General features: G+C 41.3%; 2 protein-coding genes and 2 long non-coding RNA genes across 4 annotated transcripts; 1 reads left to right on the top strand and 3 right to left on the bottom strand.

Annotated features, from left to right (window-relative positions):
* Nucleotides 1–30,653: 30,653 nt before the first annotated feature.
* LOC133816549 (uncharacterized) lies at nt 30,654–32,792 on the bottom strand. The gene is made up of 3 exons (XR_009885324.1): nt 32,732–32,792; nt 32,019–32,166; nt 30,654–31,527 (listed from the first exon to the last, which is right to left on the bottom strand). It is a non-coding gene; the product is annotated as an uncharacterized LOC133816549 (long non-coding RNA).
* A 1,952-nt stretch (nt 32,793–34,744) lies between these two features.
* Nucleotides 34,745–36,106, bottom strand: LOC133816548 (uncharacterized). Its single transcript, XR_009885323.1, has 3 exons — nt 35,466–36,106; nt 34,906–35,044; nt 34,745–34,787 (listed from the first exon to the last, which is right to left on the bottom strand). It is a non-coding gene; the product is annotated as an uncharacterized LOC133816548 (long non-coding RNA).
* Nucleotides 36,107–37,335: 1,229 nt separating this feature from the next.
* Nucleotides 37,336–37,853, bottom strand: LOC133815212 (large ribosomal subunit protein eL21x/eL21w-like). The gene is made up of 2 exons (XM_062248070.1): nt 37,824–37,853; nt 37,336–37,701 (listed from the first exon to the last, which is right to left on the bottom strand). Exons 1-2 carry the CDS (start codon nt 37,851–37,853, stop codon nt 37,336–37,338), a joined length of 396 nt encoding a protein of 131 aa, XP_062104054.1.
* A 3,118-nt stretch (nt 37,854–40,971) lies between these two features.
* Nucleotides 40,972–42,768, top strand: LOC133815211 (uncharacterized). The gene is made up of 3 exons (XM_062248069.1): nt 40,972–41,655; nt 41,872–42,015; nt 42,088–42,768. Exons 1-3 carry the CDS (start codon nt 40,972–40,974, stop codon nt 42,766–42,768), a joined length of 1,509 nt encoding a protein of 502 aa, XP_062104053.1.
* Nucleotides 42,769–72,089: the final 29,321 nt, after the last annotated feature.

Here is a 72,089-nt window from a genome sequence, read left to right as displayed (position 1 = left end):
GATCGGATAACAGATTAAATGATATCCCTTAAACATTGGGATTCTACAACAATAAATATATTCACATGTAACTGATTAATTTGAATACAGGATTCATCAAATCTTCGAGACTAGCAGTTGACGTTGAGCTCGCCGAGACTCACGAACTCGTCGCCTAACTTTGCTTATGCCCAGAGCAAATAGACACTGACGTTGTTGCCATATGCGAGATCACACATTCTGAGCTCCTACCAGCCTGGAAGGCAAGAGATGGTTCAGGGGTATATACAAGTGTCACACCATGCAATTTATGAGATCGAAGCTTTCATGGTCGCTGTTTATAGAGATAGTTTAACTGAAAGGACCTACGATGACTATGCATATTTCGAGCTTACAATCTTATGCTCAAAATCTGGGTGTAAGATCTTGCCCCCTCAAAAGTATCAGTTTGAATCCTATGAGAAGGAAACTTTTGAACTGCCCTTCTTGGAAACTGTATCATTCATTACACTCGAGTGTGGAAACGCGTCAGCCAGGTATTGAATGATCAGAGTACTTGAATGTCTTTCGAACCATGCGCACGTCCGTCCATCTGCCAACTTTATGGCGCCATCCTTTCATTCGTTCATGACCGTTCAATCAGATACCGAATTCGGCCAACGATCTAGATCAACTCGACGTTTGACATCTTTTGGGGCCTATAAATATGCATGTGTCATCTTCTTCCCCTTCTTCACTTTTGTTTTCAAACTTTCAAAGAGGAAAAAGAGAAACCAGAACCTGAATATCGTGTTGCCCTTGCATGTTCTCCAAACTGAGAAAACAAAAATCTCTTGATGTCTACAACTCCGTGAAGGCTTTTCTGCAACCACTTCTTCGATCGTCAATCTCTCTGTATCCACCAGCTACATTGTGTAAGTTTTTTATCTTCATTTACCTGTTCTTCTTTTCTCATGTTTCTTTTGTAAAAATGGTATCTCTGGCTTCTACCAGATTTATAGGGCCTCATTCTTACATTAAGCAAGTTTTATGATTTGAGTAATTTTTGCATGTTTAGAATCAAGGTTCAAATTGGAAAATTTAGGGTAGAAATGTGTAAAAATGGTGTTTTTCTGGTAATGGGGTGTTTCGTGTAGCTTAAGAAATAGGGTTTTGGACTTGGGGATTTTAAACTACACATTTCCCAAAAATATCACCTTTTTGAGTAATCTCCATCTTTTTCCTTGAAAACCCTGGATTCTCAAAAATAAGTCCACCAAACTCAGTTCAAGGGTGAGTTTGGTGAGCTTATGTTTTGCGGATGATTTAGTGCTTTTTTGCAAGGGTAACAACACTTCAGTTCAGGTTATTCAAGCTTGTTTTAAGTCTTTTAGTGCAGTTTCTGGTTTAACAACAAATTTGGAGAAATCTAGAGTTTATTTTGGTGGTCTGTCTGAGAAAGAAACCAGAGATATATTGAAGGAGCTTCAGTATGCTGAAGGTGAATTCCCTCTCAAGTACCTTGGTGTTCCATTAAGACCTACAAAGTGGAAAGCAGGGGATTGTGATAACATAATAAAGAAGATAAAATTGAAGCTATATCACTGGTCTAACAGACACTTATCATTTGCTGGAAAAGCTCAACTGATACATTCTGTGCTATTGGGGATTAGAGCCTTTTGGATGAGTATCTTCCTTCTCCCTAAGAAAGTTATTGCTGAAATTGCCCATCTTTGCAGGAAGTTTCTATGGGGTACTAATAGTAGGAATGATAACAGGAGTAAGATGCATCTCACGGCTTGGGATCAAGTGTGTCTTCCTAAACAGTTGGGGGGTATTGGTTTTAAGGAAGGAGTCAAATGGAATTTGGTTTTACTTGCTAAATATTTATGGGATGTTTCTTCTAAACAGGATATTCTTTGGGTTAAGTGGATTGATGCCATTTATCTTAAAGGGCAGTCTATTTGGGATTATAAACTTCAATCGGATGTGAGCTGGTATTGGCGTAAACTCATTAAGCTAAAAACTGTCATCAATTCTGAGATATTGATCAAAGCAACAGTGAGGAACAAATTGAATACCAGCAAATTGTATGGTCAATTGGTGCACAAGGAAAGAGTTCTTTAAGCTCATGTTGTTTGGTGTAATTTGACCTTGGCCAAGCATCGTTTTATCCTTTGGCAAGCTACTTTGAGGCATTTGCTAACTAGAGACAACTTGCTAAAGTGTCACTTACAGCTGCCTTCTGACTTGTGCCCTACTTGTGAATTGAAGCAGGAATGCCATGAGCATCTTTTCTTTCAATGTCAGTTCTCCCAATTGGTGAGATATAGAGTTGCTGAATGGCTGAACTGTGATGTATGGCCTGTTCAGTTCCAAGGCTGGATTAAGTGGATGGAGGGGAAACCGATAGGGATTCAACAAAAGATTCTAGTTGCTGGTTTAGCAGCTTCGATTTATTTGATCTGGTGGAATAGGAATCATTGCTTGTATAATCTTTGTTCTTTATCTGTTAACTCAGTTGTGTCTTTGTTGCAAAAGTGCTTAAAAGCTAGAATTAAAAATCTGTCTAGATCTAAGCTGAAAAGTAAGGATGTAATTTTTCTTGAGAGAATTAATCTCTTGTAATCCTCGGCTGGAGGGGCTCTTTTGAGCTTGTTTGTGTATTTGGTTTGTGGTTCAATATATTTCTTTTTTCTTCAAAAAAAAAAAAAACATAAGTCCACCTTCCCCCCTTCGCGTTGAATACATGCTCGAGATCGACTTTTCCAATAACTCAAGTTTTCCTGAGCCTAATCTCATTCTTTTGATCGAACTTATTCCATGGTCTTGATTACTCGAGCTCGAACCGTCTCAATTTTTATCCTTGATTTCTTGTATGCCTAGCCCTCACCCTTTTTCTTTCTTGCTAGATGTCGAAGAATTTGGAAAAATGAGGGGGGTCATTACTCGCAATTCCTTATTCACCAAATACTCTGAGCCCAGGGTCGGCCTTTATTCGAAATAAGCAGCTTATTCATGAGAAAAAATTGAGGTGTGAGCATGAAGATACTCGAGCTCACTTTCAACACCAAATCAATGAGGTCGAAGAGAGAAAAAGGAAAAAACTCCGGGTCGCAATCTATCCAGACTCAGACCCTGAGCCCAGACCAATTCCTCTTGACCCCAAGCTTGAAGTAATGGTTGCTTACAAACCAGGCGAACTCAAATTCTCATTGATGGTAGAATCAACAAATCGTCCATCCACCTCGCAGCCAACCGTCATTCCTACCTCGAGGGGAGAGTTTTTTGAGGCCGAGCACGGCCTAGGATTGTCAGGCTCGCTGAGGTGTCGAGCTCTGACTTCCAATGAACGCAGCTGCAATGCCTCGGAAGATGGCAATCCCGACAAAAAGCTGAAGCTCGCGACTTGGAGCCATAATCATATGATGGCAGGAGCCTTATTGCCCTTGAATTCCTTTTTTAAGGACTTTCAGGATTTTTTTTGGGCTCGCGCCCTTCCAACTCTAGACCAACTCGTACAGGGTCTTGTCAGCCCTGAGGTTGCTTTACCACGAACTGAAGTGGGAAAGACCTTCGCCAAGGGAGATTTTATATCTCTTTTGTCTGAAAAGCAACCCCTCCCGAGCTCGGGGAGGAGATGGCTTCTACTACCTTTCGATCTACCTTAGGGAGAAGAAGATCTTTGAGGACATACCCAACCATCCCCCCAACTTCAAGTTGGCTTTCTTCTGGACAGATGGCCTGGCTCCCTCTAAATATTATTCGTTCAGACGAATTCGTAAGTCTACGATCCTTTTTTCTTTTCGTACTCAACTTTTGCTTAGGCTCGAATTACTCATAATGTATTTGATTCTTCAGCTAATTATCACTGTCCTACCCCCTTGGACGTGATGAAGGAGCACAAAGAAGCTTTGCTCCAGCTTCCTTATGACAGGCGCTCCATATCTTATCTTCTCCATGAAGATAAGCTTCGAGTCTGCAGTCACTTGGAGCGGGATCAATCAACAGATGATTCTGCCTACAAGAAGTATACCCAGTGGGAGCATGTGCCTCTCCCAACTGACAAGCTTCCTCCAAGGTGAAGCTCAAAGGTATGACCCCCAGCTCCCCGTCAGAGGAGTCGATGCTCGGGAAATGATGCCAAGGATGAGGCATCAAGCTCGAGTGACAGAGGTAAGTTCATTCTCAGATCAACCTTGTGGTCTCCTTCCCTCCTTAGGTATAAACCTGACACCCTAATCTTATGCCGAGATGATAGGGACAATTTTTATGTATGATCTTGCGTAGATGATAGGGTCCATAGGTTTGATAGCTGGCTGGGGAAATACGACACAATGTATAGTCTGAATGAGGTTTGGGATGGAATAGCCATCCAATATAGGAAAAATGACTATAGGGACCTTTCAAGGTTGACTTCCATGTATAGGGAAGGGACTCCCCCAGCCCCCTCCGAAGATAGGGGAATTGCGTGGTCGCCGAGCATAAGCTCGGGGGAGAGTTCCAGTTAGGTTCCTTGACACTTGTCTTTAATTCCTTTAACTGTCTGTTTTACACTAATTTCAGTGTTTTGAGATCGTTTTCTATTGCGATTTGATCATGGAGGTACAATGGATTCTGACCTCGAGAACATGCTCGCCAGTGGTGAAGGGGCCAAGCATAGAAAGCACCCGAGGGCCTCACAGAAAACTAGCTGGCCTGCTAAGATCCCTAAAAGGACCGAGAAAACTCTCCTCCCCCAGCTCCTACTGTTATGAGCCCGACTGTGGACCCCACTCCCTGGGTCGAGATTCCTGTGGGAGATGCTCCTCCGCCTCCTACCATCTAAATCTTTTCGACCCTTGGCCCACCTCCAAAGAAACCAACGATGACTAAGGGGCATTTGTTGTCAATTTCTACTCATTTTGATGAGTATGTCATTGACAATGCTGCCGGGACTCACGGAGCCACTCTTGGCTCAGACGTCCTGTCTCGAGTAGGCCAAATCATCAACAATTTCAGGGCTCCTCAATGGCAGTTCCTGGTCAATGCTCGGGACTGTAGTGTCCTTTATGACAAGAATACCGAACTCATATCCTCAATAATTTCTCTTACCTCGCTATTTATTGTGATTTTATTTGGGGCATGCTCTAACTTGATTTGTTTGTGTGTTAGGATCTTATTACAGTTGCTCAGCTAAATTATAAGCTGAACAATTAGGTTCATGCGAGCATGTCCTATGCTCAAAAGTTGAAGGAACTCCAGCTCAAGCTTGCCGACAAGTTTAAGGCCGCAAGGTCAAAGCTGGAGGCTGAGATCGAGAAGGTGAAGGATGAGCTTAAAGAGAAAAGCTCCAGGGTTGAGGAGCTTGAGAATATCAATGCCAAGCTTGAGGAGGAGAAAAAGGCCACCTTCGAGATAATAGAGGGCGAAAAGGCTCGTCTCCTCGAGGATTTCAAGCAAAGGATGGATCGGGCGGTTGACTTGGCCATGTACAGGATTTGGGCCAGCAACGCCGATCTTGACACGAGCTTCTTGGGCTCTTTTAAGGAAGAGCTTGTGGCCAAATGGCAAGCTCAGCTTTATGCGGAGGAAGCTGAGAAGGCTAAGGAGGGTGCTCCTGCCTCCTAAATCTCGATCCTGGGCTGCGTTTCTCTGGATCTTTTGTAATAGTTTATAGCCTTTGTTTGTCATGCCCTTGGGGCAAAAACAATTTATAGCTTTTGGTATTTTTAATACCATGCTCGTAAAAGAGCTTTTTGATGTTTTCACTTTAATATTTTTGCTTTACATCTCTCTGATCGAAATATTTTAAGCAATGTTTATATTAAGAGCCTACTTTTATGCTTGTTTATCCATACAAACACATGTTTGATTTAGGCTCGAGTTTCCATGCATTCTCGCATAGTTTTCTCAATATATCCGTATCCGATCTCGTTATTTGTCAAGGTCGGAACTTACTTTTACCATGCACTCGAAAGTACTTATATGGCGTGTAAGATAACTAGTTTAGTTGTATTATGTTTTTCTAGTTACTTTTCCTCATCCTCGAGTAGCTCCCCGAGGTTGTGAGGTTGAAACTTTTGTTGCAAAATACTCTAGCCTCGGTATCGACTTAGCTCGCAGTAGGTTAATTTTTTCCCACTTGTGTCGATCAATTTTAGCTGGTTTGTTCCAAACCTATTTAGGTCGTGTTTGGTTCGTAATCCATACACTTATATATTTTCGATCTAGTTATATCTAGATCGTACAGGTTCGCGTATCTAGTCATATCCAGACACTTTATTTTTAATAATTTGGTTATGTCCAAATTTTAGCTCGCGTATTTGGTTATATCAAAACACTTGGTTTTTAATAATTTGGTTATGTCCAAATTTTAGCTTGCATATTTGGTTATATCCAAACAATTTGTTTTTAATAATTTGGTTATGCCCGAATTTTAGCTCACGTATTTGGTTATATCCAAACACTTTGTTTTTAATAATTTGGTTATGTACAAATTTTACCTCGCGTATTTTGTTATATCCAAACACTTTACACATACACTTATGACTTCTATGTCGGGTTAATAGTCCAGACATTTTTTCTTTTACGTTATTTTTTTTTTCAAACTGATGGTATATATACCACTGATGCCCCCTTAATATCCTATGAGTGTGATCATAGGTTATTAAATTATGAGATTTTGCAAAAAATACAACATATTGAAACAAAATTGAACTTTATTTAAAATTGAACAATTTATCAACAGAAACCTTGTAAACAAGCATGGTTACAGGAGGCATCATTCCTACACTATTGATAGTAAGGTCATAGATGTTTGCCATTCCATGATCGTTGTACCAACTCTTTGTTTAATCTTGCCAATTTGTAGACCCCAGGTCGAATGATTGATTTGATCTGGTAAGGTCTTTCCCAATTAGGTCCAAGTACGCCAGCAGCTAGGTCTCTTGTAGCTAGAAACATGCACCTTAACACCAGGTCTCCGAACTCGAACTTTCTTTCCCGAACCTTTTTATTGAAATATCTTGTAGCTCGCTGTTTATATGCTGCATTTTTCAGTTGAGCTTCATCCCGTGTTTCTTCAATCAGGTCTAGACTTACTTCGAGCTGGGAATGGTTCGAGGCTTGATCATAAGCATGGCTACGAATAGTAAGTATTTCAACCTCGATTGGTAACATGGCCTCGCATCCATATGCCAGAGAAAAAGGAGTATGCCCTTTTGAAGTGCGAGCCCTATTTCGATATGCCCACAAAACTTGGGGCAACTCCTCGAGCCATTTTCCTTTAGCTTCTTCCAATTTCATTTTCATAGAACTCTTAAAAGTCTTATTCACAGCCTCGACTTGGCCATTTTCTTGAGGATGGGCAACAGACGAGAAGCTCTTTATTATCCCATTTCTCTCACAAAAATTGGTGAAAAATTCACTGTCGAATTGAGTACCGTTATCTGATACTATTTTCCTTGGCATTCCATATCGACAGATAATGTTCTTTACCACAAAGTCCAAGAATTTTTTCAAGGTAATCGTTGCCAGAGGTTCGGCCTCGGTCCACTTTGTAAAATAATCGAACGCGACTACTGCGTATTTAACTCCACCTTTGCTAGTTGGCAACGAGCCTACGAGATCAATTCCCCACACTGCAAATGGCCATGGGGAGATCATCATGGTTAGCTCAGATGGTGGAGCTCGCGGGATTGTAGCAAACAGCTGGCATTTATCGCATTTTTTGACATATTCAAATGCGTCTGCCTTGATAGTGGACCAGAAGTATCCTTGTATTATAATTTTCTTAGATAGGTTATGCCCCCCAGCGTGGTCCCAAAAAATTCCTTCATGAATTTGTTCTAGGATTTTCTTAGCCTCGGGTGTAGTCCCACATCGGAGTAATGGCATAGAGTATCATCTCTGGTATAAACTTCCTTCCACAATAGTGTATCTGGGTACCTGATACATCAACTTCCGAGCCTTGTTCCGTTCTGCTGAGAGAATGTCGGTTTAAAGGTAATCAACTATTGGGGTCATCTAGGTTGGTTCGGAGTTAATCATGTAGACACCTTCCTGTTCAGGCTCGCTAATACTGGGTACTGACAGGTGCTCAATTGGGACCACATTTAGTGCATCGAACTCGGTGGATGTGGCAAGCCTGGCTAGGGCGTCTGCATTTGAATTTTTCTCTCAGGGAACCTGCTCTATTGTATAGAACTCGAAATGTTCGAGTGCTGCTTTCACTTTTTCTAAATATGTGGCCATCTTTGTTCCGTGGGCCTAGTATTCCCCTATTTATTTTTTAAAAAATACGCACTCATGTTTTCAAAAATATGATTTTTAAAGTTTTATAATTACAAAAATACGGTTTTTAGGAAAAAAACTTGAAAACAACTTACTAGACCAACAAAAAAAAACTAAAAAATAACAAAAATAATATGTATATATATACAACTAAACATCAACAACAAAAAACCTGAAAATAACGTGAAAACAACACACACAAAAAAAAGACAAAAGACAAAACCGTAAAAATGTAAATTTTCCTTAAAAGTGTAAAATTGGAAAAAAAAACAATTGTTTAACCGTTAAAATGTAATTTTTTAGCGAAAATTAGTATTTTATGTAAAAATCTCTTTAAATAAAGAAATAAAAGGCTAAAAGATATCATAAATGAATAATAATAGTATTTTCAAATATATATATTATGGAAAAGAAAAATAATACAATGACCTTTTAGTGATTAATATATATATATATATTATTGTTATGCAAAATTTGACCTATCCTATGTAAACCATGTATTGGACCACACTTTTTGTTTAACATTTAATTGTCAGAGTTTTTTATTATTATTAATTTCAAAATTGGTGCTCTAATATTAGGGATTAGTCTATTTTCTGTTTTCTTTTTTTTTTTATGATAAAAAACACACATGCGCACACTCAATTTCCACTACAAGAAAGATGACTTTTTCCTGCGCGTTTTGGAAAAGCGCTGACAAAAGAGAATTTTCCTAGTGTTATTCATGATGCGCACTGAAAAAAGTCTTAATAATTACCGACGCTGTTTTATGCTGGCAAAAATCAACTTTTGTTGTCGATTTGGGGTAACTCGCCGGTAAAAGTCACTTTTGCTAGCGTTTTTCCGTAGTGTGCCGGCCAAAGATCTCTCCTTTTGGCAATCAGATATGTGTTTAGACCTTTAGCAATACATTTTGCGAAAAGCACCGGAAAAAGTGACTTTTAGTGGTGCCTTTCGCGAAATGCGCCAAGAAAATTACCTTTAGCGGCGCATTTCTTAAAAAAATTTAAACTCCAAGTCATTCATCACCGATCTTATCCCGAGGTAGTACTTTCTGAAATCCTTGGATAAATATGGGATATTTCAAATCTAATCAACAATTTGATTAAGTCCGGGATGGTCTAAGACACACAATTTTACTAATAAAGACTGTTCAAGTTGTCTGTTGATGTTGAAAGTTCTGTTATCGATGTGATTCATAGTCGATCTCACCCCCGGGCATTAGTTTCTTGAACCAAAGCAAAAATTATGGGGTATTTCAAACCTAATCAATAGTCTAGTTGCCGCAGGATGTTCCTAGATAAACACTTTCACTAACCAAGGTTGCTCTTGTTGAATGTTACTTGTCAAAGTTTTGCTATCAGTGTGAATCATAGTCTATCTCACCCCGGGGTAGTAGTTTCATACAACCTTGGCTAATTTTGTGGTATTTCAGGCCTAATCAGCAGCCTGATTGCCCGCGAGATGTTTCAAGATTAACAATTTCACTAACCAAGGCTGTTCTTGTTGATTGTTAGTGGTCAAAGTTCTGCTATCGGTGTGAATCATAGTTGATCTCACCTAGGGTAGTAGTTTCTTGTAACCTTGGCTAATTATGGAGTATTTCAGACCTAATTAATGGTTTGATTATGGATGATGTGACTTAAACCAGAAAATTAAGCTTTGAAACTCAAGAACTCTAATTAGATGTCAAAATTGAGCTTTGAAGCTCAAGAACTCTAACTAAAAACCAGAAAACTCAAGACAATGAAGGGTAAAAAATCATTACCTTAGAGAGGAATTCGACCCTAGGCTGCCTCCAATGCCACTCCAAGCTTCAACCCTCAATTCCCAAGCTAGTGTTCCTCAAACTTCATCCCAACAACCAAGTTTTCCAAAATTAAACTCAGAACTTACAAGAACAAGTGAAAACCTAAAATCAGAAAAATGAAATTCTTACCTTCTTCCCAAATTCAAAATTTCTAAGTATGGATGGATGCTAATCCCTTCTTCAAATTGATTTCACTCTTTAATTCCTTCAAAATCTAGCTCTCATGACTTGTGCTCTTGTACGGCCTGTTTTTCCCACGGGCTGATTAGCGAGCCGAGCTGCGGCCTAATCATGATTATCTCGTGGACATCCCACAGACCGGAGCTTCTGTCATTAGGTCGTACCTACTTAGCTCGAGGAGACTCAAGGGTTCGCCAAGATTGCACAAGACTTGACCCCGAATTCTGAAGGCCTATGGTCGAGTTAAGTATCCAGCTCGCGGTACGAACTGAGTATGAAGGCTATGACCCTTTGTAAAGTCAACACACGCAAGGTAAACGTGCATATATCAGACATCACGTGTCTGATATGCCCCTGACTTCTCGGACACACAGCAGGAACGTGCGTATTCAGACACCCACGACTGGGTTGGGCCGTGCGGCCCATTATCTCCTTACCTATCGATTTGACCATACTTATGTGTCAGGTTTAGGAATTAATCATGAATGTCACAGAGTTGATGCGATAGATAAGAGGGTCACGGGATGACCTTCTTACTAACTCCCAGGTGCCTTCTCCTATAAATATGGAGACCCTGGGACTTAATAAGGGTTGGATTCTCTATTGTAAAGAAGGCCCTATAATAAAATATCCAGTATAGAGCAATAATACTGACTAGTGGAGTAGAAGGATTTTAACCTTCGAACCACTCAAAAAACGTGTCTTGTGTCTCCTCTTTCCTTTTCTAAGATCTTGTATCTGTTTCGGTTCACATTTAGCACTAATCCCTTTCTCTTCATTCCTTAATTACCTGTTGGCGAAGAACCGCGTCAACAGTTTGGTGCTTTCATTGAGAGCAAGTCCGATTCAGTGCTGTCGCAAACATCCAACTATGGTGACAACTCGATCCAGGCACGGTAACGAGGTAGGGCAACATGATGGGCAGGAGGCTCATCATACTGCCACCCCTGGTGAACAAGTTCCTGAAGTCCAGCAGCGGCCAGAAACAGCCGATGGGCCAAGATGATAATGGAAGTTCGGCACCTCGGCCGCCTAACCCGAACCCATGTTATTACAATGCGGTGGAAATGGAGAATGCTCAGCTGAGGAGCCAGCTAGCAGTAACTAGTCAGCAGATCAAGGATGTGCTGGCCCGACTACCCCCTCTCACAACCGACGTTAATGTTGGAGAGAGGCAAGGTGAGGCTTCTAAGTCTCGCCGGGGTAACCGGTCCAGGCATAGCCGTTCGAACAGACTTCCAGCAGCAACCTCCACCCCTTCATCACACCATCGAGAGGCAGACTTCGGAGGAATGCCTAGAGCCGAACAACAACAATACAGTCGTTCGGTCAGGACGTCGACTCCTAGCTCCCAACCATCCTCGAGGAAGCCCAGAGGAGCTCAAGGAAATTCTCGAAGGAGATCCAGAGCGGGCTCACGACATCAGCCCGTTCCCAACAACCATCCTGCACCTCGTCCAGATCGCCAGGCGCGGGACCAGCTGGTTGGCAGGGCCGAAAGGCCCCCCACCAAACTTGATCCGTCCTGACGGAACTAGGATAGCCTCTCTGGTCAGGCATCCTCCTTCTCCAATCAGATATCCATCTCCTCCTCGGCCCATCCGAGACATCCCAGCCTATGGGAGTAGTAGGAGAAATCCGCCATCGGCAGGACCTTCCCAGCGTAGCAGGGCGCCGAGGGAAAGCCCAGATCCTCAGAATCAGAGGCGGACTACAAGCCTATCTAGCAGGAGCCATTGGACCAGCAGTCGCCGGAGTGATCTCTCTAGGGGAGACCTGCGCCAGCGTCTGAGTTCGGCGCAAAGTCATCAAACCACCCAGTGAGGCGACCTGCGAGATCGCCTCAACTCTAATAGAGGGGAACAAGCAGGAGGAGATGACCATGCTCGCTCAAGGGGGGCTCTGTCCGAAGTACGTAACGAAGGGAATGTCCCAAATAACCTATCTCAAGATAGGAGGGGCAATAACCCACCAACTATGTACAATGGATCCGGAGTTGTTGAACAGCCCCGGAATAACCAAGGACATCGGGACCAAACCCTCGAGCGCTTGACTCAGATGGAGGAGCTGATGAGGAAGCTCCTGTCAGAAAAAGAAAAAGACAAATATGATTCAGGGGACGAGATGGACTCTTCGCCCCCAGTATAGCAGCAACGGCGTACCTATCTAGTTTCCGTATGCCTCACTTGTCAAAGTTCAATGGGGACGGAGACCCATCAGACCATCTAGGGATGTTCAACACCCTGATGATGGCCCACAACATTGGCCCCGAGCTGAGATATTTAATCTTCCCTTCCACACTGACTGGACCTGCCAGGCAGTGGTTCAAGCAAAGAAAAAGACAGTCAATCAGTTCCTGGAAGACCTTCTCAGCTGACTTCAAAAGGGCATTCCGAGCCTCCTAGGCCGCCCGTGTTCAGGCCGACTCCCTGGCTAACGTGAGGCAGCAGCCCGGTGAGAGTTTGAAGGCCTACCTGAGCAGATTCGCGAACGTTGCTGCTCGAGCCAGAGACGCGGATGATAGCTCCAAGCTCATGGCCATGAGAACTGGAATCCTCGTTGGAGGAGACCTCTGGAAGGATATACAAAGGAAGAGAGTCGGCTCGGTTAACGAATTCCTTAACAGGGCCCAAGAATGGATAAACTTGGAGGAAGCCAAAGCTTCAGCTGCGGGAACCAGCCAGGTCCCCGAGCAGCCCGCTGGAGTGGGGACGGAGGTCGTGGCAGCGACCCCAAACATCACACAGAACAATCAGCCCGGTGGAGGCAAAAGAAAGGGAACTGGCGAAAACAGTCTGCATGGCCAAAAGAAGAACAAAGCCATAGACAAGTTTAAGCCCGTCTTCGCGACTTATACCGAGCTAACCTAGTCTAGGGAGAATATCTTCCTAGCCAACTCTACTCGAGTCCCTTGGAAGAGGCCGGAGCCATTAAAGCACCACAAAGGGAAGAGAGACATTTCTAAGTTTTGCCGTTTTCATAACGACGTCGGCCACAATACTGACAATATCAGACATCTAAAAGACAAGATCAAAAATCTCATCCGAGCCGGCCCCTTGGCTCAATATGCATGGAACAGGGTTCCAGCAAACCGACCTGCTCCGGAAGCCCCGGTCAGTCAGCCCGGGTCTCGGGTAGACTAGGATGTTCCTCCTCCTGTAGTAGGAGGAGAGATATCCACCATCTCTGGAGGTCCGCACACGGCCGGCACGAGCAGAGGTGCCCAGAAGAGATACGTGAACGAACTAAAGGCTCATAACGGAGTGGAGTTCGTTCCGGAACAGCGTCAGTCAAAGCAACAGAGATTGGAAAGGCAACCAATCATTTTTACGGAGGAAGACGCGGGCCATGTCCAGTTCCCTCACAATGATCCTCTGGTCGTAGTAGTCCAGCTCGCCAACCGGAGGGTGAGGAGGGTACTGATAGACAATGGGAGTTTGGTGAGCCTCCAATTCCAATCCACCCTAGAGAAGATGGGTTTGACTATCGCCGAGCTGAAGGCAACCTCCATGATGTTGTATGGTTTTTCGGGAGAAGGATCAGTAGTGATAGGGACGATCGAGTTAGTGATCACCCTAGGTGAAGGGTCTCGGACAGTCTCCAAACTCCTCGAGTTCGTGGTCATTGACTGCTCCGTTGCCTACAACGCTATTTTGGGCCGACCTACGCTCATAGCTTTCGAGGCCGTCACGTCCATTTGCCACCTCACGATGAAGTTCCCTACTTCAACGGGAATCTGCACTATCCTTGGCGATCAGCTCGCTGCCTGGGAATGCTACAGCATTTCCATGAAGGGAAAATCTAAACCCAGGCAGCTGGCGATGGCCGTTCAAGGTGAAGAGGAATCTCAGGAACCCTTAGCTGATCCTGAGATTGAAAAACCTCAAAGCGCCGAGGGGGAAACTGACGTCTTAAGTGAGGACATTGACCCCCGAATAGGCGAGGATAGATCCGAGCTCCAGGCTATTGAGGAGCTCGAGGAGGTGAGTATCGATCCGCAGAACCCTTGTCGGAAGGTCAAGCTCGGGAAAAACCTCTGTAGCAAGAGGAAGGCAGAGCTGACTATATTTCTGCAGGATAACTTGGACTTATTCGCATGGTTGCACGAGGACATGGTGGGAATTAGCTCGAGTGTCATCATGCACACACTTCATCTGGATAAAAGCGTTCCTGCCAAGTCCCAGAAGCAAAGGCGTTTAGGAACGACTCGAGCTGAAGCCCTAAAGGAAGAGGTAGACCGGCTCAAGAAATGCGGCTTTATCCGTGAAGCCAAGTTTCCAATATGGGTTGCCAACCCCGTGCTGGTCCCGAAGCCTAACAGGAAATGGCGGACCTGCATCGATTTCTCCGACCTGAATAAAGCTTGCCCCAAGGATTGCTTTTCGTTGCCCAGGATCGACCAGTTGGTGGATTCCACAGGGCATGAGCTCATGTCCTTTATGGACGCATACTCAGGCTACAATCAAATCGCGATGAATCCGGCGGACCAAGAACACACCAGCTTCATGACCCCGACGAACGTCTATTGTTACAAGGTCATGCCATTCGGTCTGAAGAACGCCGGAGCTACCTACCAAAGGATAGTAAATAGAATGTTCGCGGACCAGATCGGAAAAAACATGGAAGTGTACGTTGATGACATGCTAGTCAAGTCGAAGACTGCCGATAACCATGTCTCCGACCCTGAAGAATGTTTTAAGATACTACGAGAATATGGCATGAGGCTCAATTCACAGAAATGCACTTTTGGAGTCGCGTCAGGGAAATTCTTGGGGTTCATAGTCAATACCCGAGGGATCGAGGCGAACCCCGACAAGATCAGATCATTGCTCGAGCTTCCCTCACCCAGATCGCGAAAAGATGTCCAAGGCCTTACAGGAAGAGTGGCGACCCTCAACCGGTTTATCTCGAAGTCTAACGACAAATGCCTGCCATTCTACAACCTGCTCCGAGGGAACAAGAAGTTCGAATGGACAGTAGAATGCGAAAGCACATTCCTCGACCTGAACGCACATCTGGCTGAGCCGCCTGTGCTATCAAAACCCAAGGCAGGAAAGCCTCTTTTTCTCTTCCTGGCTGTCACTGAGGATGCAGCTAGTGCCGTTATGGTGCGAGAAGAGGGCCAAATTCAGAAGCCAGTCTACTACATCAGCAAGAGACTTCTCGGGGCTGAATCCCGATACCCGCTGATGGAGAAATTGGCGTTCTGCCTTGTCACGGCTTCGCGAAAGCTCAGGCCGTACTTCCAGTCCCACTCGATTCATGTCATGACCAATCAACCCTTAAGGCAGGTTTTGCAAAAGCCTGAAGCATCGGGATGTCTATTAAAATGGGCAATCGAACTCAGTCAGTTCGAAATTCTTTACACTCCGCGAACTGCTATAAAAAGTCAGGCCCTGGCCGATTTCGTAGCGGAGTGCGCGGGATTCCAGGAGGTTCCAGCAGAGGACTCAATCGTTGTGGAGGATCTTTGTGGATGGTTCATCCAACGAGGGCGGCTCCGGGGCTGGAATCATTTTGATATCCCCCAAGGGACATAGATTCCACTCGGCACTGAGATTTGGATTCAAAGCCTCCAACAACAAAGCCGAATACGAAGCTTTGCTGGCCGGGCTGAGGATAGCTCAGGAGTTGAAGGCGAGCTCCGTCTAGTGCTTCAGTGACTCCCAGCTCGTGGTAAACCAGGTTCTGGGCGAATATCAAGCACGGGGACCCAAGATGGCCGCCTATCTGGCAAAGTTGAAATATGAGCTGTCCACGTTTGAACGAGGCTCGATCGAGCAGATACCTCGGGAGCAGAACGCTAATGCAGACGCTCTTGCCAATGTCGCCACCTCTGGGGAAGCGGAGACATTGGGGCTAGTACCAGTCGAATTCTTGGAGAAACCAAGCGTGGAAGATGTCAGGATGGGGGTCGAGATGATTGATGCCAGGCTGACCTGGATGACCCCCATCATCGAATATCTCGTCGAAGGCAAGCTGCCTGAAGGACGTAACGATGCACGGCGAGTCCTGTATCAAGCTCCTCGGTATGCGATAGTCGATGGGGTGTTGTACCGACGTGGGCACTCCCTACCTCTCCTCCGGTGTGTTCTTCCAGGTGAAGCAAAGGCCATCCTGCAGGAAGTGCACGAAGGATTTTGCGGAGACCACACTGGGGGGCAGAGCTTGGCCTTAAAGGTCCTGAGACAGGGGTATTACTGGCCAACTCTATCCAAAGACTCGATCTCATACGTGAAGAAGTGCGACAAGTGCCAGTGATTCGCCGCAGTTGCCCGAGCTCCTCCAGTCGAGCTGAAGATGATCTCATCCCCATGGCCGTTTGCAATTTGGGGAATAGACTTGGTTGGCGCCCTCCCCACTGGAAAGGGCGGGGTCCGTTACGCCGTAGTAGCCATCGACTACTTCACTAAGTGGGCTGAGGCAGAACCTTTGGCAACGATAACGTCCAAAAAGGTGCTGGACTTCGTGGTTAAGAGCATCATCTGTCGGTTCGGCCTGCCTAGGAAGATCGTTTCTGACAATGGCACTCAGTTCGACAGCGACCTGTTCACCGAGTTTTGTGAAAGATACGGAATCGTAAAAAGCTTTTCCTCCGTGGCTTATCCTCAGGCTAATGGCCAGGTCGAAGCTGTCAACAAGACCCTGAAGACGAGCCTCAAGAAGAGATTGGATGAACCGAAGGGGGTCTGGCCAGAACAGCTCCCCTAGGTCCTATGGGCGTACCGGACCTCACATCGAACTCCTACGGGTCATACTCCCTTTTCCCTAACCTTTGGGAGTGAGGCGGTCCTCCCCGTGGAAATTAAGGTGCTTTCACATAGAGTCCAGTCTTACGACCAAAATCGAAACCACGAGCTCCTATGCAATTCCCTCGACCTAGTTGATGAAAGGCGAGAAGATTCGTAACTCCAGCTCGCCCACTATCAGCAAAAGATCACTCGCTATTTCAATTCCAAAGTCAAAAAACGCGCCTTTAGCGTTGGCGACCTGGTCCTAAGGAGAGTTTTTCTGGCCGGGAAAGATCCCAAAGATGGAGTTTTGGGACCAAACTTGGAAGGACCATACCAGGTCATCGAAATCATTAAGGAGGGAACTTATAAGTTAGCCCGGCTTAATGGAGGGGTAGTCCTGCAGACTTGGAACGCCATCCATTTAAAGAAGTGTTATCAATGATTCACTTGTAAGGCCTGGAAGGCCACTTTTTTTTTGTGTATGAAGCAATGAGAATCAGCTTTTTGTTTATATTTGTACGTGTTTTCAAGTGTAATCTAAAGTAACCACGAAAGACCCTTTCCCAGTTACTTGGGGGGCATATGGTACCTGGATATAACCAGGTCTCCTTAATGACTTAGAAGTTGATTCATATCGATTGACCGTTGTTTTTCTTAAAAAACACGAGATATTGATAAGGATTAACGCTAACTAAGTCCTATCCTGGATATAACCAGGTCATAAAACTTAGAAGTTGATTTAAATCTATTGATCGTTGTTCTTCTTAAAGAGCTCAAGATATGGATAAAAGTTAACGCAAACTAAGTTTTCAAATTAAGTTCCTGGATATAACTGGGTCATAAAACTTAGAAGTTGATTTAAATCTATTGATCATTGTTCTTCTTAGAGAGCTCGAGATATGGATAAAAGTTAACGCGAACTAAGTTTTCAAATTAAGTTCCTGGTCTTAACCGGGTCATAAAACTTAGAAGTTGATTTAAATCTATTGATCGTTGTTCTTCTTAGAGAGCTCGAGATATGGATAAAAGTTAATGCGAACTAAGTTTTCAAATTAAGTTCCTGGTCTTAACCGGGTCATAAAACTTAGAAGTTGATTTAAATCTATTGATCGTTGTTCTTCTTAGAGAGCTCGAGATATGGATAAAAGTTAACGCGAACTAAGTTTTCAAATTAAGTTCCTGGTCTTAACCGGGTCATAAAACTTAGAAGTTGATTTAAATCTATTGATCGTTGTTCTTCTTAAAGAGCTCGAGATATGGATAAAAGTTAACGCGAACTAAGTTTTCAAACTAAGTTCCTGGTCCTAACCAGGTCATAAAACTTAGAAGTTGGTTTAAATCTATGGATCGTTGTTCTCCCTAAAGAGCTCGAGATATGGAAAAAGGTCAGCATAAACTAAGTTTTTCAAGAAATTATAGCCGAAATGCGTAAAGGCAAAAAAAAAAAAAAGAGAAGATCAATTAAAAGTGTTAAAGCAAATTGTCTCGAGGTGAAAGCACCTCATGCAAAGGTTACATAAAAATTATTTAAAAAAAATATTGGGGGGGCACAAGAAAAGAAACGCCCTAAGCTCCGCCAGGTGGTCCCTTGGAGGTCGCCGTCTCGCCTCGCTCAGCTGTGCAAGAACCATCCCCGGTCTCTGAGGGCGCCTCTTTATCAAGGCGAGCTTGGAACTTCTCCAGCAAGCGCTCCCAGAGGCTCGCTGACATAAAGGAGAAGTCCGCATCTGGATTGTAGGCCCAGCAGTGGTAGAACAGATCTTCCATGGACTTTTCCGAGGTTGTCCGCTCGGCCTCTAGGGAAGCCTGGGCGACCTGGACCTCAGTCTTCGCGGCGTCTAGGTCCGTCCTTGAGGTGGCAAGGGAGGTCTCGAGCTCTTGGACCTTCGAACGAGTTTTCTCCAGCTCGACCTGTGAGGCCGCCAGGGCATCCTTGGCCGCTTGCAAGGTAGTCTGATGCTCATTCCTCATGTCCCCGAGCTGAGTTTTAGTCCTGATGATGCTCCGATGAAGGGCGACAACGCTCTGCGAGGACAGAAAGACAATTGCCTTAGAAAAAAGCAGGGCAAAGTATAACAATGTGAAAAACCACAAAAAGGTTAAGGTTAACTTACCGTCATGGCCATGCCTAGTGAAGACTCCAGCACGCCCACTAGGCTCATTGTCTCGATGGCCCGGAGCTCCTTCTCGGTGAACTTGTATATGTGGGTGACGGCGTAGTTCGCCGACTCATACACCGTTCCCCGAAAGGCCTCGGGGATCTTCTCCAGGTCCTGGGGATTGACTGGGATGCGTACATCGGAAGGTACGATGGCCGATGTCCCGACCTCCGTTCCTGTGTCCCGGATAGCGAGTGGAGTTCGTGGAGCCGGTGGAGGCATATTGCTTCCCCCTGAAGTAGGAAGGACCGCTCCCGCGACCTGTGCAGCTGGGGCTTGATCCTTCTCCTTCGCAGGAGACTTGGTGGGGGTCCCGGCGACGTTCTTGGACGTCCAGAGCCTCTTCGCTCTTGGCCCCCCAGTGGCGTTCCCTCCAAAGACCGCACCTCGCAGGCTCTCCTCGGGCTGAGACATTTCTTCTACCAAAGCAAACACATGGTTAGTACGAGAATTAATGATCATGCAAAAACAAAAGCGAAGGGGTAAAGAAAAATTCAAGTATGTGTACTAAGGGAATCCTACCCCCCGAGCTAGTAGAAGAATCTAAGTCGATTACTTCCCAAGCTGGGGCAAGTTCTGGGTACGGGTCTGACTCAGGGCTAGATTCCTCTACGTATTGCCTAATCCCCAGGGCTACGACACCCCTCCGGTGTGATGGCCATGTGCGAAGGTTGGTCCCATACTCCTCGAATAGGAACGACCTAAAGGCTAGGGTGTTATCTACTACTACGGCACCCCTAGGCCGGCTATCTTGGTAGTCTAGCACAAGCCGGTCGACGCAATGGAGCAGGGATGTGTTCAGGTCCGGATCACTTCAGTGACGATGGACGAGGTGCCTAGGATTGAACCTAGCCAGCCGGGGGTCTGCTGTGGCCCTATCTAGACTCCAAAACATATAAGGGTTACCTTGGCCAGAAGGACCCACGGCTGCTCCGGATTGGATCCTCTCCTCGCCCATCCCCGGGACGACCTCCAAGGTCCACTTCCTATTCCTCACGAGGGGAACTTCGTTGCCTTCGTCCTCCTCATCCTCGTCTTCCCCGACCTCCTCCACGATGATGGGTCTGGTGTCGCGAGCTGGGGGAAGCCCCCGGGGCCTCCTGAGGTTCAAAGTCTGATTTGGGAAAATAAGCTTGCAAGCCACCATCGTTTCGTCCGTTACGAGCGCGCGGTAATCTTTCTCACTGGGGGGCAAGCCCGCCAGTGTCTCATATTGGGCCCCGAGGGTCACCGATTTCTCTGTCCTCGCGAAGATGGCTGCATGATTGGTCTAAGTCAGAAGAGGATGTGGGAGGAGCAAAAACGACACTTAACTTCCGAGCTAAGGATAAAAAAAAACAACAACACACTTACGAGGGCGATTGAAGTAGTGGAGCTTGCACTTTCTGAACCCCGTCGACATGAAGAACTGGTCCTTGAAGTTGTTGGGGTGGCTGGGCAGCTCGATGACCGCAGCCGTATTGGGAAATCGGGTTAAGTAGTAAAACCCGTCGCCTTGCCCCCGCTGATCCGGGCTGGCCTTGAGGCAGAAAAAGTATAAGATGTCCGCAGGAGTGGGGACCTCTCACTCGTGCTTCTGAAACAAGTATTTCAACCCCGCCAACAAGCGATAGGAGTTGGGGGGGAGCTGAAATGGGGCCAACCCCACGTAATTAAGAAAATCAGCAAAATACTGATCCAGCGGGAGGAAGGCCCCCGCCTTAAAATGTTTGCCGCTCCAGTCCGCGAACGATTCGTCGAGCGGCGCGCAGCTCCGCTCGCCCTCTGCGGCGGTTCGGGCCACCATGGATGCTCTCCCCAGGGCGATGTTGTGGGAGAGAAAGATTTTGTTGATCTTCGTCTGGTCAGTGACCTTCGAGATGATCCTCTCCGCCTCAAAGAAGGCATCGGGGGCGACCTCGACCTCCTGCTCCACCGCCGGCCCAAAGTTGGGGATTGGGAAGTCTGGCATCACCGCCTTTCCTTTGTCCTGCTGTGAGGCCGATTTGCTGACGGTCTTCTTGGGAGCATTCCTTTTTGATGCCATCTGGTCGCCTAACGAATAAAAGAAAACATTTCAGAAAAGGCGACCCAAGCGCGAGGAAAAATCAAATGTTATTTGCACGAGCTGAGGTAAGCCTAGCCCATGGAGAGTGGGACCACGCGGTTCGATGAACACGCGCTTGTGATCCCAACAGATCCTCGATTACTCGGAATTCATGTGTCAGGAGGGTCAAGATAGAATTTGCCTTCGGGGGGAAAGTTTCAGTAGGCAAAAATTGCAAAACCGCCTGTGAAGCGTGTTCCCTAAGCTACCCGATTTTGCACCCAAAAGTTCCAAAACTCCTACCCATAAATTTTCCCCAGAAAAAATATCCTGTAAACCATACTCTTAAATGATTTCCTACAGCAAAAATACCCTAGCCTAAAAAGGGGCTCTCACCCTCCATATCCAAAAAACCCAGTAAAACCATGCATGCGGCTACAGTAAAATATTTACCTAAGCTACAGTGAAATATATTTTCAAAACACTCATGGTCAGGAAACTTACAGTGTTTGAATGGGAGATGGATAAAGGTATTGCTTGGGTGAAAGCTTCGTCGGAGAACCGGTTTCCAAAGATTTGAAGAAATCCTGACGTCTGAGCCTCTTGAACGCTGGGTATGGCAGTCACAGAGAAGAGGGTTTTTTCGTCTGAGATGAAGAGAGAAGAAGAAGAGAAATTCGGAAAAATTTCAAATGAAAGGGTGGCCCATGCGTAGGGTGGCCACCCATTTTTATATATGTGAAGGGTCACGTGTAGAGGGCCATTGGATGGCCCTGATGAGGGATCCGAGGCCCTCCACTCGAAATATGGAACGACTGCTGAGCATAGGCTAGGCCATTAAATACGGTTCTCGTAAGACGTACCGTCACCAACCACGATGTTCCACGTATCAGGCGCCTGCGTAAGAGGTGGAATATGAAGAGTTCATGGGGAAGCCTAAAATCCCCTACTGTGGTCTTACCCTACGTGGAATACCACGAGCAAGGGCTTGGGGGGCAGATGTACGCCCTGTTTTTCCCACGGGCTGATTAGCGAGCCGAGCTGCGGCCTAATCATGATTATCTCATGGATGTCCCACAGACCGGAGCTTCTGTCATTAGGTCGTACCTACTTAGCTTGAGGAGACTCAAGGGTTTGCCAAGATTGCACAAGACTTGACCCCAAATTCTGAAGGCCTATGGTCGAGTTAAGTATCCAGCTCGCAGTACGAACTGAGTATGAAGGCTATGACCCTTTGTAAAGTCAACACACGCAAGGTAAACGTGCATATATCCGACATCACATGTCTGATATGCCCCTGACTTCTTGGACACGCAGCAGGAACGTGCGTATTCAGACACCCACGACTGGGTTGGGCCGTGCGGCCCATTATCTCCTTACCTATCGATTTGACCATACTTATGTGTCAGGTTTAGGAATTAATCATGAATGTCACAGAGTTGATGCGATAGATAAGAGGGTCACGGGATGACCTTCTTACCAACTCCCAGGTGCCTTCTCCTATAAATATGGAGACCCTGGGACTTAATAAGGGTTAAATTCTCTATTGTAAAGAAGGCCCTGTAATCAAATATCCAGTATAGAGCAATAATACTGACTAGTGGAGTAGAATGATTTTAACCTTTGAACCACTCAAAAAACGTGTCTTGTGTCACCTCTTTCCTTTTCTAAGATCTTGTATCTGTTTCGGTTCACATTTAGCACTAATCCCTTTCTCTTCATTCCTTAATTACCTGTTGGCGAAGAACCGCGTCAACAGCTCTATTTCTCTCTTCTTCAAAATTGAACCAAATGACCCAATGAATAATCTGGAAGGGCCTAACACGTGAGAGTCTTTTCCTTCAGCTATGGGTTTCTAATTTTAACACTAAAAGACCATCCTACCCCTCCTCAAACTGAACCAAACACTAAACCTCAAGGGTAGCTAACTCATTTCACCACTCTAATAGAAATACCACTTTTCCCTTCTTATTTCACTAATACTATTAACACCAAGGTTACTAATGGCTACCAACGTCAACTAAATATCCCTTACCACAATCGTGACTCTAGACTAATACTGCAGGACACGATCTACTCATGCCAGAAACACCGCACATAACTCAAAATCACACCCTCGATGGGTTCAAATTACAAATATGCCCTTATAAACTAATTAGGGCCCACATGCATATTTAATACTCCTACACATGTAGTTAATCATTTATTCCCATATAATCGTGCATTTAAACATTAAATCATACATATATACCAATTATGCCCTCCTGGCACGCTAATCAAGGTCCTTAAGCCTTATTAGAAATTTTAGGTCGTTACAACTATCCCATCCTACTGAGAATTTCATCCTCAAAATTTACATGAATAACTCGGGATACTGATCCCGTATTGCTGACTTGAGCTCCTATGTCACTTCCTCGACCCTACTATTTCTCCATTATACTTTAACTAGAGGAATCGTCTTGTTCCGTAGGACCTTGTCTTTCCTTTCTAAGACCTGAACCTGACGCTCATAAGATAAATCTGTTTTCAGTTCCAAGTTTTTATATCTCAACACATGAGTTGTATTTGCGATGTACTTATGAAGCATATAAACATGGAATATGTCATGAAGTCCTGGCAAAAATGGTGGCAATGCTAACCTGTAAGCCACCTGTCCGATCCTCTCCAAAATCTCGAATTGTCCAATGAATCTAGGGCTTAGCTTGCCCTTCTTCCCAAACCTTCTTACCCCTCGCAGTGGTGAAACTCGCAAAAATACGTGGTCCCTTACCTAGAACTTCACGTCCCTACGCTTAGGATCGGCGTAGCGTTTCTTTCTGCTCTGCGAAGCGAGCATTCGAGCTTGAATCTTCTCGATAGCCTCATTAGTCTTCTGAACCATATCCAGTCCCAAATACCTCATCTCACCCATCTCATCCCAATGAATGGGTGATCTACTTCTCCTCCCATACAACATCTCATATGGAGCTACTCCAATCGTTGAATGATAACTGTTGTTGTATGAAAACTCGATCAACGGGAGATAATTACTCCAAGACCCCTCTGAGCATATCCTCTAATACTTGTATCGTCCTTTTAGACTGTCCATCAATCTGAGGATGAAAGTTCGTGCTGAACTTCAACTTTGTTCCCAAAGCCTTTTGCAATCCACCCCAAAACTTGGAGGTAAAGATAGGATCCCAATATGATACTATAGACTTGGGAACCCCATCGAGACGTACAATCTCCCTCACTTACAGCTCTGCATATTGATCCATAGCATAAGTTGACTTCACTGGCAGAAAGTGAGCTGACTTGGTGTATCTGTCTACTATCACCCACACCGAGTCATGAAGCCCCACTATCCTGGGTAAACCTCCCATGAAATCCATCGTAATGTCCTCCCATTTCCACTCGAGAATACCCAAAGGCTGTAGCAACCCCGCTGGTTGTTGATGCTTAGCCTTCACTTGCTGACAGGTCCAACACCTGGCCACGTACTCTACCACATCCTTCTTCATCCTGGTGCCACCAATACATCGTCGGTAGATCCTGATACATCTTCATGGTGCCTGGATGAAGTGAGTACGACGTATTATGCAATTCATCCAGTATCTCTCGTCTAATCCCCACATCTGTCGGAACACAAATCCAACCCTGATACCATTGTAGACCAACCTCTGAAATGGAATAGTCCATAGCCGCTCCTGCTAAGACATTCAATCTAACTACCTGTAACTGTGCGTCTACCAACCGACCCTTCCTAATCCATTCTAGTAGGGTTGACTACAAAGTAATATTGGCCAACCGACCCACCACCAACTATATCCTTGCTTTGGACATCTCTTATGCCAACACTCTTGATATCTGCATAGAACAAAACAACTGTCCCAGGCCTCTACGTCTCAATGCATCTGCCACTACATTGGCTTTGCCTGGGTGGTAAAGAATATCACAGTCATAGTCCTTCACCAGCTCCAGCCAACGTCTCTGCCTCATATTCAGGTCCTTTTGGGTAAAGAAGTAATTCAAACTCTTGTGATCGGTGTAGATCTCACACTTCTCCCCATACAGATAATGTCGCCACACCTTCAGTGCGAACACCACCGCTGCCAATTCCAGATCGTGGGTAGGGTACCACTGCTCACACTCCTTCAGTTGCCATGATGCATAAGCTATAACCTTCTCATTCTGCATTAGCACACATCCCAAACCCAACCTCAACGCGTCGCAATATGCTAAAAACTTTCCTTCCTCTGAAGGAAGACTCAAAACAGGTGATGTAATAAGTCGTCGATTCAAATCTTGAAATCTATTCTCACACTTGTCTGACCAGACGAACTTCAAATTCTTTTGCGTCAATTCTATCATCGGTGCAACAATCTTCGAGAACCCTTCCACAAACCATCTATAGTAACCCGCTAACCCGAGGAAGCACCTAACCTCTGAGGTGTTCCTTAGCCTCAGCTAATCTTTAACAGCCTCCACCTTAGATGGATCCACCTTAATCCCATCCTTACCAACAATATGTCCAAGAAACATCACCTCTAGTAGCTAAAACTCACACTTCTTAAACTTGGCATAAAACCGGTGTTCTCTCAACCTCTGTAAGACCTGTCGAAGATGTCGCTCATGCTCTGCCTTTGAACTGGAGTACACTAAAATGTCATCAATGAAGACAATCACAAACTGTTCCAAGAAGTCCTTGAACACCCTGTTCATCAAGTCCATGAATGCTGCTGGGGCATTGGTCAAACCAAACGACATGACCAGAAACTCATAGCTCCCATACCTCGTTCAGAAGGCCATCTTCAGTATATCCTCGTCCTTGATCCTTAGCTGATGGTAACCATATCGAAGATCAATCTTCGAGAACATCGTCTGTCCTGACAGCTCATCAAACAAGTCGTCGATCCTTCGTAGAGGGTACTTATTCTTAATAGTCAACTTGGTCAACTCCCTCTAGTTTATACACATCCTTAGAGTCCCATCCTTCAGTTATGGTGGTGCCATCCTATATGGTGCCCTCGAGAAACTAGGCCTGATGAACCTAGAGCACCCCATGGTGAGAAACTAGGCATGATGAACCCCAAATCCAGAAGCTCCTGTAACTTTATCTTCAATTCCTTCAGTTCTGCCAGTGCCATCCTATAGGGCACCCTCAACACTAGCTCTATCCCCAGAGCTAACTCGATAACAAACTAAATCTCCCTGTGCGGCGGCAGCCCTGGTAAATCTTCAGGGAACACATCTAAAACCTCACGAACTAATCTGGTCTCTTTCAGCCCTGTTGGCAACACTCTGGTCGTAACCACCACACTAGCCAGGAAACCTATACATCCTCCCTGTAATAAGTCCCTAGCTCTCAGCGCTATTATCATAGGTATGCGGGGTCCACATACCGCACCGACGAACATAAAAGGATCCTTTCCCTCAGGCACAAAAGTCACCATCTTCTTCCTGCAATCAATGGTAGCCCTATATCTAACCATCCAATCCATGCCCAAAATCATGTCAAAGTCCTCCAAACCTACTTCAATCAAGTCTGTTGATAGTTCTCTACCATCAACCATTACTTCCAGCGCTCTAATCCATCTCCTAGATGTTAGGAGTGTGTCCTAAAGCATGTAAAATGCATTTGTTTTTTCTGTGAATAAATAAATACAATGGTTTATTATTATTGTTATATTTAGATTGTTAAATTATTGTTTGAATAATTTTGTAAATATAAAAAAAATACCATATTCATTATTGAGGATGTGATCTTGTATTAGTACGAGAGAATTAAGATCACATGAATGAATAAAAATAGTCAACAACAACAAATGAAAGTTATGGAATTCTTTAATTGAAGTTGTAAGTACAGTTTACTGAGTATCATAATGATACAAATAATCTAGATTCAGATTATTGATGTGGTAAGACATCTCGGTAAAGGTGCTTTATATAATATGATTATATATGACATGGACCGATATGCATAAAAGTCTTTATCCAAAAACCATTTAACAATAAATACTTGTAATTCATATCATAACTGATGATCATTTATAGATCAACCTAAATCCTGCGTGTTCATGAACTCCTGTTCCTGTTTATTAAATCTTTTGATTCATTCGTTAAGATCTCTTCAAAGAATGAGGCTAATGACTTTTGTTTTGGAGATTTAATATCATGGATGGCTGGGAACATGTATCAACAATACGGAATCTAATCTTTCCTAACTGATCGTATATTAGTTCCCTTAAGGGTTAATTTTGGAACTAAATGATTTTGTGCTCAAATCTATAATTAGACTATAGATTAATTATTCACTAGTGAATTAATGGTACTTAAGGAATAAGAAGTAAATTAGAATGGTAAAATGGTAATTCTTCCATTCTAATTTATGAACTAATTAATTAGAGGGTTGAACTATTGAAAGATGGTTATATCAATGGACGACTTAAGATAAGATTTCTGTAAAAGTATATCTATAACATAAAGAGTGCAATTCTGAATTTATAGTGGAGAAATATCAGAATTAATAAATTAACTATTATAATTAAAGAGTTTAATTATTTAGTTTTAATTTATTAGAGCTTAATGTTATAGGTCCATGGTCCCTGAAATGGCTCAAACAAACACTGGCAAAGGTAAATACAAAAATGGGCAAAAAGGACTTATTTGATAAGTAAAATATTTTTCTATGCATCAAACATAATTATTGTATAATTATGTGTAATTAATTAATTATTTTATTTAACAAAAATATAATTAATTTTGAATTAATTTATTTTTGGTATTTAAATAATAATAAAATTAGGAAAAATCACATGCCATACCTGGTATGTGGTACATGTGTAGCACAGTGCACAGTTATTGTGCTACACGCATAAGAGACTCTGAGCAGTTTCTTGGTTCCACATTTTTAGTTATTTAAATATAAAATAAATAATGAGATATTGTAATATGATTAAAAAAAAAGCAACACTAGAAACTACCAGTTCCCCTGTAGGCGAAATAGTTCCAAACCCTGCAGTATAGTACTCACTAGGTCTACACAATCTATCAATTACTTTACTAGAAATAAATGAATGCGTAGCACTAGAGTCAATCAATACTGTAAAAAGGGAGCTATCGCTAGAAAGCTGACTTGTCACCACCGAGGAACTAGCCTCGGCCTCTGCCGGCATCAAGGTGAATACTCGAGCTGGAGTCAAGATGTCCACCTTCCCTGCTTCCCCTTTCTATACTGTTGGGTAGTCCTTCTTCAGGTGTCCCACAACCCCACATACAAAACAGGCCTTGGCCCAACACTCGCCATGATGGCGTCTTTTGCACCTCGTGCACTCTGGGTATCTTCTCCATGTGTCACTGCCTCCTTGGCGGCCACCTTGAACACCCCGACCCCTCCTATCTGGACCAACAACGGCCGAAGTGTCAGGGGTCTTCCCCTTTAGATCACCGGGGCCTTCGCCGCTACCATACCCTGAATGTGTAGGCACCGCCCTGCAAACCTCTCATCTTGCAGTACTCTCCCTCCATATCTTGTTTTTGCCTCCTCAGCGATCAGAGCCTTCTCAACAGCCTGGGCACAAGTCGTCCCCCTAGGTACTGTTGTAATTCTCACATCTCGGGCTATCATAGCATTAAGCCCTCTGTTATATCTGTCCTGCCAAGCTGCGTCATTAGGCACAAGATGAGATGCGAACTTTGCAAGTCTGTCAAACTTCAGGGCATATTCTTTAACTGTCATATTGCCCTATACCAACCCCACAAATTCATTCACTTTCGCTACTCTGACGACAACATTATAATACTTATGACTAAGCAAATCCTTGAATCCATCCCAATCCAGAGTAGTAACATCTCAAGTCTGTGATGTCATTTCCTACCAAATACGGGCATCCTCTCTCAGCATATATGTGGTATAGGCCACCCTGTCATTACCTGCTCGAGCTTCAGTGGATCTGGTCCTCCCTCAAAGGTTGGAGGAAGCTGACTCTTGAACCAGTCATACAATGGTTCCCACCTGTTCCCAACTTCCAGTGTCTGTAAAACTAGTGCCACATCAGGTGGCACAATAGCTGCAGCACTCCCTGACGGAGCCTGCTATCTCAGAAGACAGATTTATTCTTCTTGGCTCTGAATCCGTGCTTTCATGTTTGCCAAAATCTGCTAGAAGTTCTCAGGGACTGGCAGAGGGTTCTAGCCTTGGTCATCAACTCTAGTCTTAGATCTAGTGCTGACTAGTCGTGTTGATCGCCTTGGACGCATAGCTATCCAAGTTAATCTGCAAATAACGACTCGACGATTAGAATAACACTACAAGAAAAAACAGTATTCATAACACTTAAAAACTGCTAACCGGGACTATTGATAGCACTTCTGAAAATGCTAACATAACCCCTGTTATTAAAAGTCCAGTCTTTTTTATAACAGTTTTTGAATGTTATGTTCGGTGTTATCTTAAACTATTCAATAACACATTTTTAGGTGCTATAATATTCAAATAATAACATTTAGATAGAGTTTTTGGTTATAAATTTGAAGTTTAATCTTATACTTTTTTCATAACACTTTTCAACTGTTACATTTGATTATTTTAATAGCATTTTTAGTTTGTTATATTATATAAATCATAACGATTTGTTTCGCTTATAATATGTTTTTAAATCGTAACATATAGTAATAAAATTTTGTTACTTTAGTGTGGACAATATATTTTAAATTTTATTTTAATAAGTATACTTATATGTTTTTTTTTTAATTAAAAGATCTTTATTATTGTATTTTGATAAAAAAAAACAAAATTCATCATAAAATATAATTCTCAATAAATTGATAAACCATAAGTATTACATTAAAAAATAACTAATTCTAACCATGAATGTATCTACTTCATAAGATATTAGTTCTAACTTAAGTTTGAAAGCATAACATAATAAAGTTTTATAATCTTGAACATTTTTTACTTCAAACTATAGTTTGGATGATGTTGTTGCTGCTGCTAATGCTATTGTTGCTGTTGTTGTAGCTGTTCTTCATATTGTTGTGCCTGACTATGAATCCCAGATGGCGTACTAGTCCTTCGAGGGAACTTGTTCAAACTCTCTGAAAAATAAATAGAGAAAGATAAGCAGTCAGGTTTGGAGAGCTGATGCCACAAACCTAACATACAATTAGCCCCATTTAAATCATTACTGACTATAATCAACATGAACAAAAACAGAATTCAGAAATCCAAATATAAATAAGCATAATAGAAAACAAAATGAAGATTCAAACAAAGCTTGGGAACAACTGCAAGATGAAAACTAAAATAAATAAATAATATAACAATTGAATGCAAAACCAATCCCATAACTATCATATAAACTATAACTTACCAAAGCTATAAATAAGAAAAGAGAATACAATGCAAATAAAATCAAACTTGTCAAACAACTTGCTGCCATTAAGAGAATACAGTGAATGTATATCAATATGTTTCAGTATATTTGTATTTTACTGTTTTATCAAGGCAGTAGAAGAGGTATAGAAGAAATTTCTGCTTGAGTTTCACATACAATAAATTCAGTATTCTAACACTTAAATTGTGTCTGAAGTTAGCATAATATTATAACAAAAATAAAAGTAAGAGAAGTAATAAAATAGAATAACAAATTTAAGAAACATGAAAAATTTAAATTCTCATTTCACAGACAAAAGGATCTCTAGCTCTCATATTATGTCATGGTGTCAGCCAAGGGTGATGAGGGTGCATCTAACCTTGTAAGAACCTTAGGAACTCCACTAGTATCCCTTGTTATCTGCAAACACCAATATAAAGGTTCAGGACATAGTTGGTACATACCCTTTCAGATATTTCAAAATCTAATGCGGGCATAAGAGAAGAGCAGCAATATTTATACTAGTTTTTTCAAAGACAAAACAATATTTTTATGATTGAAACACACACAAAGTAATAAGAGAAGAGCAACAAGAGCATATCCTCAAAAAAGGAACAAAAAGAAAATTAAAAAAAATTATAAATGATCCTACCTACTGAAGTAAAGAAAGTAAACACATATATTTAAAACTATTTGAAGAACAAGACACAAAGGAAATGAAGAAACAATTACATCATGTACACACCTGTAGTAGTACAGTTTTAAACAAACTTGCTTGCCATGTTGAAAATTATTTTCCAATTCAAATAGAAAGGAAAACACAAATTCAAGCTTCATAAAAACTCATACACAAATTCAAAACATACTGAGTTTATAAAGAGAGCCAATATAAATATTAAAACTTGGTAATTTTCAATACCGAACGGTGTCGAGAAGAGAGGAATGGGCATCTGAAATGAGGATTGAGTCAAAACAGAGGGGCTTTCCACCTCACGTGCCATCTATTACTCTCCAATCAAGCAAACCACTCATTCTGAAGAACAAAAAAACTCAATCTGAATACTTTATTTTTTATGCTTATAGTGTCTCAAACCAAAGAATACAAAATGGATTATATTACTAAGCCAATGATACAGGAGAAGACAAACCAGAAAACAAAACTAGGCTGCATAGCACACCACCATCAGAAACAAAATTCCCAAAACTAGCAGCATGTATAGCATGTTGTAAACAGTAAACACAACTAGGATAAACAAACAAACTATATACAGAAACATAAAACACAAAAACTCTAAATCTAAAACCAATATAAAAAACAGAATACCCAAAGATGATGCCTAAGAATAATGGTACAAGTTTAATCATAAATGTGATAATAGACAAATAGCAGGGACTTTAATTTAAATTACAACATCACCAAAAGATGAAATAAGACTTAGCAGGCTCTCATTAAGATCTCTTTTGAATAATAAACAAACTATTATTTTGGCATAATGAAGATTAAAAAAGAAAACAGGGACATACGCATAACCAAGAGTGGCTCTACTGATGAGCCCAAGAAGCAAAGAACCTTGAAACAACATGCTTGGAACCTGCACCAGGTCTCCCGTGGCATCAGGATTAGATGAAAGCAGCAGACCAACAACAAACATTGAAAAGGACAATGCAGCACCTGTAATGACACCTTAGAACAAATAATAAAACTTATCTCAAACTAACACTTAAACAATTAAACAAACTGTTATGAACAAAAACGAATTAAGAACAAGAAATTTTCAAACAGGTTCTTCAACACCCAACAAGAACCAACACTTTCACAACATTTGTGCTCTCAAAAGTTTCTCTCTTAACACATAAAAGCTCTTTGCTCTTTCTTGTATTCTTGCTCAGCTAAATGGACAAAAATACTAGCAAACTAAAGCATGAAGAAAAAAATAACAACTTTTCCTCAAATTTGGGTTAAAAGATGAGCAATATTTACTGACAAGCCAATATTGCAAAACATGAAAAATGATCTCCAATCACATAAATTTGACTTTCTTATAACAACACATTTATAAAAACCTCATTTCTCTTACAGGTTATGTATGCAAGCCACCCTTTTGAAAAGATGGTAGAAGGCTAACTTGGACTAAAACAAGATACAGATGGCTTGAGAATGCCCAAAGAGGGTGATATGATATCTTTTATGAACACTAAATAGAAAGTAAGGAAAAAACACTGAGCAAGATACTTACCACTGAAACTGAAGTTACAAGGTCATACATCATTATCCCTGGATCTGCTAGAGCTACACTAGCGCATGAAATCACAACAGGCAAATCACCTACAACCAAAAAAGGATAAAGCCAAAGAGCATGCTAATTACCTTGCTTTCTTGTATACTGAACAGGAGCTAAATTCTGACACGGAAAGACCAAATTGCACAAGAACATAATAAATGAATCTTTACATTTCTTGCTCTTCTTATAGTACTGCAAGAACCCATTTTTTCTATGATTGCAAATAGACATTAAATTTTTTTGTTAATATATAATCTCATCTAAGCATATATACTTATTCAAACAAAAAGTAAGATTCCTATATCCCAGACATCCTTCACATGCTGGCCAATTCCTATATCCCAGCTAACACTCAGCACAATGTGGCTCATCAAAACAATAACTTACAAGTGCAACAAAAAGAATCTTCGGTGCACAAGTAAAAATTCAAATCATGTATCAATAAGACATTATAAATAAACTATCACAGGTACTTAGTAATTGTACTTTATGAAAACTAAAATGTGAGAAAGGAGGCATCATACTGTGCCTAAGCATAACATGAGTTTGGAAACTCAAAACAATTATCAAACCCATAAATGTTGTAGAATAACCTCACTAAAGTCAAACCCGTCGAATAAACCACTGTCACAAGCACCGTCGCACCCATGAGCGAGCCACGCCGTATACCCACGAGTCAAGCCTCCCTGTCACACGACCCAAGCCGTGGGCCTCCACCACCTTGTTACACACCTGCAACAAACAGAGAGAAAGAAAGAAAGATTGAAGGATAGAGTAGCTCAGAGAGAAAGATAGAGCGAGAGAGAGTTACCGTTGAAGAATGATGTCGTCGCACTGTCCCTCTCCAAAGCTAGTTTCCGAGAGAAGCCCTTGCACACTTCCATTCACCCATCGACCATGTGAAAGAAATAGAGGGAGAAGAACAGAGAGAAAAGAGATCGAGAGAGAGTCGGAACGGTTAGGGCAGAGAGGTACCATATGAAATTTTGGTACGATATTCAACACCCATGAGCAAAGCAGCTATGTTCTCTCTAGGAGTTTCCAGCACACGAATGTGAGACTGCACAAGGATAGAACGATGTAAATGTTGCAATGTATTTAAACAGCAACTTCAAATCTCTGAGATTTGACAAGGAAACAATGTGATTGTATATTATCTTATTAAATCCCTTAAGCAGTGAATGTTGCAATGTATTTAAACAACAACTTCAAATCTTTGATATTTGACAAGGAAACAATGTGATTCCATATTATCTTATTAAATCCCTTAAGCAATGCCTTATTGACACATTAAGCATGTTCTACAACTAAATGAACCATAACTTACAGCCATAAGAGGATGGCCATTGAGATATAAATATAACAAAACGTGGTAAATACTAAGATCAAGAAAGTATAAAGGGAAAAAAGAAAAAAACCTGCCTTATAAAATGAAGTGAAAAACAAAGCCAAATTCTGAATAAAAGCCTGCAGAATAGGTAAGTTAAAAAACAAAAGACATTGCCAGAAATAAACAATTATTGAGCGAACACATAAAAAATGGTCTTCATTAAATTTTGAAGCGCCAAAAACAACTTTACCTGCTCTTCGCAGGAACCAATTGCATAAGCCTCAAGAACGTTTGTATTAAGAGGAATCATGGTCTGACCAAAAGGAAGAAAAAAAAATATTAATAGCAACACAGGAACAAGACATACAATTAAATAAAAGAAAAAACTGGACAATGATGTGATGAGTAAGCCAACCAAAGATAGTACTACAATAAGCATTTCATTTTGGACCTACCTGTAACAGTTTCATGAATATGGTGTACATCTTAACGTACTGGGCATTGTAGAAATCTCCAAAATTAAGTGCTGCAACCTAAACTCCAGTGCAGTGAACTATGAGAACCAGGCACAGTTTTGAAGCAACTCTTAACTAAATCAGCATACAAACACACCTCTATCAAACACTGAAGAGTGAGAATCCGATACGATGGCATGGGGAAAAAATTCAGCAGCGTTTCAAGCTGTTACATAAACAAACACAATCAGAAATTTGCTGAAATGTACTTACTCTTTTAAGGAAGTTATTAAGTATTAAATTCAAAGGCAATACAACAACCATCTATCAAGCAAAGCACATACCAATGGAGACTCAAATATATATCCCAGGGGAATCCATGAGAGAAATGCGTGCAATGTGGAGAGTGTTGCACGTATAAGCTCAGTTCTTTGAGAGGCTGATAGTACATATAAGCATAGCTCATGAATGAGTTGAAATTCACTGCAACAACCAATCACATTATGTGTGAGAGATTGGAAAAATGCATAAACATATCATTACGGTAACATGTGACATGCCAATTAGAAAATAAAGCCAAATATATGATGACTATGAACTGGCAGTACATGACTATCAGTAGTCCAAGATAAGTGATCAGATCACTTGACTTTGTGGTGGCAGTTCACCCGGAAGACATTGTATCAAAATATGTGTATAATAGTGAATAAAAATAACTTAAAAAGTGCATAATGATTTCTCATCAAAGGATATCTAAAAGAACTGTCCTTAATATATATATAATTATAAGCAAATGATAAGTGTACAGAAGGAAAAAAAAAAGAGCACTCATGAAACATTACAATATAAAACATGAAATGCATCCCAAAATGAAATAAAAATAAAAAAAACATAAATTATCTACCTGTTCAATGATTGTTTAAGCTCCTTTATCTTCCTTTGAGTCATCTCTCCTCTTGAGAAATCAAGCACCTCTTCACTTAGAAGCTGAAGAAAACATATTCAAGTAATTAGTGCCTACTAATTCTCAATAGTTTAAGAGAGAGAGAGAAACCTTCAATATAGCCATGCAATTCTCACAAATTGTTTCACTAGTTTTAGCAGCTGAAACAAGATCAGGAATAAAGCTTTGCCATCTTGCTAGCCAATCATGCTTCAAAATCTGTACATTAAACATAGAGGAAGCAAATTAGGGTTGATTATAGAACTTCAAACAGAGATACAACTCACCAAACAAAGTAGAAAAAACCAATTTGTCAAAATGAGAAAGTTGCAGGTGGGGAAGGGAACACAAAACTAGAAAGAAATGTATTTAATTTTTTGATTTTATAGAACTTCTTGCAATAAAATAATCTCGTGGCCTTGAAATGTATAAAGAAACAGAAAATCAAACTAGACCCAAATTTTAATATGTTTTACATGATTTGGGATTTTCTTTTCTATGATGTAACTAGCTAGCAAGAAAAATTATAGTAGTTTACTACTACTACTACTACTAATTTCAAGTAAATTTAAAAAGTTTGTATTATCACAGAGAAAACTAATCCAAAATACAATTTAGATCCTTTACCTAATAGGTGGTGGATTTCTTGATGGCATCCTAGCTAAAATACCCACCAATCAAGTAATTTAAGAAATGGGATTTCTTGATGGCATCCAATCAAACAACCTAATAGCTTTATCAACTTCTCCATGTTTAGAAAACCCATAATTATAGAACTCTAAAATATAACATCTAACTTAGACCTTTCATCAAACAGTTTTCTTGCTTCACTCAGAAACACACAAAAACAAAAATCATTAGCACATACTACAAATATGCAATCTGAATTCCAAAGTAAAAATCTTAGTCAAATGAAACTCATAAAATAGTTGGGAAACAGCCAAACTAGTCTTAAAATCAACTACGGTGGCAACAAATCATTCTGATGTTATGCAAAGCCAACATCTTTGAGCTAGATGATAGTTAATAAGTAGAAAATTAATTTTCATCTACTTGACAGTTTCAATCAAATCTCATCAGTCTCTCAGTGTTTTTCTTACACAGAAACTGAGATAAAAATTATCTAGATGTGATTAAAAATAAGAAAAGGATTCCTTAAAAAAAAAATAACTTACCATGCCTTTCATTAAGATCACTAATAGTTGTCTTTTTGTCTAATTCTGATCAAGAGTCCAATATTACAGTATATCTATAGACAATGAAGCTCAGGGAGGAGGTTTAAGCTCAGTATTACAGTATATCTATATTCGCTCAACTCTATAGACAGATGTAACTCATAAAATTATATCTCAGAAACAGTATTACATGTATATACCTGAGCGAATATAGAGTTGACTTCAGAAATTTATTCAAAAAAAATCTTAATAAATGAAGACCTGATGCCGTGAGATACTGAGGTGTTGTGCCTACTGCTTGCTGCCATCTGGCTTTTGTGAAGCTTTGAGGTGTCCTTCCGAATTGATGCCATGACTAGTGAGGTGAGCTGCCTTGAAGACCTGGTGTCATGAGAATGCCTCTTTCTTTTTGTCTTTCATAAACCGAAAATCTTGGACTCTTGGAATATTTCTGTACACAACAAAAATAGCACAGAAAATTTTTATAACAAAATTGTACTTAGAATAGTATTCAAAATATGAAAACTAACAACGACTTCGAGTACTTGAACTAATTAAGGAAATGTTTCCATTGGTAGTCTTGAAAAAAAAATCAAAACCAGACAAGAACAGAACAAAACAGAACATTGAGAAGAAAAAATAATACATAAAAAGATCTAATAACCACCCTTGAGATCGTTGACAACATCATAAGGAATGGGGGTGACAGTTTCCAACTGAGCTCCTTCGACCATGAAACCTAGCTTGGGACCCTCTGGCTGCCTCTTGGTGCTGATGGCCTCACCCTTCAACTTGGCCTCGGCCTTGAGCTTATCGTTCCTTAACTTTCTGTTTCTGAACTCCTCAGTGCATCTAGAGGGCTGGACATGCTCCACACGAACATGAATCCTCTTCTTAATGATGCGGTTCCCAACCTGCTTGTTAACCTCCATGCCAATAGTGCGCTTGGTGATGTTCCAGACACGCCCAGTTCGGCCATGGTAGAACTTGTGGGGCATACCCTTGTGAATGGCGTCGTTAAACTTTCAAATCCATAAATCAACACCAAAAAAAAATCAAAATTGACAAGCTCAGTTACCTTAGTTTACATATAAATCATACTTCATATATCATAAATTAAAAAAATGGGTTAAAGTTACCTTACTTCACATAATGGACAGACTCGGTTGCCCATCGCCCATGGAGGAAAGGCCTCTGGTTCGCGCTAGGGAGAAGAAAGGGTCAAAGCACTTTGGGGAGCATCTGCTTCGCACCTTATTGCGTCTTTTCATCATCGTCCCAAAGCCCTTTCTTGGGACTCTTCATCATTGATCCTTAGCACCCACATCTGAAAGAGAATGAGAGAGAGAGGTCGATGAACGAAAGAAATAGTCACTGTGAGTGGGATGAACGAGAGATTGAGAGAAGGCAAGAGATTGTAGTGTGTGTGGCTATTTTTAGAGGGAGAGAAAAAGATACAGAGGGGAACACGGTTAGGGTTGATTTGTGAAGAAGAAGATACAAGAGAGAGAGAGAGAGATAGGCTAATAGAATATTAGAGGGGGAGATGGAAAAGCTAGTGGCGGGCTGTAAAATTTTACTGTACCGAGTGCGCCTGATTTTTCTATTTAACCATAGCGTTTTTTAAAAATTGTCATTTTTAGGTGTTATATTAGGCTAAAATTCTTGTAGTGTATGATGATAAGGTAATAATCTTTCCATAGTCCACCATTGGGAATCAACCGATCACAAGCAATCAAGATATAGGCAACTATCCATATATTAATCCATATGCGATCACTATGCAAATAATCATTCAGATATTCATTTAGTCATACAGATTAAAGCATTCATTTTCCTTTCAAACACTTAAGCATAAATATACAATTACTGAACCCTAAGTCGAGCTTGTCTTTAGCGGCGAGTGTACATGTCCAGCCAGTCTTCAGGAACCCTTAAACCTAGACGGCTCTGATACCAAGTTATAACACCCTGGGTAACTAAGACCATTACACTGTGTGTTTATAATCATGCAAGATTCGCTAATCAAGTCATTTAGTTAAAAACATGACCCTAAAGTCATAATAGAGTTAGGGTTAAAAAAAATTGGTCATAAATAGATAAATTTTCATTTAATGAAACCTTTGGTACATGTGATCCCAAAAACAGGGTTTAAGGACAATTTACAAAATTTCAAAAGTTATATACAATCACAAGGCACTCTAATGGCAAAATACGCATTTTAGGTTTTCATGTCCCTGTACTGTCCCTCGGCCGTGGCGGACGAGAACCTGACTATGTACATCCCGCCCCCAGAGCTCTCCAACTCGGGATTGGTCCACAATGCCCTTGCCTTTACCTACACCATGTAGCACCCGTGAGCCAAGGCCCAGCAAGAAAACCATAAAGCAAAACATATGCAATACAGATAATCAGATGATCCATAAGGCAGTTAACCAGATATTCAGCGTGTAATGACATACACATAACCAGTGATGGAAATCAATGATTCACAAGATATTCATCTCAGTATTCAACAAGCCATAAACATCAGATTAATAATAATAAAGATATCATACTCATCATTCAATTCTTAAGGTACCCTCTATTTAACCCACTGACTCCGGCTCGCTTAGGCCAAGCTAAGTGATTATTTAATTAACCTCAGCTCTCAGTAGCCGAACCGCGTCTTGTGCACCAATATCAATCCTGACACTCTTAGGCCATTTATTTCATGCTCACATGGAAAATCATAATCATACTATATCTGTATTCAACTATAGGGAACCCTTAGTCCTATCACAGCCACATAAAAGGGTATTGTTTTCTTACCTTTTACACTTGCACTAGATTTCAAGAGACGACCCCTCAAGTACGATCTTGTCTCAAAGCCCAAATGGTCACCTAGTCACAAACCATAATTAGCACCCTCATTATAATTCGATTCCATAAACCAATCTTGGGAACAATCCCAAGCTCTCGGGAACTCCAATTCCACCAAGTGGGGTGGTGGAAATTTTCCAAGCACTACAGAAGTTAATCCTAACGTATAGTGTCAAGCTATTACTTTGAGGAGTGGAACACGGTATGAAGAGCCAAAGAAGAATCAGTCAAAAGAAGAAGGTCAGAAGGGAAATACACAAGGCATAGAAGAAGATAAGTCTAATGAAGAAAAGGATACTGAAGACCTTAACAAGAAAGAAGTGGTACCACCTGTGAGTATTGAGCAGCATGTTAGAATTCCATATCCACAAAGGCTTCGGAAGCATAATCTGGATAAGCAGTTTGCAAAGTTTTTAGAGGTGTTCAAGAAGCTAAATATTAATATACCGTTCCCAGAAGCATTAGAGAAGATGCCCAACTATGTGAAGTTTATGAAGGAGATTCTGTCTAATAAGAGAAAGATGGTTGATTATGAAACAGTAGCGTTAACAGAAGAGTGTAGTGCTATATTACAAAGGAAACTTCCTCAAAAGTTAAGAGATCCTGGTAGTTTTACTATTCCATGCGCGATTGGGGAGTTTGAATGTAAGCATGCACTTTGTGATTTGGGGGCAAGTATTAATTTGATGTCTTTGTCAGTAATTCATAGACTTGGTTTGTGTGAAGCTAGGCCAACCACAGTAACATTGCAATTGGCTGATAGAACTGTGAAGAATCCACGTGGTATTATAAAAGATGTGATGGTGAAGGTGGATAAGTTTATATTTCCAGCTGATTTTATAGTTCTTGATATGGAGGAGGATGAGAATGTTCCTATTATTTTGGGGAGGCCATTTTTAGCAACTGGGCAAGCATTGATAGATGTGCAAAAGGGAGAGTTAAGGCTAAGAGTGCAAGGGGAAGAAGTAATATTTAATGTGTTTAATGCTATGACTTTTCCTAATGAAAGTGACAATTGTTTCTTAGTTGATGTGGTAGAAGAGGTAGTAGGGAGAAGAAAGTTAATTGAAGATCCTCTTGAAATTAGTCTTACAGTTGATGACGTAGATGGTGAGGATAATGAAGAGGCGTTGAGTTATTTGAAGTGGATACAATCATATGGGTCGTGGAAGAATAAAAGGTTTGAAGAATTGGGTGAGGGATCGGAAAGACCATTACCATCAATTTTGAAGCCACCTGCATTAGAATTGAAGGCTTTACCAGAACATCTGCGTTATGCTTATCTTGGGGAGAAAGAGACTCTTCCAGTCATAGTTTCATCATTTCTTTCGGAAGTAGATGAGGAGAAGTTGTTGCGGGTATTAAGGGCTCATAAAACTACTATAGGATGGACTCTTACTGATATAAGATGAATAAGCCCATTGTCAGTTATGAATAGAATTTTTATGGAAGAAGATGCAAGACCAACTATTGATGCTCAGCGAAGACTTAATCCAATAATGAAAGAACTGGTGTGGAAAGAGGTCTTGAAATGGTTAGATGCTGGAGTGATTTATCCTATTTCGGATAGTGCTTGGGTAAGTCCAGTACAAGTAGTACCTAAAAAGGGTAGTATGACTGTGGTGAAGAATGAGAGTAATGAATTAATTCCAACAAGGACTATGATGGGTTGGAGAATATGTATAGATTACTGGAAGTTGAATAAGGCAACTAGGAAAGATCATTTTCCTTTGCCTTTTATTGATCAGATGTTGGATAGGTTGGCAGGGCATAACTACTATTGTTTTCTAGATGGGTACTCAAGTTATCATCAGATTGTAATTGCACCGGAGGATCAAGAGAAGACAACTTTTACATGTCCTTATGGTACTTTTGCTTTTAGAAGGATGCCATTTGGGCTATGCAATGCACTAGCTACATTTCAACAGTGTATGATGGCTATATTTTCTGACATGGTTGAGAAAGGGATTGAGATTTTTATGGATGATTTTTCTGTTTATGGGTCATCTTTTGATAATTGCTTGACTAATTTGGAGTTGGTTTTGAGGAGATGTGAAGAGTCGCATTTAGTACTTAACTGGGAGAAGTTCCACTTTATGGTGAATGAAGGAATTGTATTGGAGCAATAGATTTATAAGAAAGGTATTGAGGTAGACTGAGCTAAGATTTCTGCAATTGAGAATTTACCAGCTCCAGTTTCAGTTAAGGGAGTGAGAAGCTTCCTTGGTCATGCAGGGTTTTATAGAAGGTTTATCAAAGATTTTTCTAAGGTTTCAAAGCCTTTGTCTACTTTGTTGATGAATTGAGTTCCTTTTGATTTTTATGAAAAGTGTCACCAAGCTTTTAAGATACTTAAGGAGAAATTGATTTCGGCACCTATAGTTGTAGCACCTCAATGGGATTTTCCATTTGAATTGATGTGTGATGCTAGTGACTTTGCAGTTGGGGTAGTGTTGGGACAAAGAGTTTACAAGGTATTTAGAACGATTTAGTATGCAAGTTGTACCTTGAATGATGCTCAAATTAATTATGCAACTACGGAGAAGGAGCTTTTGGCCATAGTGTTTGCCTTTGATAAGTGTAGGCCATACTTGATTGGGAATAAGGTGGTTGTTTACACAGATCATTCTGCTATAAAATATCTTATGACCAAGAAAGATTCCAAGCCTCGTCTTATTCATTGGATTTTGTTGTTGCAAGAATTTAATGTGGAAATAAAGGATAAGAAAGACACAGAGAATTCGGTGGCTGATCACTTGTCTAGATTGGAGGCTGATGAGAATTCTATTGATAAAGAAGTTCAATTTAATGATGCTTTTCCTGATGAGCAGTTGTTTGAAGTAAGTGTTTGTAAAGATGTTCCATGGTTTGCAGACTATGTTAATTTTCTAGTTGCAGAGGTTATACCTCCTGAGATGAGAAGGCAACAATTGAAGAAATTCTATTCGGAGGTGAAGAACTATTACTGGGAGGAGCCTATTCTGTATAAACATTGCCCTGATCAAGTTATTATAAGATGTGTGCTCGAAGAGGAGATGTTTTTAATCTTTACTCACTGCCATACTTTGCATTGTGGTGGTCATTTCGAAGGAACAAGAACAGCAGCAAAAGTTTTGCAGAGTGGGTTTCAATGGCCTAATTATTTAAAGATTCTAATGTCTTTGTCAAAAGTTGTGATCGTTGTCAATGAACTGGGAATATATCAAGAAGATATCGAATGCCAATGACTGGTATTTTGGAAGTTGAGTTGTTTGATGTGTGGGGAATAGACTTTATGGGACCTTTCCCGTCATCTTATAATAACAAGTACATTCTGCTTGCGGTGGACTATGTTTCTAAATGGGTAGAAGCTCCAACAACTCCTGCTTGTGATGGGAAAAAGGTACTTAGATTCAATCACAAAACTATCTACACTGGGTTTTGTACCCCAAGAGCAATTATTAGTGATAGGGGAAGTCATTTTTGCAACAAGTCTTTCACTGCTCTCTGTGCTCGTTACGGTGTTCATCATTGAAAGGCATTGCTTTATCATTCAATTGCAAATGGTCAAGCCGAAGTGTCAAATAGGGACATTAAAGGTATCTTGGAAAAGACTGTAAATATGTCAAGGAAGGATTGGTCGAAGAAGCTCGTTGATTAACTTTGGGCTTATCGCACTGCATTCAAAACTCTGATTTGTATGTCACTATATCGATTGGTGTTTGGTAATGCATGTCATTTACCGGTGGAACTCGAGCACAAAGCTTACTGGGTTGTGAAAAAGTTAAATATTGACTTCTTTATGGCGGGACAAAATAGGCTTATGGAGTTAAACGAGCTTGATGAATTCTGAAATGAAGCTTATGAGAATGCAAGGATTTATAAAGATAAGGTGAAGGCCTTCCATGATGAGTAGATGCTTAGGAAGGATTTTCAACCAAGACATAAAGTGCTGCTATTTAATTCAAGACTTAGGCTCTTTCTTGGTAAATTGAAATCGAGATGGTCAGGACCATACACAGTAGTTGCTTCATTTTCTTATGGAGCAGTGTGAATTCATAGTGAGAAGATGGGACATTTTAAGGTGAATGGTCAGAGGTTGAAGCATTATGTGGAGGGCCCAGTGTAAAAATGCAAGTCCGTGGTGATTTTGGAACCACTCTGAATTGAATACAAACAAGAGTCCGGCTAAAAGATGTTAAAGACAGCGCTCTTAGGAGGCATTCCTAAGTTTATTTTTATTTTTCTTGAATTTTAAATTTATGTTATTTATTTTTGTTTTGTTTGGAACAATGTTTTAGGGAATTTGTTTTAGTGATTATTTTTAATCGGGAACAATTGTGATGTATTTTATAAACCGTGAAAAACGTGAAAAAAAATGCAAGAGTTTTAAAAGAAAAGGGTTGAAAATTTAATTTTTGAGGGCAATATCGCTATAGTGCTAAGAAGGTGGCGCTACGTAGCTATTTACAGAGAAGCTATAATTTTTTTTAAGGTTATAGCGCTACAGCACTGGGCAGGAGGCGCTACGACGCTATTCTCAGATTGGAAGGAGTTTTACCCGGCCAGGTAGCACTACAGCGCTGTATTAGTAGCGCTATGGTGCTAATTCCAGAACTAACAATTCCCAGAATGGTCGTGGAAGCGCTACAACGCTATATATGTAGCGCTACAACGCTCTTATCCCATATTTTTTTTAAAAAAGGGCTGGATTTCGAAACTTTTTCTTCAAACCCTCATTTCTTCTTCTCCCTTTCTTTTTCTCTCTATCCCAGCACCCCTAAACCTCCATTGATCCTCCATTACAGCCTCTTCCCAGAAAATCCCATCATATTTTCCAACTATCTTCTTCATCTTCTCTTTATCTCAGCCATTTTGCCCATTGCTCCAATTCTTTCCTCTAAAACCAATCCAAATTTCCAAATTACATTTTTGAGCCCTAAAAATTCAAAGTTTCAAATTTCTTGAAGAAGGTTAAAATTTTCAAGGGGCTTTGATCAATCAAGCACAAGGAAGACCATTTCAAGGGCTAGTAAGTGTTTTCAATCCCTTTTATTTCAAGATTTAATCTGCAATTGGGATTGGGTTCAATTGTTGATTGTCTTTGGTGGAAATTGGTTTTTGCTGCTGTGATTTGTAGTATTTGGGTATTGTGTTCTGTGAAATTGGATTTATAGGGTGGTTGTGAAGAAGGAAAGTATTTAATTTAAGGGGAGGTGGTGTCGGAATTTTTTTGGGTTTGGTGTTGTTGTGAGTATCGACTATGGCTCCTAAAAGTAAAGATGGGAAATCTAAGGATAAAGGGAAAGGTAAAGTTTCTGCCACTCAACAAAGGGAGGATATCTCAGAGCAGGAGTTTGATGAAACAAGGTTTATAAATTTTCAAGCTCAAGAGTGGTATGAGAAGTTTGTGCGAAAAACATTGATTCCTGAAAGAGAAGTAAAATATCAATCTGACCCCTTTGATCCTCAGATTTTTGAGTTGGTTAGAGCTAATCTCACCGCTCGGAGGAGGGACAACTTTGTTACGAACCTGGCGTAGGCGAATGTATCATTGGTTTATGACTTCTATGCGAATTTAAGGACTAAACACAATGGTAAAGTTTTTGTTAGAGGTAAGTGAGTCCCTTTCACTGCCGAATCCATTAATAATGTTTTCAATGTGTCGCACATAAAAGAGCAAGAGGAGGAATATACAAGATATCTGAAAGGATATATTGATTATAATGTTGTGGCTGAAAAGTAATGCTTTGAAGGTGCTCCTTGGAATTTATCTGGCTCTTTACCCAAGAGTATTGTGTCATGTCAATTGAATATTGAGGCCAGATTTTGGGCTTTCTTTGTATGTGCTCAGTTTATGCCAGTAAGTCATGTGTCTGACATGGCTAAGGATTGAGTACTTCTGATGATAGGGATGACTATTAATATGGGCTCGTGGATAAAAGAGAACATTGAGTATATTGAAAAAGGTTATACCATTGGAGGTTTGGGCCATGGATCTGTCATCACAATGTTATGCTATAAAGCTGGAGTTCCCGAGTTCGTTACTGATATTTATCAGTCCTTGCAGCAACCTTTTTCTATTACTTTGATGAAGGGTTATCCCGCACCTGCTCTTTATGTGCCACAGACAAGGAAAAAGGGTAAACGACGCGTGGAAACGGAGGTGGAAGAAGAGGCTGATCCGGTGTTGCTGAGGGTAGTGGTGACCGTAGCATGAAGAACGTCAGTGATAAGTTGGATTATCTTCTCCAACAAAATAAGTATATGGTTCAGCAGCACCACATGATGAATCAATACATGGGCCAACGGTATGAATACGAAGTCAACCACGTGGCTCGTTTAAATAAATTAGTGAGTCGGTGGTCTTTAAATGAGGCGGATTAGATTTATTTTTCTCCACCACCAACGTATCCACTGTATTCTCCGTTTTACTCTCCGCCTCCGCCTCTCTCATTTGCTGAATTTCCACAGGCTCTGCTGTCTCAACCTTTCGAGGGACCTTCGTCCCAGCTGCCATAATTTCCATACTGACGTGGCTGGTCAGGTAAGTCTATGTTCTCATTCTTTCTGCACTTTAACATTGGGTAAAATGTTTGGTTTTAAGTTTGGGGAAGAGATTTATTTTTTGGTGTTTTTTTATGCATTTTTTTTTGTTTGTTTGTTTTAATTTTCGTTAGTTGTTTGTTTTGAGTCATGTTTTAGAGTGTAAGTTAAGTTGATGATAATTGCAATTTTAATATGATTGACTGTTATGTAGTATAATCCGAAGGAAAATTTGATGTGCTTCTGAAACAATATGTGTGCTTGGTTAGATTACTTTGTTTTTTTTATTGTGATCTGTTGACATTAGAGATCTATTGCTCATAAATTGCAAATATTATAATTGAATTATTTTATGCATGTCGAATTTCGATTGTGGATTGAAAAAGATTGAAGTTTTTTTTAGAATTGTTTGCTTACTATTTGAGATGAAATTTGAAACAATGCACATTGCTGAAAAGGATATAGGCAAAATTTTTTGGGCTGGTTGTGCCTTTCAAGCTAACCCTATTAAATTTTATCCTTAGACAACCCTTTTGAGCCTTACAACTATTTTCTTGTTAACACATTCTTTTGAGCCTAATTATGAAATGAATTACCATTTACTCTTTTGACCCACACCATGAGCATGAAAACTATTATATGAGGGGAGTGAATGTGTAATGGGATGTATGTATTATGTGTTATTCAGAAAACTCTTTGTGATTGTGAAAAATTAAAGAAAGAAAAGAAAAAGAAAGTGCAAAATGATTACACTCCCAAACAGTTATTTATTGAAAAATCTAAGTTTGGGGGAGTGTAATATTGAAAAAAAATGAAGAATGAGTGGTTTGAAAAAAAAAATCTCAATCATTGCACAGAAAAAAAAGGGGGGGAAAGGGTAACAAGGGATAAGTGGTGTGAAATTACTAGGAAAGTTTGTTTAGTTGGAATGTTTGTGGTATGATTAAGCCTAAAAATGTCTCTTTGTCTACCTATACCTAAGCCTTCTATTACAACCTTTGTAAAGTCCTATTGATTCTTATTTGTGCAATTGATTATATTAATGGAGAATAGTAAGTAGTGCATGCATATGGAAATATTTGGTTATATGGTTAGTTGGTGAGAATTTGATGTGCATAAAGTGGTTCAATTATTTTATTTGCGAGTTATGAGTAAATGAGCTTTGGTGTTGATAGATTGCAGTGAAAGGGTGAAGTATTTTGACTAAAAATCTATATTAATATTTTAAATAGCATGATTGTTTTCCTGAGAATTATATGTGCATAGCAGTCTTGAGTGTTGGAATTGGTTAGTTATGTCAATTTGGTTTTTTTAGGTTTGAGTCTAGTTAGATTCCTTACTCGAGGGCAAGTAAAGGTTTAGTTTGGGGGAGTTTGATAAACAAGTTTTAGGCTCGTTTAGGGTCTAGTTTTTAGGTAGGTTTTCATTAGTTTAGGGCTATTTTACTGCGGAATTATGGTCATTTGTTCATGTTTAAGGTTTTTCATGCTATGTTGGTGAAAAGAGTGGAATGAAGTGAAAGTGGAAGAGAATGGAGTTAATTTGAAGAAAATTGTATTTTTCGGGAGCAATATGTCTGAGCTATGATACTGTCAATAGCCCTACAGCGCTATCAAAGTGGCGCTTCTACGTTAGGAAGGATATGTTAGACTCTGTTGAATCTGTCAGTAGCGCCCCAGCGCTACAAAACTGGTGCTACAGCACTATCAAGAATAGAAGAGTAGTGTTACAACACTACATTATGGGCGCTACAACGCTAGTGAATTAATTTTTAGGGCATTTCGGCACTGACAATAGCGCTACAGCGCTCAAGACCTAGCGGTACAGCGCTATCAACGCGATTTTTAGATTTTTAGCCACTTTTTGAAGGACAAAATGGTCTTTTCACTTAGGAGCATTGGAAAGTTATTTAAGGAACATTATTCTGCGAATTTGAAAGCATTTTTAGTTTTAAAAACCCTAGATTTAGAAAAGGCTGCTGTAATTAGATTTCTTTTTCATATGAATTCTTTAGGTTTTTTTTCTATGAATAATTATTGGAAGTTTATTTTCATTATGTTAGCTATGAACTAATTTCTTTTATCTAGGGATTAATGTAGTCCTTTGGATTTCTATTTAATTTTATTATGATATTGTATTGATACTTCTTTTTTATTCTAATCTATATGATGTTTGTTTAATGCTGGTAAATACTTGATCACTAATTACTTGATTTAATGGTTTTGATTCAAATTTCGAAAGATGAGAATTGAATATGTTATCATTATATAGACATAGGTTACAAATTGGACAAAAGTACCTGTATGACTTGTGTAGTAATTAGGTTTCCATGCTTAATGTCTTCTATATGTTTAAGTTTATCACAGAAATGTAGAAAACCTGCATATAGACTAAGATCTCATATCTTGAAAAAGAATAGGAATCGATTATATTAACCTGCTATTAGAATTGGAAGAAGATATTTAGAATTGATTAGTAAAATTGATAGAATGAAAAGTTGATGAAATTAATTCCTAGGCTTTTTATTATTGTTTTTTAATTAGTTGATTCATTGTTTTGCTTCTAGTTCTTTAAATTTTGTTCATAGTTTAGAGTATTCATTTTAATTTTAATTATTCATCTAAATCTCAATTCACCAAATAGAATTTGAAAATCCAATTAGTGGTAATTGGAAAATAGTCTTCGTGGGAACGATACTCTATTTACTATTTATATTACTTGAATCGACCACGTATACTTGCGTGCAAATTTTCACAGATTAATCCATCTTCGAAACTCCCCGAGCTAAAGCTCCAAAAATATTTCCCAATCATCAACCAAACACAAAATTGAGCCCATAAATCACTATATCTCACCCAAAACAACATAATAACACTACAACTTAGCTAAACACCTCATCAAACACAGAAATCAAAATTGAGCTACGAAGATCAAGAACTCTAACTAAAAACCAGAAAACTCAAGACAATCAAGGTTAAAAAATCATTACCTTAGAGAGGAATTCGACCCTAGGCTACCTCCAATGCCACTCCAAGCTCCAACCCTAAATTCCCAAGTTAGTGTTCCTCAAACTTCATCCCAACAACCCAGCTTTCCAAAATTAAACTCAGAACTTACAAGAACAAGTGAAAACCTAAAACCAGAAAAATGAAATTCTTACCTTCTTTCCAAATTCAAAATTTCTAAGTGTGGATGGCTGCTAATCCCTTCTTCAAATTGATTTCAGTCTTTAATTCCTTCAAAACCCAGCTCTCATGACTCGTGCTCTATTTCTCTCTTCTTCAAAATTGAACCAAATGACCCAAGGAATAATCTAGAGGAGTCTAACATGTGAGAGTCTTTTCCTTCAACTGTGGGTTTCTAATTTTAACTCTAAAAGACCATCCTACCCTTTCTTAAACTGAGCCAAACACTAAACCTCAAGGGTAGGTAAGTCATTTCACCACTCTAACGAAAATACCACTTTTCCCTTCTCATTTTACTAATACCACTAACACCAAGGTTACTAATAGTTACCAACCTCAACTAAATATCCCTTACCATAATCGTGGCTCTCGACTAATACCGAAGGATAGGATCTCCTCATGTCAGAAACACTGCACATAACTCAAAATCATACCCTCAACGGGTTCAAATTACAAATATGCCCTTATAAACTAATATGGGCCCACATGCATATTTAATACTCCTAAACATGTATTTAATCATTTATTCACATATAATCATTTAATCATGCATTTAAACATTAAATCATACATATATACCAATTATTCCCTCCTGGCACGCTAATCAAGGCCCTTATGCCTTATTAGCAATTTTGGGTCATTACCTACAGTGATAGATTTAGGCTTGTTGAGACACAAGGGTCAGATCTGTGTTCTGATGGACACTATTATTAGAAGGGAGATTTTGGATGAATCTCATACTATCCCTTACTCTTTGCATCCAGGCACCATGAAGATGTATCAAGATGTGAGATCGCTGTATTGGTGGACTGGGACGAACAGGGATGTGACAGAATATGTGGCTAATAAGCTTGACATGCCAACAGGTCAAGGCTGAGCATCAAAGACCAGCAAGGCTATTACAGCCTCTAAACACCCCAAAGTGGAAAAGGGAGGACATCATGATGGATTTCGTGGTGGGGTTACCCAGGACAGTGGGTCAACATGAATCGATGTGGGTTATCGTGGATCGATACACCAAATCAACTCATTTCTTACCAGTGAGGATGACATATACAGTGGACCAGTACGTAGATCTCTATGTGAGATAGATAGTGCACCTTAATGGGGCTCTGAGATCAATTGTGTTTAATCGGGATCCCACATTTACTTCCAAGTTTTGGGGAAGTTTGCAGAAGGTCATGGGTATACAGTTGAAATTCAGTACTTTCTATCATCCTCAGACAGATGGACAATTTGAGAGGACAATACAGATATTAGTTAAAATGTTGCGAGCATGTGTGCTGGACTTTGATGGGTCCTGGAGTAAGCATTTGCCTTTGATTGAATTTTACTACAATAACAACTCTAAGTCAACCATTGTGGTGGCTCTTTGTGAGATGTTGTATGATAGGAAATGTAGATCTCCCATTTATTGGGATTAGACAGGAGAAAGGAAACACTTGGGTCATGAGGCAATTCAAAGGACCAATGAGGCTATTGATAAGAGTAGAGCTCGGATGCTCGCTTCTCAAAGAAGGCAGAAAAGTTATGCTAATCCCAAACATAGGAACGTGGAGTTTCAAGTGGGAGACTATGTCTTTGGCAGAGTTTCACCATGGAAAAGGGTAAGGAGATTTGGGAAAAAGGGCAAGCTGAGCCCTAGATTTGTGGGACCATTTGAGATCCTTGAGAGGATTGGTCAGGTGGCCTATAGGTTGGCCTTACCTCCAGCACTGTCAGTCATACATAATGTATTTCATATTTAGTCCCTTACGAAATATGTGTCAGACATGACTCATGTGTTGAGTTACGAGGATCTGGAGCATGGGGCAGAACTTTCCTATGAGGAATAGCCAGTCTAGATACTAGACAGGAAGGACAAGGTCCTGAGAAACAAGACTATACCTTTAGTTATGGCATCAGTATCCCAAGTTGTTCAGGTAAAATTTTGAGGATGAAATTTCTGTAAGGAGGGATTAGTTGTAACATCTCAAATTACCTAATAAGGCTTAGGGCCTTGATTAGGGGGCCAGGATAGAAAATAATGGAAATTATGTGCTTATGTGATATATATGTGTATCATTGCATAATTATGTGAGTTATAATATAATATGATTTAATATGCAATATTCGTAATTTGGTCTGTTATGGGTATATGTTGACGGTAAGAACTCGTCAACTAAGTTAGATCAAGAACTTTTGGAGTTGTAAAAAAAGTGAGCTGTTAACTCATTATACTTCAAACAGATTTCCTTACGATTTCAAGAACATCAAAGGTAAATGATAAAATTCTAGAAGGAAAAATAGAGAAAATGTTGAATAACTCTTTTCATTAGCAATAGATGGTTATAAAATTCTCCAAAAATTCTCCCCTTTCTTAGGTGAAGGGAGGTCATATTTATAGTAGAGCACTATTGGCTCACTGTACATGCTGGTCCCTGGGGACACGACTCTACATATGCAGTCTACAGATGGTTCTGGTGCTAGGAGCATGGTGGTTGGCTCCAATACATGCCAAGGGTCTATAGGAGCACCTCCACTTTCGTTCCTAATTATACCTCAACCATATGTTTAGTATGAACGTCAGAAGTTGGCTGGGAAGGACCACATCAGGTACCTTACTTGTACGACCACTACTTCTCTGACGTGGTGTTTAGGGTCAGACACCTGGGGTCTTCAGGGTCGTACCCCCGTACGTACTTCATATCCGTATGATCTATTTGAGTCATTCGTAAGTTTTGTATCCTCACAATGCATCCTACTCCTTTTAACCTTTAAGTGTTGAAGTCTTTATGGGTCATCATGGGAGACATGATCCCAAAAGGCATGGGAGGCTAGAGCCTTGTGAGATGCCCATCACGGGGGAAGGAACCATGTGCAAGGCTATGCCTCACGAGACATTGGTGTGTGGTAGGGGCCTATGGTGTGAGGCAAGGTCGCGAGGCGGGGTCACGAGGCAGAGGCTTGGGGTGCGAGATGGTGCCTCGCGAGGCGTTGGCGCATGGCAGGGCCTGTGGCACGAGGCAAGGTTGCGAGGCGAAGGCCTGGGGCACGAGATGGTGTCTTGCGAGGCGTTGGCGCATGGCAGGTGCCTGTGGCGCAAGGCGGTATCGTGAGGCAGAGACCTGGGGCGCAAGATGGTGCCTCGCAAGGAGTTGGCGTGCGAAAGGGGCCTGTGGCACGAGGCAGAGGCCTGGGCCGCGAGGCGTTGGCATGTGGAAAGAGCCTGTGGCGCGAGGCGGGTTTGCAAGGCGGAGGCCTGGGGTGCGAGAGGGTGCCTCGCAAGGCATTGACGTGACTGCGAGGTGCGCAAGGCACCTGATGAAGGCCTTGCGAGGTGCATCAGTTGGGCATGCGATGCGCGAGATGGGGGTTTTATGTGGCTAACGGGGCTTTGCCTGGCGAGGCTGCCCAACACTCATTTAGGGGTGTAGGCGCACGTACGTACTCACGAGACCTTAGCATGAGATTTAGGTCTTTAAGAAGTATAGACTTTTTAGCAGCCACACTTGCCCCCCAGTCTAGGAAAGGGCCTTTAGGCGCTTTGGTAGACTCTTCGCCATGGTGTCTTTGAAGCATAGGTGGCATTAGTGTCTTTCTTTGCTTTGGTGGTATATAAAAATACACTTTGGAGGTGGTGATCCTCATGATCCCTTGATATTGAATGTGAACCTATCATTTGGATTCGCGGATCCCACTGTAGGTGTTCGGCTTCATTTTTGGCCATAGATTAAGCATTGGATTCAACGGCTAGGATGAGTTTGAGCTTCTTATAAATAGATCTTCTTCTCAAAGACAATTACTATACTTTCTTTTCTTAGCTTGGTGGTACTTGTGTCTTCCAATCTTCCAAGAGGTAAGTGGTTCCATCTCTCACAAGGGCGCTTTGTCTTTCTTTTTTCCTTTTTTTTTTCATATGGAAATGTCTATATATGTGCTAGGAGACTAGCGATACTTTCGACCCTTGCTATTTCTTCAGCTGCGATGGTGCATGATTTACCTGCTGAAGGTACGCTTTCACCCTTTCTTATGCTTAATGGGTTTAAATTAGCATTACATGGGAAGGGTTGTCTCGGCCGGATCTCCTCATGAGCTAATTCATGTATATGCACCCATTTTCACATATACCCTCCCTTGCACCCCATAGTTGGTTGTTTCGAGCACTTGTGTCTAGAGGTTTTGAGCTTATTCCTTTGTGTTTTGTAGTACCCTTTCCACCTACACTTGCACCCTTATTACCAACAATACGTGGCTTTATGGCATGTGAGGGGTCGTCTAGCATTCCTCCGGGGGTGGAGTTTTAGACTTATCCTCACTCTCGGGGTCCCCCAAAAATGACCCTTACCAAAACTATGACACCTTGAGGAGGGTCCCGTATATGTCACCTTGAATGCATGGTGAGCTTAGGCGTAAAATGTGGGTGGTGGAGAGCGAGATAGATTCGGCTTTGAGGGGTGATGGAGTCCCTTTCTCCTTTGACCTTAATGATCACATTGCAAGCCTTAGAGTGAGCCTCCCTCCTGAACCCCCTACCCCATTTTCTCCCTATAGTAGCCCCGAGGTCACCCCTGGTTCCCCTCAACCCTTGCCCTTAATCCACTCGTGTTTGATGCTTCCACACTCAATGTCTCGGTGGAAACTCACGCAAAAAGAAGAAAATGGAGGGTAAAGTGCTATGTTTTGACCTCACCTTTTTCCTTTAGTTTTGCAGACATGTCAAAGAGAATGAGATGATAGGTGGCAGCCGAGAAACTGGACTCCGGTCCTTTATTGGCGTCCACCATCATTTCCAACGTGTCGAAAAACAGGCTGTTAGAGTTATCCGAGAAGTACCACTTTAGTAAAGAGTACAAGCTGTATGTACCCTCCAACAAGTGTCGGGATGATAATCACCCCCAAGGCTATGTCACTTTGAGCGAACATATCTTGAAGGTGGGCGGGACCATTCATTTACACCCGTTCTTCATCATGGTCCTAAATCACTTCAACCTTGCTCCGCTTCAGTTGGCACCAAACAGCTGGTTGACCTTAAGCTTCCTGTATATGGCATTCGTGAAGCTTAACGGTCATGCTCCCACAGCCCAGGAGGTGCATTTTATGTACAATCTCATGCCCACTCCTCAATCTAAAGGCTTCTACTTCTTACAAAAAGCCAACTCTCAGGTCCCCTTGATAGAGGGTTCTGTGTCTAACCCGGGTTCCTGGAAGCAGGACTTTTTCTTTGTGAAAGGTCCCATTTCCGTCCGTGAACATTTCCACTCATCCACAAGTAAGTACTTCAAGTCTTTCCTTTTATATTGAGTTTGATATTGTGGAACTTACACTCATATTGATGACTGAGTTGATTGTTTAGAGAGCATCAGTATCCTCGACGTTCCTGAGTTGGAGGCGGCGCCGGTAGATGTCATCCTTGACGCAGACCCTACAGTGAAAATGGATGTCCATCTGTTTACTGTGGCAAACCTCAATCACTGTGGTCTATCCAGGGTTTTGGAGCCCGACCTGCTATGGCACAATTCCAAGCAAAAAAAGAAGGCAACTCTGGCAGAACCTCACTTGGACGAGGGTGATGTTGAATGGGTGCGTGATGAGGTTTCCCCCAAATCTAAACATCCAGCTCGACTATCTCCATCCTCCAGAGGGCGTCCCTCTTTTGCTCCTACAGACCGCAACACAGCTTCTCATTCCCGTGGTTCACAGACCATGCAAGGGCACTTCGTTCTGCCTTTCTTTGATGAATTTGATAATCTTCCTTACGCTTTCGCTAGTCATGGCCATTCGGGGTACCATTTTTCTGATGTTCCTACGCCTCCTCCTCCTTCAGTGAGTGGATCATATGTTCCTGCTCATCCGGGCGCTCCTGATTTAGAGGGGATGTCTTGGGTGGGTCGCACATCAGCCCCTTACATGCAAATGTATGCCCGAGTTGCCGAGGGTATTCCCAAGATTTAGTGGAGATGTCTCGAGAATTTTACCATAGCGGATCTTGGGGAGACCCTTCTGCAGTACACAACTTGGGTGAGTTCATGCGTCTTACATTGGTCTTTTTTGTGTTTTGGGTTCCTTGTTTGCTCACTTTTTGCTTTCTTACAGGCTTCTCTGGTGGCTCAACGCTTCGTAGACTCGGAACAAGGCCTATCTTCATCCAACACCGAAAGGGATCGTCTAGGGGTCAGAGTTCTGGAGCTCGAAGGACAGCTTGCCAATGTCAACCTCAAGCTGGAGAAAGCTCTGGTGAAAGCCTCTTCGTCGTCAAAAAAGGAGAAGAAAGCGGAAGCTAAGGCTAAGGTGTTGCGGGAGAGGGTCACTCTCTTGGAGGCTAACTTGGCAAAGGTTGAGTATAAGTCCGTAGAGCGCACCCTTTATGGAATATGGAGGAAAAATCCTAGCTTCGACTTCTCCTCCTTTGGTGACCATGCCGTTGCCAAGGTGGCCGAGTGGAATGCTCGCGGCGGGAGACCTTGAGATTTTGTTTCTACAATTTTTATCTTTCAATTTGATTTGTCTTTATGCTTATTCAAACCTTATTATACCAGATAGGTTTCTCCTGGTTTTTTCTTTTTCTTTAGAAACTTTTCTAAGTCCTGTTGTGGTTGATGCAGACTTTATCCTACAACATTATCGCAACTTTCTTCTTTTATATATATATATGTGTGTGTGTGTGTGTGTGATCATTTGTTTTTGTTTCTTTATGCTTGAGGTATTTTTGAGCCCACTCAAAGAGGTTCAATAGGTCTCTCTTTTATCTTTATGCTTGAGGTCCTTTTGAGCCCACTCAAAGGGGTTTGATAAGTCTCTATTTTTTCTAATAACTCGTTGATACTTTATTTGGACTGGTATTGATGGTCTCTTTGGTGCACCTTGATTGTATTTGTAAGGATATGTTGACCTTTTGGGTTCTAGCCATCCTTTTATATATATTTGTGCGTGCTTGTAATTTCTTGTGAGAAGCGTCCTTCTCGTTATTATGCATAGTACTATTTTTACAAGGGTCTCTTTTAGGACCCTTTTTGGGTGGATGACTAGGTGGATGCTCTAGGCTTATTAATGGATGCTCTTTCTGAGGCCTTTCCTCTCGTGGAGGTATCGACCTTTATTGGTGGATGCTCTTCCTGAGGTCTTTCCTCTCTTTTAGGACCCTTTTTGGCTAGACGACTTGGTGACCGCTGTAGGCTTATTGGTGGAGGCTTTTCCTGTAGGACCTTTTTACCCTCTTGATATTCATAAGGGTAGCTAATCCTCGTGAACTCAAGAGATTCCTTGCAAGGTTTTCTCCCTTATTTCCTTTATTTTTTTATAAGGGTCTCTTTTAGGACCCTTTTCGGCTGTATGCTCTCCCCCACCAAGTGGTTGACGAGATTTATCTCGTCGGGCACTTCGATCATTTTCCTCATGCACTTTGATAATTCCAATTGGTGATAGGTACAAAAGAGTTAGATACATGCTCACGTAAATGAGGAGTGTGACATGGGTATCTATGACAACATATCAGGGCATCTAGGTTACCCCTATAATGAGTAGAGTTAGAAACATATTCATTAAAAATGAGTAGAGTACATAGGTATCTATGACAACATTGTTCTTACTACATATCAGGGCATCTAGGTTACCCCTATAATTCATAGCTGCTTTTACGGGGAAGACTCAAAACTATGTTGGGGGCTGACTATGGTAACCCTTTTGATTATCATACTAAAAGTGGAGCTTTACCTGATGTTCCCTCTCAAGCTCGTATGCACAACCATCAATTATGATCTCTTCAATAACTTTGGGGTTGAACTCACGTGGGTTTGTGCTCCCATGCACTACCATCGCCATAGGTTCTGGCAGTCTTATGATTGTGTGGATGGACGTGTTATAACATTCCCTTGCTTCTTTCTGTTCCCCTTTAACGCTCGCTACCCCCCGGGAGTTGAGATTTTTATGGCCAAGTGGTATACTGAGGTTATTGCCTTCAATTCTCTTAGGGAGGGTCTCCCTAATACCACGTTGAAGGCCGAGGAACAACTTACTACAACAAAGTTCGTCATTACAGTGGTCTGACTGGCTCCCATGGTGAGGGCTAACTCGATTGTGCCCAAGGACTGTATCGAGTCTCCTGTAAACCCATACAGGGAGGTGTTGCAGGGCTTTAGGTTCCTAATGCCCAGTCCCATCTTCTCTAAGGCTGGGCGATATAGGATGTCTACAGAGCTCCCATTGTCTACTAGAACCCGATGCACATTCATGTTAGCCAGCTATACACCTAATACCAAGGGGTCATTGTGCGGAAAATGCACGCCCCGCACGTCTTCTTCGGTGAAGGTTATTGATTGTTTTTCCACTTTAATTTTTTGGGGGGTTGTTGTTCTAAGCTTAGCATGCACAGGGGTGCACTTCATCTGGCTTCCTTGGCGTATCTATCCCGCCCATTTCTTTATTCTCCTCCGAATCCGGGTCCTCCAAAGATCGTCCTCACCTCTCCTTGCACTTCTGGGGCTACATCTCATGCTCGTGGTGAGGGTGGTCTATCATCTGGTCTTTCATTATTTCTTCGTATGTATCTACCCAAGTGCCCTCTGCGTATGAGTTCTTCAATTTCCACCTTTAAATGAGTGCATTCCGTCGTGGTGTAGGCAATGTCTTTATGGTACTAACAGTATTTTTCGGGATCTCTCTTCATTGGTGGGGGTCTCCTGAAGGGGACCTGATTCTCGTTTGCTATGAAGATATGCTCCCTGGTATGTGTTAGGTTAGTGTTGAAAGTGTAAGATGTTTGCCTAAGATTACCTCCGTGTTTGTGCTTCCTCTGGTGGTCATCTCTTGGCCCTTCGTACGCTCTTTTCTTTTTTGCGTCATTCGATCGTTCAGGGGATGATGGCTTGACAAGTGATGCCTTCAGGTTCTCATGGCCGTCTTCGACACGAATGTACTTTTGCGCCCATTCACATAAATTGTCTAAGTCAGCGATCTCCCTCTTTAACATGTTACCCCACAACTTCCTACTTTGGCTGCCTCCATATTGAACCTATGGATATAGCTCTCCAGGCTCTCTTCTTCTCCTTGTTTTACATTAGCAAGGCTGGCGCCTGTCAAGGTGTAATCACGCATAGTGTGATGTTGCTGGAGAAACTCGTTGGAATATGGTCCCCGGCCTCAGACTCCTAAACCACTTGTATGTAGGCCCTTTCAGCGTGACAGCGAAATAGTGACACCGTGATTTGCTATTGATCCCTCTTAGCTTCATCAAATCGTTGGAGGTGTCTAGGTGATACTTGGGGTCCGATGTGCCCTCATATGGGGTCATATGAGGTTCTTTAAAGTTAGTCAGGAGTCGTTCAAACTGGATTTCTCGCCTGAAGGGTGACTCATAGTCGAACTCTTTATCGCTAATGTGCCCCCCAGATGTCTTGATGATCTTGCTCCGAAGTCTCCTCATCTTGGTGTCTAGCTCTTATCGCCTCCTATTCAAGGAGTCCTTCAGCAAGGTAGGGTTGGCCTTTCTCTTCTCTCCGCCCTTCGGAGGGGCAATAGGAGGTGTTGTCCTTACTTCTGACCTCCTCCATTAAGTTTTTCTCTTAGGTTATGGTGTGCCTCCTTAGATGTGACTTCAACTTTGTTCTTACAACTAGCATCGTCTTTCCGCCTTTGCTCCTGGGGGTATTGCGCCGGCCTAGGTCCCTCATGGTACTTTTTCTGGGGAGTGTTGCTGGTGGAAAGTCAGGTTCTCCATCGTCTACGGGGATAGTGGTTTCCCCTCTTTCACGCTCTTTCTCCTTATGCTTTGGAAGGTGTATGTTCGACTTTCCTTACAGAAGGTCATTCAAAACCTCCTACATCTTCTCTAGTGTGGTTTCCAGCCTTCGATTATTTTTGTTTAACTTGCGAATCCCGTCCTCATAGAAGCGAGTCCTTGAGCTGGAACTCACCAAGTGCACATGGGGAATCTTGCCTGGCTTGTGCATCGAGGGACCTAGGTCTCAGTGGCCAGAGCGTGGTGCCACCGGGGGCCGAGGATGTGGGTACGTGGGTGGTATGAATGATCTCCACCAGGTTGGACTGCCGGGGATGATGTTTCCTTCTCCTTTCTTTCAGCAGGATGTTCCTCCGGCATATCTCCATGCTTAGGCAGCGAAGGGTCTTTTTTGGAGGTCCTTAGTTGTTCTCCGTCCAGGCGAACCTCAACATTTTGTAGTTGATGTAGGCATTTCGAACGCCTTGGCATTTTTCCTTGCTAGAAGTGATGAAAGAATGGTGGCTTGATACCTATTCTTCCCACAAACAGCGCCAAACTGTTGACGATAAGAACTCATCAACTAAGTTAGATCAAGAACTTTTGGAGTTGTAAAAGAAGTGAACTGTTAACTCACTATACTTCAGACATACTTCCTTACGATTTCAAGAACATCAAAGGTAAATGATGGAATTATACAATGAAAAATTGAGTAATTGTTGAATATCTCTTTTCATTAGCAATAACTAGTTACGAAATTCTCCAAAATCCCCCCTTCTCATGTGAAGGGAGGTCGTATTTATAGTAGAGCACTATTGGCTCACTGTACATGGTGGTTCCTGGGGACACGACTCTACATATGCATTCTACAGATGGTAGTGGTGTTAGGAGCATGGTGGTCGACTCCAGTACATGGCAAGGGTTTGTGGGAGCACCTCCGTATTAGTACCTAGTTGTACCTCCACCATATGTTTAGTACGAACATCAGATGTTGGCTAGGAAGGACCACTTCAGGATCGTACCCCCGTATGTACTTCATATCCGTATGATCTCGTTGAGTTGTTCGTAAGTTTTTTATCATCACAATGCATCCTACTCTTTTTAACCTTTAAGTGTTGACGTCTTTATGGGTCATCATGGGAGACACGATCCCAAAGGGCATGGGAGGCCATAGCCACATGAGATGCCTGTCACGAGGGGGAAAGACCATGTGCAAGACTATGCCTCGTGAGATGTTGGTGCACAACAAGGGCCTGTGGTGCAAGGCGGAGGCCTAGGGTGCGAGACGGTGCCTCGCAAGGCATTGGCGCGCGAAAGGGGCTTGTGGCACAAGGCAAGGTCGCGAGGCAGAGGCCTGGGGAGCGAGACGGTGGCTCGTGAGGCGTTGGCACGTGACAGGGGCCTGTGGCACGAGGTGGGGGCCTGGGGCGTGAGACTGTGCCTCACGAGGCATTGGCGCATGGAAAGGGCATGTGGCATGAGGCAAGGTTGCGAGGCGGATGCCTGGGGTGCGAAACGGTACCTCACAAGGCATTAGTGTGACTACGAGGTGAGCAAGATGCCTGATGAAGGCCTCACGAGGTGCATCAGCCGGGCGCGCGATACACGAGATGGGAGTCTCATGTGGCTAACGGGGCTTCGCCTAGCGAGGCTGCCCAACACTTGTCTAGGGGTGTAGGCGCACATACATACTTAGGCATTCACAAGACCTTAGCACAGGATTTGGGTCTTTAACAAGTATAGAATTTTTAGCATCCACAGTATATTGGTATGTATGTGATATATGTGTGAAACAACATTATTATGTGGATATATTTGGGTTACTCGGCACGAGGAGATCCTAGGGAGCAAGTTAGCAAGAAAGTCACAACGAGACCAATACTTGACTCAAGGTGAGTAAATGGGCACTTTGGGTATTTATTAGATTACTAGGATATTGAGTAATGGAAATGAATATTCGAGGATATAGTTGGAGTTAGTGAGACCAAGAGGGAATTCTGGGGATTTTTACTATTTTACCCCCGGAGAAGTTTTTGGTACCCCGAGCCTTGGGATTTGCTTAAGGGTACTTGAACCCTAAGTAACCTTTCATAAACAGAAGTACATTCAACAATCTCATTCTCTCACTCCCGTTCTCTCATTTGACACTATTAGCATTTTCGAAGGATACTCGAGTTGTAGGGCTCAGATTCAAGCAAGGTTAGAGTCATAATGATTCTAGGTAAGATTAGAACCTTGATAGCCAGAGGATTTAGCAGGAAAACAACATAATCAAAGGTAATTTAAGCTTTGAATTTATGAGATTTCACTTCCTCATGTTTCTTATTTATTGAATTGGATTTCACAGTTTGGTGAGTTTTTGATCCATCAGAAACGCGTGCTTTGTTGCTTGGGAAGATCTAGGGATGTTGTGAGATTAAATGGTGAGTTTGGTACGGATTTGGGGTGATTTTTTAGAGGATTTTGGACTGAGAAAGCAGAGTTTGCTGGGTCGCACTGCGTCCCTGTTCTTGGGCGCTGCGACCCTCACTAACTCATGTGTCAGGCGGTTTTCTGAACCGCTATCGTGCCGCAACGCCTAGGAGTTGCGCCACAGCCTGTGTCTAGTGTATTTTGTTGATGGGCTCTCTAGTTGTGAGAGTCGCAACTCTAAATTTTGGGGCATCGAGGCCTTAATTGGGTGCGTCGCGACCCAAATGGGTGCTTTTGGCCAATGAAGGTTTTGAGTGCGGGAACTCAAACCTTAGGGCTTGAGATTGATCCTACTACCAAGTTTAGTAGAATTCGACATCCCAGAGGCTAGGACTTGGTCCAGAAACCTGTGTTTTCTCGTTATTGATGGGATTCTATACTTGGTTGTGATTAGGTTATCGCTAGGGGCTCGAGATCAGAATCGTGCTCGAGGGTCGTTCTTATTTTACATTACACTTGGACCTGAAGTAAGAAAACTACACCCAATATGTGATGTACATTATTAGGGCTTTGCCCGAACGTTGAATATAGTCTTGATTGGGTATGGGCCCCTGTAAATATGCATATTATGATTATGCCTGTAAATGATTGATTAAGCATGTTGAATGCTCTATATATGGATATTTGTTATATGATGAATGCCTGTTAGGATTACATAATTGAGAAAGACTTGACTTATGAGTCAAGGACGGCAATAGTGTTGAGTGCTAGTCGAAAATCATTGACTTATGAGTCAAGGACGACAATAGCGTTGAGCGTTGAGCGTTGGTCGATAAGCATTGACTTATAAGTCAAGGATGGAAATGGCACTGAGCGCTGGTCGAAAAGTATTGACCTATAAGTCAAGGGCGGCAATAGCGCGTTGAGCGCTGGTTGATATAGTTAGATCAAATTAGGAGTGCATCATACGCTTGTTTGACCAAATGGTCAAGGAAAACTAAAGTGCCAAATACGCTGGGCCAACTCCAAGGCTGGTTATTCAGACGATAAGGAAATGGGCTTCAGAGTGACTTATTAGTCCCATATCCTAGGGCTAAGCCCCAATGTGGTTTATTAATCATGTAACTTGGGCATCGGGCCCCCATATGATCCAGTTAATTGTTTAAGTAGGGCATCTGGTCCAATATGACATTGTAGTCATTAATATGAATAGTATGCATGCATGAGTAGGGTTATTACTGCTGGGCATGTTTATTGTGAATTGGAAATGTGTTATTAACTGCTTATGAGCATGTTTATCTTTTCTTGCTGGGACTCGGCTCACGGGTGCTATGTGGTGCAAGTAAAGGGAAACGAAAGCTGGACCAACCATTAGTTGGAGAGTTTAGGTGGTGACATGTACATATGGAGCCGCTTGACAACAACAGCCAAGGTTTCTCAAAGGAACTAGGGTTAAACCCTATTTTTGCCACTTAGTTCGGCGGGTTGTATCTTTTGAGTTGTAATTACCCTTTTGGAACTATAAACCACTTTTTAAACATTTTTTATGGGATCTCATGTATAGTTTAACATTTTTAATGAAATGTCTATCCCTTTTTGACCGAATTTTTTAACCCTGGGCCGTTATCACATTTAGTTGCACGTTTATGGAAAAATGACTTGTTTAGCGAGTTTAGCACTATTTAATATACAAACAGTAACGGTCTTGGCTAACTAGGACATTACAACTTGGTATCAGAATGTGCCAAGGATAAGGGTTCCTGAAAACAGACTGGGCAAGTACACTTTCCACTAAAGACAAGCTCGAATCAGGGTTTGGTAAGTATTTATGTGGTTATGTGTTTAACCTCTTAAATAGGATATAAATGCCTTATCTGCATGACTTATTAGGTAACATGAGATATTCTAATAGGGCATGGCCCTTGACTGCTAGATGATGAATAAGGATGTGCTTATTAGCACTGATATTCTTGTGCATGCAAAGGAAACACTCATTAGCATTATTATATGGACATGTTGGCCAGGACATGCTCATTAGTGATGTCATAGACACATTTATGCCGGCAATTTTTTATTAACATTGTTATAAGGGTATGAAAGCCAAAAAATGCTTATTAGCATTGTCAATTGTTATGAATATCAGGAAGTTCTTATTAGCACCATACTTGGATATGAATATGAATTGACATGATTGTTAGCATGACTGTTGAATGTGAATGATTATATGCTTGGTCTTGGACCGTAAGGCGGCAAGAGGTTTAGTTATAACTACCTAACTGGCCAAATTGATTATTGCAGCAAGGTATCAGCTTGGAAGTATGATTCCAAGGCAGAATGAGTCATCAGCCGTGTAATGACCCAAATTTACTAATAAGGCTTAACGGCCTTCATTAGTGTGCCGGGAGGGCATAACTAGATTATATGTGATTTAAATGATTAAAAGCATGTTTATATGATTATTTGGATATTTGTGATAAATTGTTGAGACCACATTATTATGTGGATATATTTGTAGCTTGTGACTCAAGGTGATCCTAGTGAGCGGTTTAGCGAAAAAGTCACGGTGGGGATTTATACCCAGATCGGGGCGAGCCTGAAGGTATTTTGTAATGACCCAACTACTCTAGACTTTGGACCATTAATGACTACTATAAATAGACACTAATTTTTAATAAAACTTACAAGTGAAATAATCATAACTTCATTAAAACTTAAAAAAAAAAACTAGTGTTAAACTACATAAAATTTAAAGTAGGATATGGGATCCCATTGTTTTTAAAATAAGAACATAACATAACATATGTCACATATACTTTAATGGCCATTATTACTTGGGGTCCCGTAAACTAAACAAGTCATATGCCCATTAGATTTGTGGGGCTTGCTAGCTAAGCAAGTCATATGCCCATAAATTTATTGGGGCTTGTTAGTTATACAAGTCATATGCCCAAGTCTACAAACATACATAATGTAACATATAACATATACATAACACTTAAATCATAAGATAACACATAATATAACATATAAAATCTTATCCTATTTTCCTTACCAAAAATACCGGGATATGTGAACAGGTTTTGGGACCTTGGGACACTCCTAAAAACCATAAAAGGAAGGTGAGTATACTGAAGAAAAAGGAATGAAAAGAATGGACGAACTATACCATCAAGAATATACTTACCAAAAACCTTATGTTAAAGATCTTAGATTTCCTATCCAAAAATAAAGAATAAAGTTAGGATGCCGAGTAGAAAACTTATAAGAACTTAAGGAAAACAATACCAAAATGAACTAGAGTTTGGAATACCTTGAATGCTTCTATGACCGATCTAAACCTTGAACCGAAATGTGCTATAAACCTTACTTCCCAAGTGTTTGGTAAGCTTACAATCCCCAACCCAAGTGTTTACACTCTCAAAAATAACCTAGCAGCTTGCAGCCTCTGAACTTAGCTTGATGAATGAATAAATGGCTGGGTACTAGGTGCTATTTATAGAGTTCAAGAATGAAAATATCTTCATTTAATTTGAATAAAATAATGGCTTTTTAAGTGAAAAATATTTTAATTATCGTTCAGCAGAGGCTGAAGACGTGGTCAGAAAGATGCTGAGCTTATCAAGAGGTTGAAGATTAAATGGAGAACGTTTTCAAAAACATTCAAAAATATACCAAAGGAGCCGATATATCACCCCTTGTAGGCGATATATCGCCTGGGCCAACATGCCCAAAGCTCGTCGAGGTGATCGTGCGAAGTTACGTGTTTTTCGTATCCCCATACTGCGATATATCGCTCCCTATAGCTGTGATATATCGGCATACGCTGAATATTTAAACACGAAATTGCACATTTTCAGCTTAATTTGAATTGAGTAAAAAACCTTGACTAAGTCCTCTAACGTTTTCAAAGCTGCTGGCAGGCCCTAGGATATTCAAATATTAATCTTAGTAAACTTATTCCTCAAAAATACTTAATTATCATTAAACATACACATGACATATAAGACACTTAGACACAAACTCTGCTATGTCCTTCTTCATCCCTGACCACCAATAAATTGCCTTGATGTCATGAGTCATCTTGGTCGACCCTGGGTGAACTGATTACGGGGTACTGTGCGCTTCTGCTAGAATCGTCTTTTTAATCCTTTCATCATTTGGCACGCATACCCGATCCTTATATCTCAATAAACCTTGACTAGATATTGAGAAATCTGTGGTCTTGCCTTCTCGGACTGCATCCATATGTGCTGCTAGTGTGTCGTCATGTCCCTGACCAATCCGTATATCTTCTAGCAGATTCGACTGGATAGACAGGTTAGCCAGCATGCTGACAACTACTTCTATTCCAGCACTGATCAACTCCTATTGTAGCGGCTTTTCTATTCTGGCTAAAGCTGCTAAATTTCCATAACTTTTCTTACTAAGCTCATCGGCAACTACGTTCGCCTTCCCCGGGTTGTATAAGATTTCGCAGTCGTAATCCTTTACTAACTCTAACCACCTACGCTGCCTCATGTTAAGCTCCTTCTGAGTAAAGAAGTACTTTAAACTCTTGTGGTCCGTATAAATCTTGCACCGTTCTCCGTAAAGATAATGGCGCCAGATTTTCAACGCAAAGACCACTGCTGCCAACTCCATATCGTGAGTTGGATAGCGTTGCTCGTACTCCTTCAACTATCATGAGGCGTAGGCTATCACCTTGTCATTCTGCATCAGCACACAACCCAATCCTTGCTTCGATGCATTGCAATAAACTACAAAGTTATCGTTGGGTGTCGGTACACAGAGTACTGGTGCTGAGCAAAGCTTATCCTTAAGCAACTGGAAGCTTTCTTCACATCTATCATTCTAGTTGAATCTTTGTTGTTTCCGGGTAAGGTTGGTGAGCGGAGTGGCTATCTTAGAAAAGCCCTCTACGAACTTCCTATAATAACCTGCTAACCCTAGAAAGCTTCTTACTTCAGCTGCGTTCTTTGGTCTTGGCAAATACTTCACGTCCTCTACCTTCGATGAGTCTACTGCAACTCCGTCTTTTGATATAATGTGCCCGAGGAACGCCACTTGCGAAAGCCAAAACTCACATTTCTTGAATTTGGCGTAGAGTTGATGCTCCTTCAGTCGTGACAAAATCAATCTCAAATGTTCCTCGTGCTCTACTTCATCCTTAGAGTATACTAAGATGTCGTCGATGAACACTACGACGAATTTATCTAAGTAGTCCTTGAAGAACCTATTCATCAAGTCCATAAACGTGGCTGGTGCGTTAGTAAGACCAAAGGACATAACCAAGAACTCGTAATGTCCATAACGAGTTCTAAAGGCAATCTTAGGAATATCTTCTCCCTTTACCTTAAGCTGATGGTACCCGGACCGTAAATCAATCTTTGAAAATACAGTCGCACCTAGGAGTTGATCAAACAAATCGTCGATCCGAGGTAACGGGTACTTGTTCTTAATCGTTACCTTGTTCAGGTCGCGATAGTCTATACACATCCGCATACTTCCATCCTTCTTCTTCACAAATAGCACCGGAGCTCCCCATGGCGAATGGCTCGGCCTAATAAAACCCAAGTCTAGGAGTTCTTGTAGCTGCATCTTTAACTCCTTGAATTCAGTAGGTGCCATCCAGTATGGTGCCTTAGAGAAAGGCTCGGTGCCCGGTACTAATTCTATCGTGAAGTCAATTTCCCAAGTTCGCGGCAATCCTGGCAAGTCATCAGGAAATACCTCTGGGAATTCTTGTACAATACGGACGTCTCCAACCTTAAGTGGTGTCTCCTTTTCCACATTTGTGATGCTGGCTAAGAACGCTTGACATCCTTTCTCCATAATTCTTTGAGCTTTGAGAGATGATACTAATGGGGTGCGTAATCCTGAAGCTTGTCCCATGAAGCATATATTCTGGCCGTCAGGAGTCTCGAACATCACCTTCTTGCGTTTGCAGTCGATGGTTGCGCCATGCCATGCTAGCCAGTCCATGCCTAGTATTACGTCGAAGTCCTTGATCACCAGTTCTATCAGGTCTCCTTCTAGTTCTATGTCCTCAATCTTGATCGGTACGCCTCATACTATCCGTGATGATATAACTACTTTGCCTGAAGGCAACTCGGTTACAAACCTAGTTCTAAATCTTTCACAAGGTTTGTCTAGTTTTTCTATCATTCCTAATGAGATATACGAATGAGTGGCTCCTGAATCAAACAATACAGAGCATATGTTATTGAGGATAGAAACCTGACCTGTTACCACCTTATTGCTAGCATCAGCCTCTCCTTGGGTTAAGGCAAAAACCCTAGCAGGAACCATCTTGTCGTCTTTCTTTCCTTCTGGCTTGCGCTGAGGACAATCTCTTTTCCGGTGTCCTTCCTGACCACAGGTAAAACATTCCTTGGTGTTTGCGCGGCATTCTCCAGGATGTTTCTTCTGACACTGAGCACATGGCAGGTATTCAACATAACCCGGCCTATTTCCCCCATTATTTGTCCGTGCCCTTTTATCACTGTCAGATTGCTTGTTATCAGGATGCCTTCTCTTCTGACTGTTACTGTTGTTGCCGGACTAATGGTTTCCATTATGGTTGTAGTTCCGACTGGTTTGAGGTTGACCCTACTGTCTAGGCTCAGCCTTACTGGCTTCCTCTTTACTTACATTAGCCTGCAACCTCTCTACTTCTATTGTCGTCTCTAGAATGTCGGCATATGTAGTATTCCCAAAGTTTGCTAGCTTAACCCCCATCTCGATCTTCGGTCGAAGTCCCCTAATGAACTTGTTCACCCTCAGAAAATTAGTTGGAACCATCTCAGATGCGAACTTAGATAGGTGGTCGAACTGACGAGCATACTCTGCCACTGATAAATTTCCTTGCTTCAAGTTGGCGAACTCCTCAACTCTTGAAATGAGTATAGCTGACTTATAATACTTCTTGTGGAACAGCTCCACAAATCGAGTCCATGTCATGGTGGCAATATCATGCGATTGCTGGACCAAGTCCCACCATATCCCGGCATCATTCTTGAGTAATGACGAGATGCAGGATATACGGTCTGCATTACTGAGATTCATGTGAGTCAGAATTGGCTCCACATTCCTTAGCCACTCTCTGCCTCAAAGGGGTCTGTAGTCCCTTCGAAGTTTGGAGTGTGATGCTTGCGGAACCTCTCATAAACTGGCTCCATGTGCTGTACTGGATACGGCGTGTAGTTTGCCACTGGCCATCCCCCATATGGACCAACTTGTTGGGGTGCTGAGGCCACTTGTTGTGGCTGCGGCTGAGGCGGAGGCGGAGGCTGAGTCTGGGGCTGAGCCTGTTGTCGTTGTTGCTGCAAAAGTTCCTCGACTTGTTGTCGTAGTCTGGCGATCTCCGCAGTGTTGTCAGCTGGTGGTGCTGGCGCGTTGCGGCTAGCAGTAGCACGCACTCCTCTTCTGCAAACTGGAGGGGCTTCATTGTTCGTTGGAACAGCGTTGGAGGCGTTTCTGTTGGTGCGTGCTGATCTTCAGAGCGACATCGCAGCAGAGTTCTAACAGTTGAAAGAAACATGTTAGAACTTTACCTAATTGGCTCTAAGGCAAAAACTTATTCTAAAACAAACATATCTCGGACCTATTTATTATCACTTCTTATGAAAAATTATATAAGTCTTTATTATTATTAGAGTGGGTTTCTCTACTTAGAAAAACAAGCCATCTTTATTATTTCTAAGTCTGTTTCTAATCATCCTATATGACTTAATTCTCAGGCTCGAAACTCATCTTTGTTCCAAAGTTAACCATATTGAGGGAGGGCTGGGATCAGTAAAATCGTTCCCACTACTATGGCCCCCTAACTCTCAATATAGAACTTGGTTCATTGATTTGTATCCACCCTCACCGAACTTAGTCATTATTTATTTTATTTATTATTTATTATGATTGCGAAATAAAATCAAACTCATACATGATAACAAAATAACATGATATTAATTTGGAAAAAGGTTTTCACTTATTACAACCATAAGACAAACAATAAATAAAACAAACAATGAAACTAACTATTATAAAAATCAGGATCATCTACATCCTATCCTTTATCTAGTGTATCATCATCTAGCTCTTCATAATCTTCATTATCATGTGCCTCAAAATGTCCTCGAGGAAGGTTCGTAAAAATCCTATGTTTTTGCTCATTTGTAAACTGAAATTCTGATTTTGCGGTGAACCTAACTAAGAGAAAGTAATATTGCATTGCTACTGGCAGTTCGTCTTCATCATCCATTGTTTCCCATATTTCCTCTAAGGCAGCAATTACGGGATGAAAATCGCTAAATAGTCTAATTACTAAAATGTATTGTTCCGTTGCTCTCATCATGATTTGCTTAGACTCTTGAAGGTGACCTATTTCTTTGTGGAACAAAAGCAGTCTCCGAGTGATTCTCTCTAATGCTCCTAAGGTGTTTCTTGGTTCTCTTATTCTTTTCAAAGCCTTAATGGCTCGGATATCCTCATTGGTTAATGCTCAGTTCATACTTAACTGAAAACATAAATGCTAAAATCGTTAGCAATACATATATGCAAAATAACTATAACTTAAATACTTACTTGGCGGTCAAATTCAGAGCTTTGAGTGCGTGTATCGAGGAGGACTTCATGCGAATGACTCGTTTCTCTGATACCAACTATAATGGCCCAACTACTCTAGACTTTGGACCATTAATGACTACTATACATAGACACTAATTTTTAATAAAACTTACAAGTGAAATAATCATAACTTCATTAAAACTTAAAAAAAAAACAAGTGTTAAACTACATAAAATTTAAAGTAGGATATGGGATCCCATTGTTTTTAAAATAAGAACATAACATAATTTTAAATAAATGGATTACATAATAAAGTGCGGAAAATACATACATAAAATTTAAAGAGACTCCATCCCGCCTCAATACACATCCCCAAGCTTCTAAGAACCTTTCCAGCCACCGAAGCTATTTTCCTGCACATATAAACATAAAGGAGTGAGCCTAATTCCCAGCAAGGAAAATCTAACACATAAATTATATACTTAAAATTCATATCAACATACACTAAAAACATAACATAACATATGTCACATATACTTTAATGGCCATTATTACTTGGGGTCCCGTAAACTAAACAAGTTATATGCTCGTTAGATTTGTGGGGCTTGCTAGCTAAGCAAGTCATATGCCCATAAATTTATTGGGGCTTGTTAGTTATACAGGTCATATGCCCAAGTCTACAAACATACATAATGTAACATATAACATATACATAACACTTAAATCATAAGATAACACATAATATAACATATAAAATCTTATCCTATTTTCCTTACCAAAAATACCGGGATATGTGAACAGGTTTTGGGACCTTGGGACACTCCTAAAAACCATAAAAGGAAGGTGAGTATACTGAAGAAAAAGGAATGAAAAGAATGGCCGAACTATACCATCAAGAATATACTTACCAAAAACCTTATGTTAAAGATCTTAGATTTCCTATCAAAAAATAAAGAATAAAGTTAGGATGCTGAGTAGAAAACTTATAAGAACTTAAGGAAAACAATACCAAAATGAACTAGAGTTTGGAATACCTGGAATGCTTCTATGACCGATCTAAACCTTGAACCGAAATGTGCTATAAACCTTATGGCGCAGTAGCGCTACCCTGTTTCCAGAAGGGGGTTTTTGGGATATTTCTTAAGGTTTTTGCGCGGGGGCTCGGGGTTTGATTCCACCACCCAGTTTGGTGGAATTAGAGCTTCCCGAGGGCTAGGGATTGGTCCCAAGGTTAGGTTTTGGAATTGAAGTTTGGTATGGTTCTAATTTGTGACCGTGACTAGGTGTAAGCTAGGGCTCGGAAGGGATCGTGCTTAAGGGGTGTCACCGTTGATCAAAGCTACCGGAATCCAAAGGTAAGAAAATTGCACCCGGATATGTGATTATGTTGGGACTAAGAGCTCCCTATATCTGCTATGATGTCATAGATGGTATTATGCCATGGGGCATGTGATAAACGACCTAAGTGTATCGAAATAAATATTTGCGCACATGGTGCGGCTCGACCACTGGTAGCTGAGGACAGCTTGATATTCACTGAGCTCGGTTTAAGCGAGCCGAAGTCAGTGGGATAAATAAAGGGTGCGACCTAAGGGTGTTGACCCTGGTTATCATATGTGAATTGGTTATTAATGTGAAATGATGAACTTAGTATTCTTAATACTCCATATTTGTGAATATTTGGATTGTTGAGTATATGATTATACTGTATGAATTATCTGATTGTTTGTTTGATGATTATCCTCTGTTATTATGTTTTCTTGCTGGGCCTTGGCTCACGGGTGCTACGTGGTGCAGGTAAAGGCAAGGGAAAAGTCGACCAGTCCTGAGATGGAGAGTTTTGGGGGCTGAATGTACATAGTCAGCTGATCGGCCGCCACGGCCGAGGAGGGGTACAGGACAAGAAAAGCCTAATTGTCTGTTTTTCCCTTAGAGTGGCTAGTAGCTGTACTTTTATCCTAAAATTTTGTAAACTGTCTTTTAACGTTATTGCTTTTGAGATCCCATGTAAAAATATTTGATTGTAAGAAATGAAACTTTTGTGACCGAAATCTTTCAACCCTAGTTCAACTATAGTTTCAGTAACACATTTCTAACTAAATGACTTGATTAGCAAGTCTTGCACCTTTATAAACACATAGTGTAATGGTCTTGGCTATCCAGGGCGTTACAA

This window comes from Humulus lupulus, chromosome 2 (assembly GCF_963169125.1).
Source record: "Humulus lupulus chromosome 2, drHumLupu1.1, whole genome shotgun sequence".
In the NCBI taxonomy this organism is placed as follows: domain Eukaryota; kingdom Viridiplantae; phylum Streptophyta; class Magnoliopsida; order Rosales; family Cannabaceae; genus Humulus; species Humulus lupulus.
Note: the sequence above shows the minus strand (reverse complement) of the source record. Positions and strands in the feature narration are given on the sequence as shown.

What these genes read in the sequence shown, in the direction of transcription:
- LOC133815211 (XM_062248069.1), top strand. Translation starts at nt 40,972, where the DNA reads ATGAATAGAATTTTTATGGAAGAAGATGCAAGACCAACTATTGATGCT. An exon ending in TTATGGTGAATGAAGGAATT is followed by an intron (nt 41,656 to 41,871) that starts GTATTGGAGCAA and finishes TTTTATGAAAAG; the next exon opens with TGTCACCAAGCTTTTAAGAT. An exon ending in TGGGACAAAGAGTTTACAAG is followed by an intron (nt 42,016 to 42,087) that starts GTATTTAGAACG and finishes ACTACGGAGAAG; the next exon opens with GAGCTTTTGGCCATAGTGTT.
- LOC133815212 (XM_062248070.1), bottom strand. Translation starts at nt 37,853, where the DNA reads ATGGGCAACCGAGTCTGTCCATTATGTGAA. An exon ending in GAGTCTGTCCATTATGTGAA is followed by an intron (nt 37,702 to 37,823) that starts GTAAGGTAACTT and finishes TGGATTTGAAAG; the next exon opens with TTTAACGACGCCATTCACAA.